The sequence below is a fragment of the Gossypium hirsutum genome, chromosome A05 (assembly GCF_007990345.1).
Source record: "Gossypium hirsutum isolate 1008001.06 chromosome A05, Gossypium_hirsutum_v2.1, whole genome shotgun sequence".
In the NCBI taxonomy this organism is placed as follows: Eukaryota; Viridiplantae; Streptophyta; class Magnoliopsida; order Malvales; family Malvaceae; genus Gossypium; species Gossypium hirsutum.
In genome coordinates this window covers 26,051,807-26,123,895 of record NC_053428.1, presented here as the reverse complement: position 1 = coordinate 26,123,895, position 72,089 = coordinate 26,051,807, and the positions used below count along the sequence as shown (strand labels likewise).

The following is a 72,089-nucleotide window of genomic DNA, read 5'->3' as shown; positions in this document are numbered from 1 at the left end:
TCGCCTGGTTCACTTGTCGATTTCGAGACGACTGGGAATAATATTCTTGTTGTTCATCCGCACCGCCGGCGTCTCCAGCAGTAGGAAACCTGGCATACCCACTTGACCCTCCTCGGTGCGCCACCTTGTCAATTAGGCACATGAAAACCAATTTCAATCTTTGGATTTTCCCGTTTTTCTTTTCTGGGTTTTATTGAAAAATAGAAATATCCTGCTAATGCAAAACTTGAAGGAGAGCCTTTTGTTAAGAAATGAAGGGAGGAGGTATTTATATGTCAGATTAAAAGGAATTGTAAAAGCACAAGCTTTGGTAAGGCGCCGCCACTGAGAATGGCATACTTAACAAATTTTACTACTATGTTATGCGCAGGATCGAAGGTAGAAATTTATTTAGGGACGGAAATAAAATTTTAATTTTTAATAGTTTATATTTTATAACTTTTAAACAGTTAAATTAAATTTTTATAATTTTAAAGAAGGTTAAAGTATAATTTTACATTATTAATTTAAAATTTAAAATTTTTTAAAGAGTTAAAATAATGATTTTCTCTGTCAGTCCTTGAATTTATCTCTAGTTATGCGATAAATGTTGGAGACTAAAACTAAATATTTATATTTATCTATAATATTATTATTAATTGAGCAATTAAATAGGAATTGTTATTTTATATGATCAAAGAATTCCCCTCCATTTACTATCCATTTTCTCCAATTATCTGCTTATCATAAGATTATGTTTGCTAACTGGATTAACACGCATACTTAGCTTATGTTGCACCTCATGCCCAGCTGACCTTTTATGTAATTTTTTTATTCGAATTAAATTATATATTTTGAAGATATAATTACCATTTAAAAGATATAAAATGAAAAGGCCGAGCGTACTAACCCCACCGATACAAAATTGAGCTAATTTTTTATGAACATAAGTTACATGATTTATATTACGAATACTTCCACTATCATGTCCGTTCAAGTTAACTATTTATTATTATTGGTATTGGAGATGTGATCGGAAAAAAGATACCGACCAAATGAAATGGTCACACCATTTAATTTGACTCATTTTGATCAAGTGGTTTATGAAGAACCAGCGGCAAAGAGAGGAAAAAAAAAGAGATAAAAAAGAATTCATGTTTGAATTGAGTTTGAATATACCGACATATAAAAAATATATATAAAGAATTTATGAGGGGAGTTACCAACTTGGGCTAAGCATTAATTAATGATTAGCCCATAATTACATTAATCTTATTCTTACTTTATGTGAGGTTTTGAACAGGGTTTAAGTTAATCAACATAGTTGCTTTTTGGCTAGATTAAACAAAACATAGTTTGGTATTGGATATTTAATTTATTATTATTATTTAGTATTCGTATTTAGAGCCTGTAGACTCGAACAAGCCTATTAAATTTAACATGTGCATTCAATATAATCAATGTTGAATATATTGGTACAAAATGCATATGTATATTGGCAACTATTCATAGATTTAAAAGCTGATGGAACCTAAACTTGTTTGAAAGAAAAGGTATTTCTTAAATAGTTTTTACAGAGAAATTCTTTTTAAAGGAAGGAATTTTCCAACTTTGAGTTAGTCTAGGAAGAAATACAATACAAAACATTTAAAGAAAACAAACATGGAAATTGATCTAACATAATAAATACAAAAAAGTATCCAAATAAATATATATAAGCCAACATTTTTGACAAAAAAAAAACAATTAACATCTGTTATTCACATATTGACTGTCTTAAAAAATTGATCAGGCAGACCCCTTTTGTAGTAATAACCCTAATGTTAATTCACAATTTGATTACATTGAATAAACCACTCCCATCTTTCTCTTAAATTGTTTTAAATTACAACATACAGATACAATTATAATCTCTTAATTAAATAATTAATTTATCTCAAAACAAGTGTATTAGAAATTTGTTAGGTCGATTTTTTATTGATTTTTCAATATTCATTGTTGTTTGTAATAATTTAATTTTATGTTGTGATTATTCGAAAATATATTTAAAAATATATATTATACTTTTACATTGTATTTGTAATAGTAACTTTTCAAAAAGAATTATATAATAATACCTTGTTAATTTGTGGAATATATTTTAAAAGAAAAAAAATGAAAATGAGAATAATCACCCTCTTAATTATGAAATATTTAAACACCAATGTTATTGAGGTGATAATCTCAAAAAGAATATATTTAATAAAAATGCACTTGTATACATTTTAATTTATAAGAAAAAAACGATAATTTGAATCTAAAAAGATAAAACACTTAATCAATAAATCATAATTTAGAATTGAAGTTATTTTTTGCAAATCTCATGTTAATTATGATTTCCTTTAAGAATTTATAAACACATTAAAATAAATTTATGAGCACACACAGGATAATTGAGAATAAAATTGAATAATATCTAATTTGGGTTCTCCGGAGTCATTCTCGTTTTTATAAATTTGAACGTAGATATGCATTTAAAATGATTAGTATTTTGAATGCAAAGTGTTTAATATAGCTCTACATATCTACTACTAAGACAAATAAGCATTAAATGATATTTTTGTATTTTTTCATAATTTAATGAAATACAAGTTTGAAATATTAATTATTTCCTCTTTTTTGGGTGGATGGTCAAAACACGTTTCTCTTAAATATGCTCCATCTGCTCACGTCCTACCGTATTCTACCTTCAACTCAAGAGGATTAGGAAAGTACATCGTACAAAATAAAATTATTAGTATTTAATATTCACAAAGGAATAATGACTTATTCAATCTTTCAATTTTATAAAAAATTATTTTAGTCTTTCATTTGATTTTTGTCTCTTTTAACTTTTAAGCATGCATTGTTTATCAAATCACCTTAAAATATGAAAAAATTACTTTGTTGACATGATATCAATGCGTATACAATATCAACTAATTAATTCTTGAAAAATTTTAAAATTTTAAAATACTATATATTTTTATAATTTTATAATTTTTTAATAATGTTTTAAATTTTAAAATTAATTAAATGTTGATGTGGCATCGTAAAAATTCACATTTATGTCACATTAGAAAAGTGAATAGACATTAACTTTTTAATCTATTTCATAATGATTTGACAAATAGTGCAAGTTTAAATATTAAAAGAGACGAATTATTAAATTATTTTTTTATAAAGTTAGAAAGTGATTATGTCAAAATAAAAGACTCTCTCTTTTATTTTTTTTCTCATTCATTTTTTATTAAAAATAATTTATATTTATATTTTTCAATAAATAAAAATCATTAGTTTATTTTATTTTTATTTTTTACCCACATGATTGGTGGGTGTGGTATTTGTGTATTTTTATATAAAGTTAGAATTCGGTTAAGTAAAAAATTAATGTTATGTGATGCATTTGAATTAAATTTGATGTTATGTAAAAGATTGTGGTTGGGAATAGAATCATTCAATTAAAGTTGGTTGGAATGAGAAAGGTCAAAAGGAGATTGTTGACTCATTCCATTCAAATTAAAAAATAAAATGAGAGAAATATTACAGAAGATGGTATTTATATTCAAATAAAGGGGGGCTGTAAAGAATGTGGCTGAACTACCCTAATGCTTCAGCTTTAAGAGAAGCTCAAGTGTAGGTATTTTGATATTTGAGTTGGGTGAAATTTGTCGGTATTTGACGCTAAAGTGCAAGAGGTTAGATTTGTGGGGGACCCTTGGCATGGGCTGGGATAAGGACAGCAGATTTTGGTTAATCTCACAACTCACACTCAATTGGTCAACTCTTTTGAACAATAACACGTGGATGGAAGGAAGAGATAAATAGGGATAAATTATCACCCCATCACACGTATGAATCTATAATTTTATAAATATTTAATGAGAAAGTTGAAGGATGTTGTGAACCCGAGTCCTTCTTTTTAGGATGTCTTTGATATGGATTTTCATGTTATTTGTATTTATCCACGGATTGTATTGCTTGCTGGCTCTATTGGGATTCTTACATTACCTACTCTTTTAAGTTTGGATCCCTTCCTCTAAAATAACTCTCAACATTCAATTTTATTTTGCATAAGTTTTCTTCAATTTTTATTCTCTAGATCATATTTAATTTTATTTTAATTTAAGTCTAGATATGTCCCGATGTATAATAAGAGTTTATTACATGAAAATTTATCTCATATGAAAAATTTTAAATTCTATAATCGAATTAATAAATCAATAAAATATTTATCATATTAAATAATTATACATATTTAATTTTTTTAATTATATTTAAAATATATGTTATCATGAAATATTTTCTTATTCGTACAACAAAATGAAATAGATTCTTATATAGAAGCACAAATGAAATGCTTTCTTATAAAAGTTTGGATGAGAGATTTCAAGTAGGAAATTCATGGTTTAAATATTGAAAAATTCTCGTAAAATAATTAAACAAAAATCACACTGAATTGGGATTTTAATTAAATGTTAGCAATTCACTACCTTCTTGAAATTAATATTTGGGTGAAAGCCCTAGACTATCCATTAAGTGACTAAAATAGGGGTTAATGTAAAAAATAAATGTGGTTTTTTTAATTAGGGTTAATTGATTTCTTTTAATTATTTCACAAAGGTTTTTATAGCATTTAAGTAAAGTTTACTAAAAATTCTAAAAAGTTCTTTAAAACTCTAATAAATGTTTTAAAAAAATTCTTTAAAATCCTGAAAAATTCTAAAAATTAATAAAAGTTTCCAAATAATATGAAAATTAATAGGAACTCAAAAAATTAAAATAATAAATGTAAACTTTTAAAAAAATTTAAAAATCAATAAAATTTAAGACCAAATAATATTGGAAGTTGCTAGACCACTTATGTTTACCATGTACCTTCCAAAACCTTATTGGGAGATGCAATTCTTGTAATTGCATGCCTTTTTTAACAAAATGCCTCTCACAACTCTTGGTTTCAATAGTCCTTTAGAAGCCTTATATTATATTATTCCTCCGTGTATTTGGATGTATTTGTTTGTTCATATTAGACTTGCTTAGAAATTGGATCCACGAGCCCTTAAATGCTTGCTTATTGGGTATTCTCTTACACAAAAGGGTTACCTATGTTACCATCCTCCATTTCAAAAATATTTTGTAAGCATGGATGTTACTTTTTATTAGAAGTAAACTTTTTTTGGTACCACCTAATCACCTTTAAGGGGAGATTAATGAAGGAGAAGAGGCGATACTTAATATTGTTACTCTTGAAAAATTCCATCCAAATTTTTTTTTTTTTTTTGTGTCTAGGGGATGACTACTATTCAAGAAGAAACCATTCAAGGAGAAACTATTGGACATCTGGATAGGTCAAACTTAAGGTGATACTCAAAGAGAAGCAAGACAGAAGAAACCATCATACAACCTACTTAATACTAAGAATCTTCTTGTCGTGTGAGTCATCATTCAACCCTAATTATACGATAGATTTAAATTTACCTATTGCTCAAGAAAGGTGTCAAGTCTTATACCCAACATCCTGTTTCTAAATTTATTTCCTATAGCACCTTGTCCCCATCCTACAGAGCTTTTGGTTTGTCCTTGTCCTTTTTGTCTATTCTACAAGATTGGAGGGAAGCTATTAATAATCCAAGGTTGAAAGAAGCAATGGCTGAAGAGTTGAAGACTAGCAAAAAGTGAGACTTGAGAACTAGTTGCTCCTCTAGAGGGACAGAAACTGGTTGGCTGTAAGTGGGTGCATGCTTATTATGAAACACAGGGTTGATGGCAGCTAATGGATTCACTCAAACCTATGGAATGAATTATCAAGAGACATTTTCCCTAATTTCTAGAATGAACACTATTAGAATCTTATGGTCTTGTGTGGCTAACCTTGTTTAGGACTTGCAATTCCTACATGGAAACTTAGATGAAGAAGAAGTATATATGGAGATCCCTCTAGTTTCAATGATACAATAACTCAAGGATATACATTTAATATAAACTCTTCCCAAAACAACATTTTTTACCAAAGGTTGTATACACTCTTTACAATGAAAAAGGGAATCCCATAAATGCTTTGGAATAGAAAAGTCTCTAGTGAATAGAACTGATATCTCCCTGGTTCATGAAAACTCCTTATTAAGTAGATTAGATTTGATGGTTTAAGTGGTGGAAGACTCACAGCGGATGCTATAGCCTTTTGTAATTGTGTGGAATCAACTACAATATTTTATCATTATCTTTAAAATATCCTCCAACAATATCCCTTAAGTAGAATATCATTATTATCACAAATAAAAAAAAACAGAATAAAACCCCATGATATGAAGACTTAGCATGTCTAATCCCATAATTCTTCTATTTGCTACTTAATTTTCTAGATAAAATAATTAATAAAAAAGATTACAAGTTGAAATTGCCAATATTCAAAAAGTATTAAACCCTCACAACCGCTAACAAATAATTTGTTGCAACAATGACTTCCAATTAACATGATTTTTATTCTTTTCCGGTTATTTCCATTTTTCAAATAAAATGACTTTCATATTGTATATTTTTCCTATTTTATTTTTAATTTAATATTTCTTCATTATAACCATTTTATCAAATCCCAATATTTAACTTGTTTTTTATTTCATGATTAAAAAAAATCTTAATTCCATCTCATCTTTATTTCTCTTCTATGAGAAAATAAAGACAATAATTTCAGAGTCAGTTAAAAAAGAAATTTCTTCACTATAGTTATTTATCGTATAGCAATATATTTAAATAATTTTATATTCATTCATTTTGAAAGTATTTTCAACTTTTATATTTTGAGTACACATGTTGAAAAAAAAAAAAGAAATTGTCAACAATGACATTAATCTCTAAGGGTCACTTCAAGGGCTCAATTTGGTGTATAAAATTTGAAGGGCTTAAGTGATTAAATAATGAAATCCGTACCAATAAACCTATTTTTTAAACTTTAATATTTAGGATTCGTAATAATGTGGTTTAGGGTAATGTATGTTTTAATAAGATATGGGGTGGGGGAAATTTCCAAACTTAAGATAAGAACAAAATTATTATTTTGTTGTTTTTCTCAATGAAAATGTCCACATCATCATATAATTCTAGATGATTTAGGAGGCAACAAAGTCAACTTTAATCCCTATCCCTTCGTGTTTACATATATTGATTTCATTACAAAGATCAGTATCAAATATTGAGAGGCGGGAAAACATGATAAAGAGCGTCACTTTTTATTGTTTCAAAATGAGTAGAAAAATATAAAGGTTATGACTCTTTATTTTGCTCGTAAAGATTATATGATGATTATTACATGGCACGGGTTAAGATCTGATAAAGATCACGGAATATTTTTGGCACCCACGGGCGAATAAAAACAATATTATAGCATGCCTTTGATGAACCACGTTTCTACACTTGCCTTTTTGTCTTTTCCGAATCTTGTTTTCTTAGTATTTTGTATATTATTAGTGTATTTATTTTATAAGTATTTATAAAAAATTATTATGTATTTTTTTGAATATTTATTTTTTTAATATTATATTATATTTTTATAGGATATTTGTCAACTCTATAATACTACTTATGAGATTTAAAAACTCTACTTACAGTCCTATATAATATGATAAATTATCTTATATCACACCACAATTCTCGTCCACATTATATTTCTCCTTTTTAACTTTTTGAAAAGATTAATGTCCTATTTGGAAATATATACATACATGAGATTACAAATGTTATTTTATTATTAGACTCTATATAATTAAAGTTATTCAATCAATTGAATATCTTGATCTAATATAGATTGAACAGGTGAAATGATAAAAGATTTGTTTTGATTTTGATTCTTGAATAGGAGTGAGGGGAAAGTAATGGACTTAGATTGAATCTCGGAGGTTACATTGATCACCAAAGTGATCTAAAAGTAGCTTACAAAACGAATTATCGAAATCTCATTTCAAATGCAGTTTGCTTGATCCGAACTAAACCGTTTAACCATTTAGGATTTAAAATAGTGAAATTTAAGTTACGTTTAAAACCTTCGGAAATGGAGTTCCACAATTTCTAAAATTCAGTCCAAAAGTAATTTACGAAAACCCAAACTAAAATTGTACCACCGTCCCTATAGATATTTATAGTCCAAAATCGTTCGCAAATTTAACAAAAATGAAGAAACATTTTAATAGTCTGACTTAAAACGTAACACTTTCGAGACCTCCAGTATGCTGTGTCCAGCTTCAAATTACGAGAGTGCCTGAAAGGGATAAAACTAAGGGGTGAGCTACACGAGCACAGTGTGAGTCCGAAACAGACAAAAACAAAAGAAAGTAGTCCAACGAATGGTTCAAAAAACGAATCATATGCTTACTAATCACATACGGATAACTCTAACGACAATCTGATAACTGGAGAGTTAACCTTACCAAACCTAACTCATATACGTTGACATTCCAAGCACACATGTACTCAAACAGATATGGATTCATCAAAGTATTTCATTAAGATGCTAATTAATCAAACAAACAGACATAGACTTAGAACTGTGAATTATGCAATAATCAGAAATCCCGCCTAACCAACCAAACACCACTTCAACCACCCAGCACACCACATACGAGCTATATCAAGCCCAACCAACCGGACACACTACATAGGACCTTGAAAGGCCCATCCAACCCTACACACCACATATGTGGAACTAAGCCACTGAAGTAACAATATGTAGCTGAGCTAGCATATGTACAGTACATTATGGTAAACCACTGTACAAATATGTTGCAGTTAAAACTGCCAAATCAGATCAGACTTCCTTCTCTTCGCAACCAAACCCAAAATTTTATGCAAATGTATGTATGCAAATAGATCAATAATAGACTTATAGAAATAATGTACACATATTCAATTGACAGATTTAGAATTAGTTATAACAGTACTTAATTACTAGGTAACACTTAAAAAAGTCATTAAACTAGTGCAATAATTACAAATAACTTATAAGTCCGAGCTAAAACAGAGTCCCAACCACTCTTACTAAAGCCTAGCTGAGGGTCGAAACACACAAGAACACAAACAAGTCAAAATCTGACACAGAACGAAGTTTTACGAAATAGAGCCACACAGCCGTGTGCCCCGGCCGTATAGTGGCCAACACATCCATGTGAAGGAGGCACAAGCCCGTGTGAAAAGAGGCACACAGCCGTGTGGTTATGATACACATTCGTGTGACTTAGAGATATGGCCATGTAAACAGCCAATGTAACTCTCTGTCCTAAATTGCTAAAATAAGGTACAAGGCAGACACGGCAATGTGAAACCTCATATGCCCGTTTGCCTAGAACACATGCCCGTGTGAAAAGTGACTAAAATATCCAAATCAACCACACAGCCGTGTGGCACCAAAAGTTGCCCAAAATCCCTAATTCCCAAATGCACACGGCAGTGTAGATCACCCATGTGGCCACTCGTGTAGTCACGAAATCACATCGAAACAGGCTGATATCAAAGTTTCGTGACAGCAAATCGAACCCCAAACGCTAACAACTCAAACCAAACCCAAATTTACAAATTTCCCCCAAAATCCATCAACATTATGCTACCGAATTCACACAGTTTCAGAAACACACAAAATATGTCGAATTTCACAGAACCAAATTAGAATTTCAATAATGAAAAGGAAGAGTTTCCAAACCCACACCTTAAACGGAATATCGAGCACCCAGGATAGTTCGACTCGCTTCACCAAGCTGATTCAGAAACCTCAGTTTAACATACTAATTATAAAAAAAAACTCAAATATTATTAAACCTAAACCATATAAAAAATATATAAATAAGTCAAGAACTACTAACCCTGTTAGTGATTGAATGTGTTTTCTTTTGAAATGCTGTAATGTTATGTAAGAGTATGCCCAAAGATCAATCATGAGATGGTTGTAATAACATACTTGATTTATCATGTTTATTGATATAAGGCATTGCCATTATTATTTCAGTTTCTTTTCTGTGTACATAAATAAACTATTCTATAATAATGTCCTGAGAATAATATGATTATTCTTAAAAGATCCTTAGTCAAGTATTATTGTTGGCTAGGACAACAATAATGCGTTAAGAGTAACATGTAGTTGATTGATGATAAAGAGTTGTCATTGATATGGAGTGTCAAAATTAATGCATGAATATGTGTGTTAGAGAACAACATATTGGACTGACCTGCTATGAGTATGTTTCTTGGATTATTATGTAATTGTCACAACATTACTCATAGTGATTAATATGTATATGATCCTCATACTTGAGATCATCATTATCCTAACATCGTGAGTTGTATATTTTGATGTAGTCAAACAAACATCGTAACTGGTTGTTCTATAAAGACTAATGTTGGATATACCACAATCTATGTAGAGGGATATGGTTGATCAATATAGGATAAGTCCCTCCTACATAATGGGAGTAATATCTTAGGCCACTTGATTGAGTGAGACTAGAAATGCATGGCCATGCTCAAATAAGTTGATATGAGATGTCATACTTATTTGTGTATCATAGTTCACTTAAGGTATCAAGAAACATGGGATGGACTATGCAAGTGTGACTATTCCATGACTTGTGTCCATTCCAAAGATATAGGACTTAAGGATTAATGCATGAAAGGTTAATCACAAAAGGTTATGTCGAATCATGACTTCTCGTAACTTAGGTAGCAATGATGCATTGCTAGATGCCATTCATTGTTTGTAACATTAGAATCGTTCTAATATTATTGCTAACGTTACAAGAACCTATAGGGTTACACGCTATGGTTGAAATGAACGGAGTAAAACATAGTTGGTATTGTATTCTGATTGTCAGATGAATTAAATTAATTATATAATTAATTTAATTGGGCAATCAAATTGTTGAACATACTATACGTACAAGGATGTTGTACACATAATCAGAACATAATTTCATTAGTATATGAATTTGGTTCGTATATAAGTTTAAATAAATATAGTTTACCAAAATCTTTATTATAATTAATGTAATTATAATTTTCGGTTAAACATTATTTTATTTATTTTAATGATGACTATTATGTTCAGATTAATTTTAATGAATTAATATTCATTAAAAAGATATATCAATTAAAAGGGTGTTATATATGGCAAGGGCAAAAACCCTAAAGAGATAATATATAAATAAGCCCGAAACTATGCAAAAGGGTCTAGCAGCCGTCAAGCATAAAAATCACTGAAATAGTTTCTGAGATTTTTCTACCGTTCATTGTCAACTGGGTGGACTACGTAGAGGCCGATATCGGAAAGGTTGCGACTTGGTTCAATAGTGGTTCAGGATTCCCGTTGCATGGGCGTCGCTGTCTACTCAGATTGAAGTTTCGGTAATTTCGAAACCTTTTATCACCCCGATACGTTCCTTACACATGGATCCATGGTTTGGATCACCGGAATGTTTTTAATTATTTTATTTTTTCGCTGCGCCTTAGAGGTACCGGCATTCCAACAGTGGTATCAGAGCCACTTGTGTGATATGAACTCGGGTTTAAATACTTAGGTGATGCAATTGTATGATATGCATGTTTTAATTTTATTATGTTTTTCTATTTAAATCGTTTAAGCAAAATTTGATAATTGTTCCTTTCGATAAGTGATTAAATGTTAATTATGGTGTTATGGCCTATTCAGTTTTATGTTGTTGCTGTAAACCTTAATAAATCTGTTATGATGTAGCGGTGATTTTACAATTTCCAGTAAGAGTTTACTGGCCAGTGGAACAAATGGTTGTTCCGATATGAAACCTTAAGGATTAAAATCCTAAAAACAGGATTCTGTTGATAAAAGTTATCAAATCGCGAGGTTTTATTCAACTAGGGTATGCGGTTCGTACCGCGAGGGCTCTGCCCCCATACCCCTGGTCCATACCGCGGGGCGGGGGTGGGGATCAGGCGACTACGGTCACGGGCCTTCGGCCCGCTCCCTTCCACCACCTCAGATCCCCATCATCTTCTAGTATGTTTTGTAATAAATAAAACTTAATGGGCCATAAAAAGGTTGAAAGGATATTTTAATATTTCACTTGACAAAAGCGTTGAATGATATATGCTATTTTTGAAATGCACGGTGTTTGAAATGCATAGTTATAGCCCGATGACCCATTTGATAAAAGGTTGTAATTTTATAAATACGGCCTGCGTGTCGTACCTTACTACTATTGTTTTGTATTTCTCTTCTCATCTTACTCCCTCGTATGTAAAACGAGTTTCTGAATTTTACAATTTGTAAAAGTTGCTGTGGACTAGACGAGAAGGAAGATGGGCCGACTAGTGTGGATCGACAGCTTGTGAAACGGCTTACACCTTTAGGTTCCCTTTTGGTTCTCCTATTGGCGTGGGTTGAACCACCATAGTTTATGGGCTATAACTATTGCATTTATTTATTGCTTTACTTACTCATGTATGAGATGTTATGGATGTCTAAAACATGTAAATTTGGTAATAATAAACCCCATTAATTGATGAGATCAATTAAAAGATTAAATGGACTAAAGTAGACCATAATTGGTGAGATATAACACTCTAATAAAATCCCTCTATTAAAATATTAAGTCAACATGGCCTTCCAATTTATGCCCTCGTTAAGGCCTCGATCAATACTATGTAGGTTTTGTCAAAGCAAAGTACTAGTATTTATCTTGGTTAAACGCAATGAATGAACAAGTGATATTTGCTAGTTAAAATTGGTTAATGACTTAACTAGGTTACTCTAATAGGATTAGAAACCTAGAGGCAAATAATTTGGATAAATCATAAGATGATTAGAATAAGAGTTGTTCACCAAATTGTAGGAGTTACATATGATGTAATTAGCAAGTGTTGCTTACCTAAATAACCATAATCTTGAGAATAAAGCCAAAGCTGACTTAAGAGGAGGTGAAATATGGATCCTTGACCCACTAGAAATACTTTCAAGAAAGTCTTTCCGAAATTAATATATGAGGGTTATTAATTTTGAAATAGAATAGTGGGAAACATCATATAATAAAGTCCTTTTAATGATTGATATAAACTTGGTAAATTTATTCACACGCATATTTTATTGTTGTAGATATATTATGGCTTCAAACACTAATACACTCTCATTGCGATCGGTCCTTGAGAATGACAAATTGAATAGTTTGAACTTTCTTGACTGGTTCCGTAACTTGAGGATTGTCCTCAAACAAGAACAGAAATTATATGTCATTGAAAAATCACTTCCTGATGAACCACCTACTAATGCCTCGAGGGCTGATAAAGATGCTTACAAGAAGCATCTCGATGATATGGTAGACGTTGGATGTCTTATGCTTGCCACTATGAATTTTGAGCTTTAAAAGCAACATGAGGATATGGTTGCTTATGATATGATCGAGCACTTGAAAGAACTATATCAAGGGAAAGCAAGGCAAGAGAGGTTCGATATCTCTAAGGCCCTATTCCAATGTAAGCTGGCTGAAGGAAGCCCAGTAGGACCTCATGTCCTTAAGATGATTGGTTATATTGAAAGCCTGTCTAAGCTTGGGTTTCCATTGGGCCAAGAGTTGGCCATTGATGTTATTCTGCAATCGTTACCGGATAGCTATAGCTAGTTTGTCCTTAATTTCAATATGAATGAAATTGACAAGACTCTGCCACAATTGCTTAGCATGTTACGAACTGCTGAAGGCAACATAAAAAAGGTTGGACCCAAGCCCATACTGATGGTCCGTAACAATAAGGGCAAGGGAAAGGCCAAAGTCCCGACAAAGCTTAAGGGCAAAGGTAAGCCCAATCTTGGAAAAGAAAAGGCTGCACTGAAACCTAAAGGTGGGATGTCTAAGGAAGGAAACTGTTTTCATTGTGGTGTGATTGGACATTGGAAGCGGAACTGCCCTGTCTATCTTGAGGAAATCAAGAAGGCCAAAGCAAGCGGAACGTCTGCTTTAGGTATTTATGTTATTGATATTAATTTATCAACTACTACTTCTTGGGTATTAGATACTGGTTGTGGTTCTCATATTTGTACATCTGTACAGGGACTACAAAAGAGTAGGACTTTGGCTAGAGGAGATGTGGACCTACGAGTTGGAAATGGAGCAAGAGTTACTGCATTAGCTGTGGGAACATATACTTTATCTTTGCCTAATGGACTTGGTTTAATTTTAGAGGATTGTTATTTTGTGCCCAGTTTGACTAAAAACATTATTTCAATTTCTTGTTTAGACAAAATTGGTTTTGAGATAATAATTAAGAATAATTTTTGTTCCTTTTATCTCAATAATGTTTTCTATGGTTCGGCACAATTGATTAATGGCCTCTATTTTTTAGATCAAATGAATCCCATTTACAACATAAATACTAAAAGATCTAAAATAAATGACTCAAATCAAACTTATCTTTGGCATTATCGTTTAGGCTACATAAGTGAGAAACGTATATCTAAACTCCATAAATGTGGACTCTTGGATTCATTTGTTTTTGAACAATTTGAAGTATGTGAATCTTGCTTATTAGGAAAAATGACTAAATCTCCTTTTACTGGTAAAAGTGAACGAGCTAGTGATTTATTGGGCTTAATACATTCAGATGTATATGGACCAATAAATACACAAGCCAGAGGTGGATTTCACTACTTCATTACTTTTACTGATGATTTCAGTAGATATGGGTATGTTTATCTCATGCGACATAACTCTGAGGCCCTTGAAAAGTTCCAGGAATTCAAAAATGAAGTACAAAATCAACTAGGCAAAACTATTAAGACACTTCGATCTGATCGAGGTGGAGAGTATTTGAGCCTAGAGTTTGATGATCTTTTGAAGGAATGTGGGATTGTCTCACAACTTACTCCTCCTGGTACTCCTCAATGGAATGGAGTTTCTAAGAGAAGAAATCGAACTCTATTAGACATGGTTCGATCCATGATGAGTCATGTTGATCTACCGACTTCCTTTTGGGGACATGCACTTGAAACAACTATTTTTACACTAAATCGTGTTCCATCTAAATCGGTTCAAAAGACGCCATATGAGATGTGGACTGGGAAACGTCCCAGTATGTCTTTTATGAAAATTTGGGGTTCCGAAGCTTATGTTAAACGTCAGACGTCTACTAAGCTTGAACATAAATCTGAAAAGTGTATCTTTGTGGAGTATCTGAAAGAAACCAAAGGATATTATTTCTTTAATCCCACTGAGAACAAAGTGTTTGTTACTCGGACTGGTGTCTTCCTAGAGAGAGAATTTGTTTCTAGAAAAGGAAGTGGGAGAAAGATTAAACTTGAAGAAATTCGAGAATCACAAGATACCACTGAACTAGAGATAGAACAACAGCAAATTCCACAAGAAATTGAGGAACAAGTAACTACTGTAGAAACACAACCACCGCGTAGATCTTTAAGAGAACGCCATGCACCTGAGAGATATGGATTTTTCATTACAATGCATGGTGACATTCTTCTTATAGATCAAGATGAGCCTAGGACTTATCAAGAAGTGGTGGCGAGCCCAGATTTTTAGAAATGGCTCGAGGCCATGAGATCTGAGATGGATTCCATGTATGAAAACCAAGTATGGACTTTGGTTGATCCATCCGAAGGGGTTAAACCTATAGGGTACAAGTGGGTTTTCAAAAAGAAAACGGACATGGATGGTAATGTACAAACATACAAGGGGCGATTAGTCGCTAAAGGTTTTCGTCAAATTCATGGTGTTGACTATGATGAAACTTTTCTCCTGTAGCTATGTTTAAATCCATCAGGATATTGCTCGCCATAACTGCATTTCATGATTATGAAATCTGGTAAATGGATGTCAAATCAGCTTTCCTTAACGGGAAACTTGAAGAGGATGTGTACATGACACAACCTGAAGGTTTTGTCAATCCAAATGATGCTGGAAAGATATGTAAGTTACAAAGATCCATTTATGGATTAAAGCAAGCTTCTCGAAGTTGGAATCTTCGTTTTAACGATGCAATCAAAGAGTTTGGTTTTATCAAAAATGAAGATGAGCCATGTGTTTACAAGAAAGTTAGTGGGAGCACAATCACATTCTTGGTACTGTATGTGGATGACATACTTAACATGGGCAATGACATACCTACCTTACAGTCTATTAAGACTTGGTTAGGAAGTTGTTTTTCTATGAAAGACTTGGGCGAAGCCACTTACATCTTAGGAGTCAAGATCTATAGAGATAGATCAAGACGACTACTAGGTCTAAGTTAATGTACATATATAGATAAAGGATTAAAAAGGTTCAATATGGAAGGATCTAAGAGAGGATTCCTACCTATGAGACATGGTATTTCACTCTCGAAGGAAATGTGTCCTTCAACTCCACAAGAGAGAGAACGCATGAGTAAAATTCCATATGCTTCTGCTATTGGATCTATCATGTATGCCATGTTATGTACCCGTCCAGATGTCTCATATGCCTTAAGTATGACGAGCAGGTACCAAGTAGATCTCGGTGAAAGTCACTGGACCACAGTCAAGAATATCCTTAAGTACTTGAGAAGAACTAAGGATAGGTTCCTAATATATTGAGGTGAGGAAGAGTTAAGTGTAAAAGGTTACACTGATGCCAGCTTCCAAACTGACAAGGATGATTCTCGATCGAAATCAGGTTTTGTGTTTTGCCTTAATGGTGGTGCTGTGAGCTGGAAGAGTTCAAAGCAAAGTAGAATAGCCGATTCTACAACAGAGGCCGAGTATATTGCAGCTAGTAAGGCAGCGAAAGAAGCTGTTTGGATCAAGAAGTTCATTACTGAACTAGGGGTTGTGCCTAGCATATCAGATGCTATAGAACTTCGATGTGATAACAATGGAGCTATTGCATAAGCTAAAGAACCCAGATCTCACCAGCGATCTAAACATATACTTAGGCGCTACCATCTTATTTGAGAGATTATCGATCGAGGGGATGTAGAGATATGCAGAGTACCTACAGATGATAACATTGCTGACCCCTTGACCAAGCCTCTGACACAGCAGAAGTATGATCGTCACACTAAGTCACTTGGTATTAGATATATGAGTGATTGGTCTTAGTTCCAGTGGGAGATTGTAAGAGTATGCCCAAAGATCAATCACGAGATGGTTGTAATAACATACTTGATTTATCATGTTTATTGATATAAGGCATTGCCATTATTATTTCAGTTTCTTTTCTGTGTACATAAATAAACTGTTTTATAATAATGTCCTGAGAATAATATGATTATTCTTAAAAGATCCTTAGTCAAGTATTATTGTTGGCTAGGACAACAATAATGCATTAAGACTAACATGTAGTTGATTGATGATAAAGAGTTGTCATTGATATGGAGTGCCAAAATCAATGCATGAATATGTGTGTTAGAGAACAACATATTGGACTGACCTGCTATGAGTATGTTTCTTGGATTATTATGTAATTGTCACAACATTACTCATAGTGATTAATATGTATATGATCCTCATACTTGAGATCATCATTATCCCAACATCGTGAGTTGTATATTTTGATATAGTCAAACGAACATCGTAACTGGTTGTTCTATAAAGACTAATGTTGGATATACCACAATCTATGTAGAGGGATATGGTTGATCAATATAGGATAAGTCCCTCCTACATAATGGGAGTAATATCTTAAGCCACTTGATTGAGTGAGACTAGAAATGCATGGCCATGCTCAAATAAGTTGATATGAGATGTCATACTTATTTGTGTATCATAGTTCACTTAAGGTATCAAGAAACATGGGATGGCCTATGCAAGTGTGACTATTCCATGACTTGTGTCCATTCCAAAGATATAGGACTTAAGGATTAATGCATGAAAGGTTAATCACAAAAGGTTATGTTGAATCATGACTTCTCGTAACTTAGGTAGCAATGATGCATTGCTAGATGCCACTCATTGTTTGTAACATTAGAATCGTTCTAATATTACTGCTAACGTTACAAGAACCTATAGGGTCACACCTTATGGTTGAAATGAATGGAGTAAAACATAGTTGGTATTGTATTCTGATTGTTAGATGAATTAAATTAATTATAGAATTAATTTAATTGGGCAATCAAATTGTTGAACATACTATACGTACAAGGATGTTGTACACATAATCAGAACATAATTTCATTAGTATATGAATTTGGTTCGCATATAAGTTTAAATAAATATAGTTTACCGAAATCTTTATTATAATTAATGTAATTATAATTTTTGGTTAAACATTATTATATTTATTTTAATGACTACTATTATGTTCAGATTAATTTTAATGAATTAATATTCATTAAAAAGATATACCAATTAAAAGGGTGTTATATATGGAAAAGGTAAAAACCCTAAAGAGATAATATATAAATAAGCCCGAAACTATGCAAAAGGGTCTAACAGCCGTCAAGCATAAAAATCACTGAAATAGTTTCTGAGATTTTTCTATCGTTCATTGTCAACTAGGTGGACTACATAGAGGCCGACATCGGAAAGGTTGCGGCTTGGTTCGATAGTGGTTCAGGATCCCCGTTGCCTAGGCATCGCTGTCTACTCAGATTGAAGTTTCGGTAATTTCGAAACCTTTTATCACCCCGATACGTTCCTTACACATGGATCTATGATTTGGATCGCCGGAATGTTTTTAATTATTTTATTTTTCCGTTGCGCCTTGGAGGCACCGGCATTCCAACATGTTAAACTTTTGAACACTATTCTGTTTATTTTTTACAATAGAATAGATCGAATGAAGCAAAAAAAAAATACTAACCTGAGCCAACATGCTTCACCTCTGTGCTTGAATAACCCCTATCCCCTCCCTTTATCAAATTTGTATCAATATTTACTATTAAACTAAAAACTTATTTATTATTATACTAATCTTTTATAAATATATTTGTTGTATTGTTGACATATTATGAATGGATGAAAGTTTTGGACGGTTTTTTACATGATCCACATCTTGAATAGATTAAGGCAATGGGTCATAATCAGCCGACAAGTGCAGCAAATCATAGTTAAACCGTCAGCCTTTTAGTTTTCCGTACACCATTTTATTTCCTAAGGTTGCTTTATAAATAAATAGAAAAAACAAAATTGATTATCATTTTTTAATAATAATTTGAGATTTCACGTTTTCCTGTTAATAAGCACGAAGTATTGAATAATTCCAAGAATTGTCGAAACGTGAATGATGCAACTCTTGTCATCATTAAGATAAACTAATATTTTACATTTATTAATTAATCACCTTCAATTTTAAAATAAGCTGTACATTATTGACATATCTACACTTAAAAACACTTATCCAATACCAATTTGTTAGTGACACTATTCGTTTTTTTAAAATTAAGTTTAATTATAAAACATATATTGATATGAAATAATAAAAATTTAATTTTGAGAAACGATATAACGTAAACATAATTATTTATTTTAATCTTCTTTTTAGATTTAATTATATTTATTCTTTTTTTATAAAATACTTAAAATTATTTATAGTCTCTCTTAAACTCATAAATAAGATAATAATAAATTTCAATACATTTAAACTTACATTCTTTTATTTTGACAATAATATAAATAGTAATTAAATTAATACTCAATTGATTACTTAATTATTTTAGTTGAATGGTGTAGAAAGTTTTATTTTTCCTATTAAAATGCACACGTTTAATTATTAAATTACCTACTAACTTGTGTCAGCATATAGGATCGTTATTTATTTTCATAATATTATCTATTCCTACATAAAGTAGAGGACATACATAGGTCATCGTCGTCCTCGCTGTCGGCTGATTCGACAAAGGAAGCCAAGTTAAAATTAAATATACAATCAAAACATGCAGCCACGAGCTGTACAAGCCTTTTTAACTTATATGGTCTTTGGCTAGATTTATAAATTAATAGATTTTTGCTTAGGTTTATTTATTTTAAGTTTATTCATGTTTGTCAATAATTTTAAATTTGTATTTATATTTATTTATTTAAAATTATTTATTCTTGTATATGTTTGTTTAAGCTTATGTTTAGATTGAGATAAAAATAAAGGAAAGTATGAGTGAGGGAAAGGAACAATCCTTCCTTTATTTGATTTGTCTTAAGCAAGAACAGAGTAAGATTCTTTTCTTCTTAACCTCTAGTCCTTTTATGAAAATCATTTACTTTTACTCCCCCATCTAGTCTCTCTATTAAGTAATTTCTTACAAAAGAAGGGTTAGACCCCTCCATTGATTCTAAGAAGTTAATATCAAGAAAATACGTTGTAATAATCCCTTTTCAGTGAAATTAGAACAGTGGTTTTAAGATCACAAATCTAAAGTCAAAAAATCTAGTTTAATATTATTTTATGGTCTACAGTATGTTAGAAATATCTGTAGAGTATGACTCTTATTTTAGTCAAATTTGAGAAATAATCTTTCAGTTAAACTCTATTTATTTGTTTCAATTAAACTCTGATTAGTCTAGATTATTTATTATTTAACCTATGAATTTAGCCTATAAATAGGCTCTTTTACAGCCTTAGAAAATACACCCATTAGATATTAGAACTCATAACACATTTAGAGAATTTTGTGTTTACATTTTGAGGGTTCTTTGTTTTTTGATTATCGAGGCTTAGTTTTTATCTCCATCTTTTGTACTATTTGTTCTTTTGCCATTATAGTAAAATTATCTTTGCCCATGGTTTTTTTATCCTATTTGGAGGGTTTTTCCACGTTAAATTTGTGTGTTCAATATCTAAATTTATTCTGCTATTTTTTTTTACTTGTTGCTTAATCGGGTCGATCCCAACAAGTGGTATCAAAGCTAGTTCAATTTTCATAGATCAACCCATTTAGAGATGGCAGCAACAAGGTTTGAAATTAAGAAGTTCGATGGTGAGACAAATTTCAATCTGTGGCAAGTTCGGATGATGAAAATTCTAGTTCAAACCGTCTTGAAAAAGGTTGTTACAGGGAAAAAGCCTGAGAGTCTAAATCAAACAGAATGGGAAGAGCTTGATGAAAAGACCTTGTCTGCAATCCAGTTGTGACTAGCGAATACAGTATTGCAGGAAGCATTGATGGAGAAAACCTCATCCGCCTTGTGAAAAAGGTTAAAAACTCTTTATGCGATTAAGTCTCTAGCTAACCGTTTAGTGTTGAAACAACGTCTATTTACGTTTTGCATGAACGAATGTGAGCTTCTTAGAGATCACATCAGTCAATTCATTACTCTTTTAAATGATTTAAAGAATGTTGAGATTCATATTGACGATGAAGATCAGGCTATGCTATTATTGTGCTCTTTACCCCCTTTATACAAGTCTTTCAGGGAGACCCTGATTTATGGCAAAAACAAACTCTCGTTCGAAGATGTGAAGGGTCATTTGTTAAGTAAAGACAAACTCAACAATGAGTTTGGTTTGGATAGCGAGGCAGATAAGCAAGCTTCTATTTTGGTAGCATCAAAGAAACGAGATAAAAAGTGTCGCTATTGTAAAAATTTATGTCATGTCAAAGCATATTGTTATAAACTGCGAAATAAAAGAGCTACAAAGAGTAACGAGAAAGATGTAGCTGGTGCTAATTTGGCCGATGAAAGCAATGATGATTTCTTGTTAGTGTCAACGAGCCATAACTCCAAGCTCATGTCCGAGTGTATCCTAGATTCAGGATGTTCTTTCCACATGTGTCCCAATAGAGAATGGTTCTCCACATACAGTTCCATTGAAGGTGGAGTTGTGTGCATGAGAAATAATTCATCTAGTAAGGTAATTGATATTGGTATTGTTAAAATTAGGATACACGATGGAACTATTAGGACACTCTTAGATGTTAGGTATTATCTAATTTACTAAAAAATCTCATCTCCTTGAGTATTTTAGACTTGAAAGGATGCAGAATCAACATTGAGTCGAGTGACATTAAAGTATCTCGTGGAGCTCTCGTTTTGTTAAAAGGTAAAAGAATCGGCAGTTTTTATATTCTAGAAAGTTCTATAGTGACTGGTGAAATCGAACGTCCCTCTTCCGTTACGGAGCCGAAGTCAACTCGTTTGAAGCAGAAACAACTTGGTCATAGGAGGGAAAAAGGTATGACCGTTTTGTTGAAGAGAAGTTCTCTTTTGGATGTAGGTTTTGAAAAGTTAAGGCACTGTGTTCATGAAAATCAGACCCGGGTTAATTTTGAATTGGCAGTGTACAAGTCGAATGCTAGAAGTCTTCCAGTTTCTAAGCACAAATTCGACTCAGTTAATTCCCTGCATAATTCAAGATAGGCTCATGGCGAGCTTTGGCAAAGATGGCGTTGTGGAAATATGAGTCAAGGTGGAGATTTGTTGAGTACTGATTGCGTGATATTCGTAACATGTTTTAAAGATTTATAAACGAATCGTTTTTGAGACTAACTTATTATCACGATTAAGGCAAGTGTACCTATCGAACAGTAGTATAGTTCAGCAAGACCGGATTGTCGAACCCAAAGGAACTATAAGTACTAGTATTTACTTCATTTTTATTATATAGCCTAAAAATTAAAAAGGTTTGGTTATATAAACTAATTACTAACTAAGAATGCACAGAAAGAAAACTTGGGAAAATACTTTTGGGAAAATTCAATTGATTGAGACAATACCTAAGGAAAAACTCACCTAGACTTCACTTGTTATTTGACTCTGAATCAGACGATTTATTCATTTGACTTGATCCATAGAAATCCCTAAGTTATATTATTATCTCTCTCGAGACTAATAATGTCTAACCCTAGGTTGAATAATTGAAATCGCTTTCTAATTAACGCCCTAGACTTGCATTAACTCGATCTATGGATTCCCTTATTAGGTTTCAACCTAATCCGGTAAAATCTTGTGACGCTATCTCTAGGCGCGCAATCAACTCCGCTTAATTATGACAAATTTACTTATAGACAGGGTCTATTCCTCCTTTAAATAAGAGCTTAACTTGAATCAATATCCTGGAATATCAAAACAAGAATTAAGAACACATAATTAAGAACAAGTCAAATATTTATCATAAAATTTAGATAATAATAACAAGATCCGTCTTAGGTTTCATTCTCCTTAGGTATTTAGGGGGTTTAGTTCATATTTAAGAAAGAAAACATCTCAAAAGCATAAAGATAACAAAACAAAAGAAAACCCAAAACTCCTAAAGGAACTTGAAGGGAGATCTTCAGTCTTGATGATAAATCCGGCTTCTAAGATGGATCAATCGGCTTCACTTGAGTAATTCCTTCCTTCCTCATCTGCGTCCCCCTTCTAAATGCCTCCTCAGGTGTTTAATAGGCTTTGGAATGCCTAAGAGCCCTCAAAATTGGCCTTTTCCAAATTGGACTAAACTTGGGCTCGGCAGGGACACGCCCGTGTGCGATTACTTAAGGCCGTGGTCAAGGCTGTTAAATGGGCAAGGGCGTGTGATCCACCCGTGTAAGTCGTGCTTCAATCCTGCCAAAGGGACACGTCCGTGGGACACACCGGCGTGAGAAAGTCCAGGCCGTGTTGATTTCCTGAGTAGGTCTATTTTCTCCATTTTCGGCCTATTTCCCGCTCTTTTTACTCTCCTATGTTCACCTAAATATAAAACATAAAATTAAAGGATTAGGAGCATCAAATTCACCAATTCTAAGGAAAAGCCATCCATAAATGGCTAAGCATGGGATAAAAATATGTATAAATTATGGTTTATTAAATACCCCCACACTTAAGCATTTGCTTGCCCTCAAGCAAAATCCTCAACTCACAATCAAAATAAATTCTTCTCAATTTATAATCCCTATCAATAATATTTCAAAATAATCCATAAGTACTCATACATTGAAAATTCAACTAAAAGTACATCAAAGTTTCAAACATTCCAAGTTGAGCATTTTATCACGAAAACATAGGTGTCTCCCCTCATCTAAGTGATTACCTTTAATCAAAATATCACAGAGTTTAACATCCTCACTAAAGATTCACTCAAATCACTCAAGGTGTTTAAGAACATCAATAAAAGCACTTATTAGTCAATATGAAAAGTTATTACCATAGGCTTACTTGAAAATCAAATTTCTACCACTATAAATTGAGCTGATACATCAATCAAAAAGGTCTTTTAAGGGGTTGTAATGTGGCTTTGGTTAGGGGTATGGTCACAAGCTGAAAGAAGATGTTAGAATCGAGATTGAATTGAAAAATTACCTAGCTAGAAAAATAACTAGTCATCAGTTGACTACAAGTGAGCTTCTTCTTAGAATATGGAATTAACACTCAAGCTTAAAAATGAAAAATTAGTACTAATATGTATTAAAGTAATTTTTTTTAGAACAAGTCAAATATATAGAAGAACAAGACATAGCTAAGCAATTAGTTCAAATCAAATCTCGACAAAAATAGGGATCAAATTAGGGGATTTCAACAATAATGGGTTATGAATTAATATTGAGGGTAAATCAATTAATGGTTTGTTAGGCTCAAAGGAGATCACTAAGGGTTAATTATGAGGGTAGGCTTTTGTGGAGTGAGTGGGTTAAACCTAAGTGCCTTTATTATTTTGACATATCAAATCAAATGGTGTAGTCTTGACATGCATAATCAAGCAAGTTCTAGAATAACAATTCAATACTGACGCACTCATAATGAAAGTGAGCATGAAAGAAATAATAGATGCTCTTAAAGGCTCAAGATCTCACAAAAATTATGGATTTTTGATGTTTAACTTGTGAATTCCAACTCAAGATAATACCTAAACTTAGGGAAACAACCTAAAAGTTTTTAATTCTTTAAAAATCAACTTATCATGTTTGATTCCCTAATGTCTTTAAAGTTTTAAACAATCAATGCATAATTGCCTATGTTTTAATTCAAGACATATCAATAAAAATCATAAATTAATTAAAATTCATTCTAATAGTGATATGAGTGATTCATGTGAGAATAAGACAAAATTCAGGAATTTCTAATGATGATATGAAAGACCCCCTACACTTAAGATGTACATTGCCCTCAATGTACAAAGATAGATATATTGAAAAGTATAGATATATAATCATAAGAGAGGGAGAGAGGTGAAACTTCCTGAATGATGAATGGACTCCTTGAATTGGATTTATGGAGAATAATCAGCCAAAGTAATGATGAGAGTGGAAGAGGATACTCTAGTGGTGTTAGAGGTTTATTAGTCCATAAATTCTGTGCCATTGGAGTTTTTAGTTCCTGTTTTATGATGAGCTTTGGAGCTATTTATGACTGTGATAAAATCAAGAACTCTTTAGGAAAAATAATGAAGCATAATTACTCGTAATGAAATAGCTGAAAATAAAAATTGTAAAAACTCAAGATAAAATAGTATTAACAGGAAATAAAAAGCAATTTCAAAATATAAAGATAAAGCTAAAATAGATAATAGGTGTTTATAGAGAAATTAGGGCACACGGCCATGGGGCACGCTCGGGTGCCTTCGTTTCAGCCCGTGTGTTTCGTGGTGTTCGAAATTGGGCGCATTAGTGTACACGACCATGTTACACGGCCGTGTCAATCTTCATTCACTTCTCCCATGCCCGTGTATGCAGGCACACGCCTGTGTTATTGTGAGAGTGTCGACCACGGGGCTAGGCACGGGCGTGTCAAACTCCCGTACTAATTTGATAGGTTTGCCCACGGTATCAAAATATGGGCGTGTCGCACGCACGTGGCAACTTATAGCATTCCGTGTTAGGGAAAAAATTTTGCCCTGTTTTCACACAGCCATAGCGTATGGCCGTGCTGCATCCCGTGGTATGTGCACGGCCTACGGTACGCCCGTGTGCTTGACCGTGTGGTTCTTGAAAATCCTGTGTTCAGTGACTCAATTAGTGAATTAAATGTTAAAGACTAAAATTTATAGATATTAGCACCGTTAGTGCTCGGAGTGCCTCCCGAGAAGCGCTTGTTTATAGTCTAAGCTCGACTCTACGTTGCGGGTGTATTTAGGTAACTTCATGGAGCCGTAGCTCATCTTTACAATCTTTGAAATTCTCACCGTTATACATTTTGAGACGATGTCCATTTACCTTAAAAGTGCCTTATGATGGATGACTTACCTCTACTGTACCATATGGAAATACAGTTTGAACTACGAAAAGACCTGACCATCGTGATTTAAGCTTTCCAGGAAACAGTTTGAGCCTCGAGTTATATAATAGGATAAGATCTCCTACTTTAAATTGACTTCGTTGCTTCAAACGGGCGTCGTGGCAACGCTTCGTCGCTTCCTTATATAGGCGCGAATTTTCTTATGCATTGGCTCGCCACTCATCTAACTCGTTCAACTGCATCAACATGTTTTCACCTACAAGTTTGGGATCAAGGTTTAGAAATTTTATAGCCCAGAATGGCTTGTGTTCCAACTCAACCGGTAGGTGACAACTTTTTCCATAAACAAGTCTGTAAGGTGATGTTCCTATGGGAGTCTTAAAAGTAGTTCTATAATCCCATAAAGCATTATCTACTTTCATTGCCCAATCTTTCCTGTTTAATTCTACTGTCTTTTTTAGGATCTGTTTAAGCTCTCGGTTCGCTACTTTGACTTGGCCATTAGTTTGAGGGTGATAAGGCGTAGCTGTTCTATGATGAACTCCGTATTTCTTGAGGGTCTTGTAAAATTGGGCGTTACAAAAATGAGTATCCTTGCACTAATAATTTCTCTAGATGTACCAAATCGAGAGAAAAGTTTCTTAAGGATTGTACTACTACTCTAGCATCATTAGTAGGTAAAGCTTGGGCTTCAACCCATTTGGACATATAATCAACAACTATTAAGATGTATTTATTCCCGAAAGAACTAGGGAATGGACCCATATAGTCGATACCCCAAATGTTAAATATTTCACATGAGAGCATATATGTCTGAGACATTTCATCACGTTTAGATATGTTACATGTCCTTTGACATTTGTCACAAGAAGTAACATACCTGTTGGCATCTTTGAATAGAGTAGGCCAATAAAAACCTGATTCGAGGACTTTATGTGTGGTCTTATTTCCACCGTAATGTCCTTCAGTCGGTCTTGAGTGGCAATGTTCCAAGATTTTCAATGCTTCTGTCCTTGTAACGCATCTCCTAATAATTTGATCTGCACATTTATGGAAAAGAAAAGGGTCTTCCCAAAAGTAGTTTTTCACATCAGTGAAGAATCGCTTCTTTTACTGATGTGTCAACCCTTTTGGGATAATGTTAGCGGCTAAAAAAATTGCAATATCTGCAAACCAAGGTACCTCAGAATTAGATATAGCAAAAAATTATTCTTCAGGGAATGAATCATTTATTTCAATGTCATCTAGTTCTTTGGTACTTGAGTTTTCAAGCCTGGAGAGATGGTCAGCTGCAAGATTTTCAGCTTATTTCTTATCCTTAATCTCCAAGTCAAATTCCTACAATAATAAGATCCATCGAATGAGTCAAGGTTTTGCATCAATTTTAGTCAAAACGTGGCGAAGAGCGGAATGGTCAGTATAAACAACAACTTTAGACAATATTAAATATGACCTAAATTTATCGAATACAAAAACCACAGTTAGCAGCTCTTTTTCCGTGGTGGTGTAGTTTTCTTGTGCGGCTGTCAAAGTCCTGCTAGCATAATAGATAGGTTGAAAATGTTTATCTCTTTGCTGTCCCAAAACTGCACCTACTGTAAAATCACTCGCATCGCACATTAGTTCAAAAGGTGAATTCCAATTAGGTGCAATTATAATTGGAGCTTTAGTTAGTTTATCCTTTAAAGTATTAAATGCTTCTAAACACTCCTGATCGAAATTAAAAGGCACATCTTTTTCTAGTAATTTAGTCAAAGGCTTAGCTATTTTAGAAAAATCTTTAATAAATCTTTTATAAAACCCGGCATGTCCTAAGAAGCTTCTAATAGCCTTAACCGAATTAGGGGGAGGTAGTTTTTCAATGGTTTCAATTTTAGATTTATCAACCTCAATCCCTCTACTAGAAATTTTATGTCCTAACACAATACCTTCTTGAACCACAAAGTGACATTTTTCCCAGTTAAGCACAAGGTTTGTTTCCTCACATCTTATTAACACTCGTTTTAAAATTTTTAGGCAAAGATGGAAAGAGTTACCGAAAACTAAAAAATCATCCATAAATACCTCCACGGCGTCTTCAATGAATTCGTCAAAATGGCCATCATGCAGCGCTAAAAAGTAGCATGAGCATTACATAATCCAAAAGGCATTCTACGATAAGCAAGTGTACCATATGGACATAAAAATGTCATATTTTCTTGATTTTCAGGAGCTATTGGGATTTGGAAATAACCAGAGAGTCCGTCTAAAAAACAGTAGTACATGTGTCTTGACAATCTTTCCAATATTTGGTCAATGAATAGAAGGGGAAAGTGGTCTTTTCTTGTGGCATCATTTAGCTTCCTATAATCAATGCACACTCTCCAACCTGTGACTGTCCTTATTGGAATTAATTAATTCTTCTCATTGGCTACAACAGTCATGACTCCTTTCTTAGGAACAGCCTGTACTGGACTTACCCAAGAACTGCTAGAAATAAGATAGATAATTCCAGCATCTAGTAGTTTAATTACTACAGCTGTAACAACTTCCTTCATGTTGGGGTTCAGTTGTCTTTGGGCTTGCACGCATGGTTTATATTCATCTTCCATTAAAATTTTGTGGGTGCAAAAAGAAGGGCTGATCCCTTTTATGTCAGAAATTTTCTAAGTTATAACCCTTTTATGCTCTCTTAATACTTGAAGTAATTCCTCTTTCTCCTTGGGTTGCAAGTTGGATGCAATAATTACCTGTAATGTGGAATTATTTCCAAGGAATGCATATTCCAAGTGATTTGGCAATTGTTTAAGTTCCAGTTTGGGAGGTTCGTCAATAGAGGGTTTTTGCTTAAGTTCATCTTTTTACCTTAATTCCCTCATATTCTGCTAGTTTTGGGAAGGTTTCATTGGAGTTTAGTTCAGTTCCTATTGCAGAATCATTATCCATCCCCTCTCCTTAGGTGAGACATAGTTCCATCGTGTCCTTGTGTACAATTTCCTGAAAAGAATCTTGAGTAGCATGATCAATAGAGTCGATAAAATAACATGAGTCATCCTGTTCTTTAGAAAATCTCATTACATCATAAATTTTAAAAATAATCTCTTCGTCACCTACTCTAATACCAATTTACCATCACCCACATCAATTACAGCCCTAGCAGTGGCTAAAAATGGCCGACCTAAAATTAAAGGCACATCAACATCTTCATCCATGTCAAGCACAACGAAATCAACAAGGAATATAAATTTATCTACTTTTACAAGTACGTCCTCTATAATTCTCCTAGGATATTTAACAGATCTATCAGCTAATTGAATATTCATCCTAGTGGGTATAGGTTCCCCAAGACCAAGTTGTTTAAACATTTTTTATGGCATCAAATTAACGCTGACACCTAAATCAGCTAGTGCTTTATCAACATTCAAACTACCAATTAAGCAGAGAATAGTAAAACTTCCTGGATCTTTCAGTTTAGTTGGCAGTTTGTTTTGGAGTATGGCTGAGCACTCCTTATTAAGTTTCACTGTAGATAAGTCTTCAAACTTGCTTTTGTTTGTTAGAAGCTCTTTTAAGAATTTTGCATATGTAGGCATCTACGATATAGCTTCAACAAAAGGTAAGTTAATATGTAGTTGTTTAAAAAGTTCAAGAAATTTACTAATTGTGCATCCATGCGGTCTTTCTTCAACTTTGCTGGGTATGAGATTGGTGGTTTATATTCTTTTGGCATTAAGTTGTCATTGTTTTCGAGTTCGACCTCATTTTTGTCAGCTTCTTATGGTGGCTTCTTTTCAGATTCAGCTAACACTTTCCCACTCCTTAGTGTAACTGCTTTCACGTGCTCTTTTGGGTTGGGTTCAGTGTTACTAGATAGACTTCCTAGTGGTCTTTCAGATATCAATTTAGCGAGCTGACCTATTTGGGTTTCGAGCCCCTGGATTGATGCTTGTTGATTTTTGAGTGTCGTCTTGGTATTTTAAAAACGAGTTTCTGACACCGAGATGAATTTGGTTAGCATCTCCTCAAGGTTCGAATTTTTTTCCTGCTGGTACGGTAGTTGTTGAAAGCATAGAGAGGGTGGTGGTCTCTGATTTCCTTGGCCTCCCCATGAAAAATTTGGGTGGTTCCTCCAACCTGCATTGTAAGTATTGCTATAAGGATTGTTTTGAGATCGAGGATTTTACCCATATAATTTAACTGCTCGTTCTCCATGTTGTGGCCATAAGGTGGGTATTCTGAACTGCTTGATCCACCTCCACTTACTTAGCACTACATTACTGGGTGAACCTGTGAAGAACAGAAAACCATAAATTTTCTTATTCAAGAGTTCTACCTGATTAGAGAGCATGGTGACCGAATCGACGTTATAAACGTCAACTGTTTTCGTTGGCTTTATCCTCATGACTTGCCACTAATAGTTATTCAGTGACATCTCCTCTATAAATTCATAGGCATCTTCAAGTGTCTTATTATTGATGGTTCCGCCAGCAGCTGCGTCAACTATTTGTCGAGTCGAAGGATTCAGGCCATTATGAAAGGTTTGAATCTGTAGCCAGAGTAGTAACCCATGGTGAGGGCATCTTCTCAAGAGGTTCTTTTATCTCTCTCATGCATCATAGAGTGTTTCTAAATCCATCTATACAAAAGAAGAGATATCATTAAGTAATTTAGCCGTTTTAGTCGACAGAAAATATTTTAATAAAAACTTTTCGGTTATTTGTTCCCAAGTAGTGATTGACCACCGTGGCAACGAGTTCAACCACTTTTTAGCTTTGATTTTCAATGAAAAAGAGAATAACCGAAGGCGAATGGTGTCATCAGAAACGCCATTAATTTTAAATGTATCACATAGTTCCAAAAAGTTTGCCAAGTGAGTGTTAGGATCCTTGTCCTGGAAACTATCAAACTGAACAAACTGTTATATCATTTGAATTGTGTTAGGTTTCAGTTCAAAAGTATTTTCAGCTACAGCAGGTCTAACTATGCTCGATTCAGTTCCTGTTAAATAAGGTTTAGCATAATCATACATAGTGCGCGGAGCAGGATTCTAATTAACAGCAATCGCAGGAGGTAGCGGATTTTCTTGGTTTTCAACCATCTCATTGGTTGTGGTTGAAGTATCGTCCTCTTACTCTTTCTCTGTGTATCACAAGCTTCACCTTATTTCTTCTCAGTTTCTGCGAACTGTACGATCGATCTCACTATCAAAAAGTAGTGGTCCTGACGGATTTCTTCAGGTCATAAATTAGAAAAACCCGTCAGAAGAAAATAAATGCATAATTAGAAAAAAATAAAAAAAAATTTAAATTGCAATAAAATTAAAATGGCTAAAGTAATAAAAATCGAGTGTTCCTAATATCCTAGCTCCCCGGCAATGGTGCCAAAAACTTGATTGCATGATATTCGTAACAAGTTTTAAAGATTTATAAATGAATCATTCTTGAGACTAACTTGTTATCACGATTAAGGCAAGTGTACCTATCGAACAGTAGTATAATTCAGCAAGACCGGATTATCGAACCCAAAGGAAGTATGAGTACTAGTATTTACTTCCTTTTTATTATTTAGCCTAAAAATTAAGAGGTTTGGTTATCTAAATGAATTACTAACTAAGAATGCACAGAAAGAAAACTTAGGAAAATACTTTTGGGAAAATTCGATTGATTAAGACAATACCTAAGGAAAAACTCACCTAGACTTCACTTGTTATATGACTCTGAATCAGACGATTTATTCATTTGACTTGATCCGTAGAAATCCCTAAGTTATATTATTATCTCTCTCGAGACTAATAACGTCTAACCCTAGGTTGAATAATTGAAATCTCTTTCTAATTAACACCCTAGAATTGCATTAACTCGATTTATGGATTCCCTTATTAAGTTTTACCCTAATCTGGCAAAATCTTGTCACCTTATCTCTAGGCGCGCAATCAACTCCGCTTAATTATGACAAATTTACTCTTAGACAGGGTCTATTCCTCCTCTAAATAAGAGCTTAACTTGAATCAATATCCTGGAATATCAAAACAAGAATTAGGAACACATAATTAAGAACAAGTCAAATATTTATCATACAATTCAGATAATAATAACAAGATCCGTCTTAGGTTTCATTCCCTTAGGTATTTAGGGGGTTTAGTTCATATTTAAGAAAGAAAATATCTCAAAAGCATAAAGATAACAAAACATAAGAAAACCCAAAACTCCTGAAGGAACTTGAAGGGAAATCTTCAGTTTTGCTGATAAATCCGGCTTCTAAGATGGATCAATCGGCTTCATTTGAGTAATTCCTTCCTTCCTCATCTGCGTCCCCCCTCTAAATGCCTCCTCAGGTGTTTAAATAGGCTTTGGAATGCCTAAGAGCCCTCAAAATTGGCCTTTTCCGAATTGGACTAAACTTGGGCTCGATAGAGACACGCCCGTGTGCGATCATTTAAGGCTGTGGTCAAGGCTATTAAATGAGCACGGGCGTGTGATCCACTCGTATAAGTCGTGCTTCAATCCTGCCAAAGGGACACATCCGTGGGACACACCCGTGTGAGAAAGTCCAGGCCGTGTTGATTTCCTGAGTAGGTCTATTTTCTCCGTTTTCGGCCTGTTTCCCACTCTTTTTACTCTCCTATGCTCACCTAAGTATAAAACATGAAATTAAAGGATTAGGAGCATCGAATTCACCAATTCTAAGGAGAAACCATCCATAAATGCGCTAAGCTTGTGATAAAAATATGTATAAATTATGGTTTATCAAGTATGACTCCTATTTCAGTCAAATTTGAGAAATAATCTTTCAATTAAACTCTATTTATTTGTTTCAATTGAACTCTGTTTATTTATTTCAATCAAACTCTAATTAGTTAAGATTATTTTATTATTATTTAACCTATGAATTTAGCCTATAAATAGACTCTTTTACAACCTTAGAAAATACACCTATTTTAGATTAGAACTCATAACACATTTAGAGAATTTTGTGTTTATGTTTTGAGGGTTCTTTGTTTTCAGGTTTTAGGGGTTTAGTTTTTATCTCCATCTTTTGTACTTTTCATTCTTTTGCCATTATAGTAAAATTATATTTGCTTATAGTTTTTTTATCCCCTTTGGAAGGGTTTTTCCACGTTAAATTTGTGTGTTCAATTTCTCAATTTATTTCGGTATTTTTTTACTTGTTGCTTAATCGGGTCAATCCCAACAATATCGTATAAAAATTTTGTTAAGAAAATTTTCTGTTTACATGCCTAATTTGGTAAAAATGACTAAATTACATTAAGTACAAAGGTTGTGTTTTAATAGCTAAAGGTAATAAATAGCTATAGAATTTTAAATTGAAGGTCCTTATATAATAAATGGGCCATTAAAGTGCTTAGCGAATAAGTATCAATAGTCATCATTGGAAATTGAATGAAATATTAAGGTTAATTTTGGAAATTAGAAACTAAAGTTATAATAAATAAAATAAAATAATCTATTCTCATCATCTTCCACCAAAAATAAAAAAGAAAATAAAGAAACCTAGCCATGGAAGCTTGAAGTTGGACAAGCTTATTTTGCTCAATTAGGTATGTATTTTTGTCCCGTTTTTATGATTTTTATATTCCTGAGATCGTAGTAGCTTAAGCTAGCTAGCTTGAGGATTAATTTGCAAAATTGTTAAAGTATTAGGGTTTTTCCATTGATGAATATGCTTAAAATTTGAAGTTTAATAATAAAAAATGAATAGTTATTGTTATATAAACAACTCTTGTAAAGAGAATTTTGATGGAATTATCAATTAGGGATTAAATTGAAAAAGATGATAAATTTATGGTAAAATTTGTGAATTCTGTAAAATATATGGGCTGCTCTTAATATGTATAAAATCGGCTAGGCTTGATTAAAGATTAAATTGAATGAATTTCATTTTTCGAGCATAGGGACTAAATTACAAAAGAATTAAAAGCGTAGGGCAAAATGGTAATTTTGTCAAAATTCCATGTTGGATTAAATTGAATGAGAATTATATTGAAATTAGTTAAATTCATTCGTATAGATCTTATCAGACCTCGTACAGAGTTAGATCGAGGCAAAAAAAAATATCTTATTAGTCGCCTTCGTATCTAAGTACACTTGTGAGGTAAGTTTGTGTAATTAAATTGAGTATTTGTATGTTTTAATTAAATCATATGTATGTGATTTGTATAATTGTCATGTATAAATATCGATCGCATATCTGACGATTACCGACTCTCGTTTGAATATTAGAAATTCGTAGGATACAAATGACATGTCATTAGGGTTACCGATTTGGTTTGGGTAATGCATGTGTTGCGGACACACCACAGCTCGTATAAGCTTCCTGATTTGTAGCTTATATAAGCTTCCTGATTCACAGCTCGTGAGAGCATACTAATTCATAGCTTATATGAGCATACATAAATATGAATTGACGGATTACAGTTCAATACACCTCGTGTGTACTACCTGTGTATCCAACGATATTTTAAATGGTTCAATGGGTGCAGTTCTGTTACAAGATTATATGAGTTCGATATGAACTATTACTGGTATTTACATGAAATACATAAAATATGATTATTTGATGAATTCAACCATGTGAGTTGAATTTTATATGTGATTTTCATGGCTAATATGTTGGTGATCATGTGTTTAGGCTTTTGGCCAAATTGGTTGAGATATGTTTTGTTTACTTACCTATTGTATGGATATATGGTAAGTTAAATTCTATGTTATACGAACTTACTAAGCTTAAATGCTTACTCTGTGTTATTTTCCATATTTTATAGTAATTTGAAAGCTCGTACGGGTTAGAAGCTAGCCGAAACTATTTTACACTATCCATTGGTCCTTTTGGTATTTTCAGCAAACTAATTCTGGTTATAATGACATGCATAGGTTAATTTGACCAATGTTGGCATATAATTGTTTTGTTAAGATTAGCCACTTATATGGCTTGTGTTTGGTATATTTTGATGTATATATATATGTGGCCTTACCATATTTTATGTGTGTTTAATATGGTAGAATGATGAAAAGTAAAATGTAGTTTGAATATGCATATATGCATTTGGTCATTTAGGTGAGTTTGGATATTTGGTCATTTAGGAAATTTGAGGTGCCTAATGGCATATTGGTTATATGTGTTGATATTTCTTATTTAAGACTTGATTTGGGCTTGTTTTGAATGCCTTATTATAGCTCGTTGATGTGCTAAAATGTTGTTAGGTTGGCGTCAAATTGGGTGAGAAATGTGTCTTGGAAAATGACCTATTTTCATCCGCATGGGCCATGTGTCACACATGGCCAGGTGACATGGCTGTGTGTCCCTTGTATCTTTGAAATTGCGCAAGTCAATATGCTTACACGACCTAGCACACGGGCGTGTAGTTTGGTTGTGTGGCCCAAGTTAGGGAGTTACACGGGCATGGACACGGGCTGGGACATGGTCATGTGTCCTTATTAAAAATGTCCACACGGTCTAAGACAAGGGTGTGTCTATTGGCCATATAACCCTTGCAGCTTTGAAAAAATTTAATGTTTTTCGAAAAATTTTGAGTACCCGATCTAATCCCGACTTATTTCTAACACGTATTTTGGGCCCCGAGGGCTCGTATAAGGGACAATATCTTTAATTTTGACTGGTTTCTGACATGAATGTTATATGATATGAAATGCCTGTTTATTTTATCTGTAAACTCTGGTAATGCTCCGTAACCCTGTTCCAGCGATAGATACGGGTTGGGGGTGTTACATTTATTGGTATCAAAGCTACAGTTTAGTCGATTCTCGAACTGAACGTAGCATATACGAGTATAGCTATACATGCCATTATATAACTTGTGATAGTGTGATATCTCCTAACCGTGTTAAAACATGTTTTCATATGGCAATGTCATCCAACTAAGCTGATTCTGATGAAGTAGAGACTAATGCTCAAGCCTCTGTTCAAGGAGTAACTTCGAGTGATACGAGGCCCATATCTAAGGGTTAGGGATAAGAGGCTAAAGAATCCTTCTTCTAGATGATAAATAAGTGGTTCATCGAGTTTCTACGAACGAACTCGGTTGCTCAACAACCTCCACCCCTCCTGTTCCTCAACCGATTCCCGTTATTTCTCAAAGAACAAAACCTATCAGAGTTGGTAAGCTTCCTATTGATAAGATCTGTAAGTACAGTGCTGAAGAATTCCGAGCTACAGCTAAGTATGATCTCGAAAGAGCTGAGTTATGGTTAGAAAATACTATTAAAGTTCCTAATGAACTATCTTATTCATAAGCTGTATGTCTTAAGTGTGCGGTATTTTTATTAAAAGATTCAGCTTATCATTGGTGAAATCCGTTGATTTCTGCTGTGTCGAAAGATCGGGTCACTTGGGAATTCTTTAAAACCGAGTTCCAAAAGAAATACATCAGTCAAAGGTTTCTCGACCAGAAACGTAAAGAATTCTTGGAGCCTAAACAGGGTCATATGGCAGTGTCTGAATATGAACGAGAATTTGTTCAATTAAGAAAATATGCTCGAGAATGTATTATGACTGAGACTGCAATGTGTAAGCGGTTTGAAGATGACTTAAACAAAGATATAAAACTATTAGTCGGGATCCTTGAGTTCCTTAAGTTGAAAGAATTTGTTGTATTGGTTGATTAGACATATAAAGCTGAAGAGCTGAGTAAAGAGAAAAGACAAGCTGAAATTGAAGCTAGAGACTCGAGAAAGAGATTGACGGGAAAGTCATACGAGTCAGCATCAAAGAAATCTACGTACTTTGGTAGAGACAGAGGTGCCCAATGCTCCAATCCTAAAACTCAAGCTACATTTGTAGCGAGTATAGGTAATGCTAGAAACACCAGACCCAAGTGTAAGCGCTGTAACAAGCCACATTATAGTGAGTGTCGAATGAAAAGCGGAGCATGTTTCAGATGTAGTTCCTTTGACCACTATCTTAGAGATTGCCTGGAGAAATCTGAGAAAGATAATATTCAAACTTCAAGGCCGAGCAACACAGCCGTGAGAGGTAAACCACCTCATAATCCTAGAAACGTGAATGGTGGTCGTGGTGTGATGAAAGACTCTACTGTAAGGTCTGAGGCGTCAACACTAGCTAGGGCTTATGCTATTTGTGCGCACGAAGATGCTTCTACGCCAGATGTTATTACCGATACTTTCTCTCTTATTGATACTGATGTAACTGCTTTAATTGATCCCGGATCAACTCATTCATATGTTTGCACAAAGTTAGTGTCTAGTAAAAAATTACCTGTTGAGTTCACTGAATTTGTGGTTAAAGTATCGAACCCTCTAGATCAGTATGTGTTAGTCGATAAGGTTTGTAAGAACTGTCCGTCAATGATTCAAGGATACAAAAGAAAGGTTAGATCCCTTCATTGACTCTAAAAAGTTAACATCAAAAAAATAAGTGGCCATAAAGAATTGACTAACAAAATTATTTGGATACGAAATAAATCGAGATAATTGTTTACCCATTAGAGATCCCAAAATCCCATGCCTCTAAACATTTTAAGTGCACATAGTACGTCTCAAGCTGCCCAACAGATAACCATTTTTATTATCACCACTAAAAAGAATTCAACATTTATATATATCAAATGTTTTTAAAAGATAAGGATAATTATGAAATGATAATTAATATATACGTGAAATGTTAATACAATGAATTGAATGAGGCTCCTCTCTTTAATCGCTGCGCAAATTTCGGTTGTAAAGTAAATGTGCAATATATTTAAAATTTAGAGGCGAACCAAAGAAGTGCATTTTAGTATGCTTCAGTAAACCATTTTCACATTATATTCTTTAAATTTCAATGAAAGAAAAAGAAAGGCAACATAAAATAAAAAAGAAATCTAAAAGGGCCCAGGCATCATGGAAAAGAAGAATAAATTGAGATTGATGATGTGGACTAAAACAATCTTATTTTTGGAAAAGAAGTGCTTGTTTTGTTATTTTCCAACATTCTTCTTGGATTTAGGGTTTTAATAGCTTAAATTTAAACAAAGTAATGTGAAACTGAGAGGCCAAGAAACTTGCTGGCTACGTAATTGACCAACAACAGCTTCTCTTCAGTTTCCACTTCAATCCTCATCCATTTACGAATTTCAATTCATAAAGGATCATGTTTTAATGTAAATTTAATTTATTTAAAGGGATTTCACGCCTTTTTTTTTATAAGAAACTAGCCTTTTTTTTTATAAGAAACGAGCCATTTTGTTTTACAAGGTGATTTTAATATATTGTATTTGGTATTTCAAAATCATTATCTCTTTTCTGAAATGAGTAAAAAAACATTTCAGAATTGAAAAAGTATAATAATTAAACTATAGGCATATGTTACCAATTAACGACATCTTACTAACATAAACAGAAGAAACACCACAAAAGATGTATATTTAGCGACGTTTTTTAACACTGCTAAATGAAAATTTATATTACAAAATTTTATAACTACACTTTACGGGGCTTTAGCTACAAAACTCTCTAAAGCTTACCATATGATGATGCCCCGGTAAATGTACAAAAAGCAATGTTGGGGGAGGAGCACCGCAATATCTCTGGTCCAGTGGTGATCGTTATCAAATGTACAAGGGTTATAACTTTTTAACAAGTCAGTTTCTCCATGTCCATGCAATAATCATTAATTTATATATTTTAAATACATTCTACATCATATTTGAGTTAATATTTAAACACTTAAACTGATGACAAAATAAATAAAACGACTTAATTAATATTTGGAAGGCTTAGTTAGAACAATTTAATGTTTGAGGATTAATTTAACAAAAATGGGTGATACTTATAAATTTTTAGTACAAAAGAGAATTCAGGAAGCCCTCAAGCTCAAATTTTAATATATGGAGCATAGTTTTGGACCACCTCTGTTTTCATTAATCACACTGCACTTTTGCTTTCAATCCCTACCTATTTTTTTGGTTTAGTATTTTTATTTAGATTTTAGAGACCATGTTGTTCATGAGCATGGGTCGCTTTTCCCTCTTTTGATGAGAGATGTTATCTCACTAACTTAAGGCTTTAGCTATTGGCTATTGGCGCCATTTATATAATCCTGCATATTAAAATTGGAATTCCAATTTTCAAATGTACAAACTAGCACCATGTGAGGAATAATAAAATGATCGGTAAAAAAAATATGAATAATTTTTTTTTGATAAAAATTTAAACATTTAATTTCAAGTAAATTAGACTTGGTTATTTTCTTTTTTAAAATTAAATGGAATGGTGAAATGAATGTGAGTGGGCGGTGAGCCGGTGGCCCACTTCATTTCAACTACATTGTGAAACACGTTTAAGATGAGTGTGACAAAAGGGATAGTAGAGTGAAGTGAAAGAAGGGATGCCAGGCGGTGGCTTCTCATTGGGCCTTTCGTTGTTTGGTGTCGCAAACTTTTCTTTGACAAGTTACAGCTACAGGGAATCGGGCGCACGTGTACGTTTTTAAGGTAATTTAACTCCCGAAAATTGGGTATAAAGCAGCTTGCTTGTTACAAATGATAATTGCAATTATACTGAAAAATGGGTGTGTAATTAAAGCATTTTGGACTATCAATAAAAGCAAGCTAGGTGTTTCTGGATTCCTACTCATCTCACCTTTGGCAGCCACGTAACTCCCACAGTCTTGCAGCTTTCAGATACAGGAACGAGTAACATGTGCTATAACCAGACAGTAGTCCACAGTTCTATTTCATTTTCTCCTTTTATGTCTTGTCATGGATGCTATGCACTTGGACCCAACCAATCAAAAGAGTGAAAAAAGTAGGGACTCGTACTCCTTTTACACTAGAATAAAGGAGAACAAATGAAAACATTACATATGGTCTACATTACAGTGAAAGAAGCGCCAAAGTTACAGACGTATAATCAAAATCTGGATCAAACTCTCTTGATTTAACACCACTTCACCTAAATCTTAATCTATTTACTCTACTCAACCGCACCAAATTAACCCTTTTTTTTTTACAAGAAAATGAATTATTAAACTAAGAGAATGTAGCGGGAGATGAAAGTACAGACAAGTTATTTATCTTTTAACTGGTGACGGACTAAAGAGGAAATCCTACGGAATATCTGGACATCGGGAAATCCTTCGAGAATCCAAATTAACCCTTATTAACAGTATTTAACTTGCCTCCATGAATTCATTGTAATTACATGCATAATCGTATTATCAGTTTTGCCACTAATGGAAAGTCCGCGCTGCACTGAGATAAGTAACTCAAATTATATTTTAAAGATAATCCCTTTTTTTATGGGATATAGGAAAGTTGAGATACGAGAGGCAGAGTAAAAGTATTATACGGCTGATATAGTTATGAGAGCCGCAATATTTATGAACGATCTGCTGACAGAGTTGCTGTCTCTGTCAAAATATTCCCTACAATATACTAAACTGATCACATAGATATCCATTGGCGGGATGTCCAATAATTACAATTGATGGCAGAAGATATGAAGCAGCCTCCAACACTAAGGGAAGTGGTGGGAGGGGAAATTTTTCATAACCAATTAAAAAACTCAAACATAAAGGCCGCTAAACAGACTCCAAACTTCAACTTAGGACTGTTCCTTGTAGTTTGACTTTTTGGCAATGAAAGAAAGATATTGAGAAGGTGAGAAAATCAAAAGAAGTTTCCCGGCTCCTTTTGTGTTGTTGCAACTCATGTCCTAGTATTTTCAGTAGGACATCTGTAGACCTAGTCCTCCTTGGAAGATTCAGTCAAAAAATCTCATCTCCAAAAACAACAACTCAACAGTTGCACAGTGCTTGAAAAAGCTGACAATTGACCAAGTTTACAGTTTAGTAGGTGTGGAGAGATCAAATCCCAGTTACCATGAAAACCTCATAACCCTGTGATATAAGGCTCAAGGCAGTGCTGTCAGCTAGTTGACAATGGATTGGTCCTTCTGGGCCTTAACCGTGGCAAACTTAATTCGGCCCATAGACCAGAAATTAACACTAAAAACCATATAATTATGGTCCACCTTAACAAAAACTCAAGTTTGTCGCAAGGTTAGGTCCTTTCCATTGCTGAAACAGGCAGTGCTAATGGCTCCACCAGGGCATGTTGGACTTTAATTTTCATTATACATTTTTCAAAAGTATAAATTATAAATATTAAAACTGAATGTCAATAATTGTAATATAGAACGATCGCACAGTAATAAAAAAGAAAAATAAAACACATAAATTTTAAGTTGAAACCCTTTCGGGAAAAATACCACAGGTAGAAGAGAAGTAATTTTGAAAATCGAATGATGCAAGAGGGCCTTCGACTGCATCTATTTAAAGGTTGAACAACCTTATTCTAATCAATGTCAAATAAAAGTGTAGTTCTATAAAGATTCTACTTGTGCAATTTTTTTCTTCAAATTGGACCTAAGGTTAGGTTATCATCAGGTTCAAATGCAGGAGAAGGATATTCATAAAACTGCCTTCAGGACACATGAAGGACACTATGAGTTCATGGTCATGCCTTTTGGCTTGACTAATGCACCTTCTAGTTTTCAAGCTTTGATGAACCAATTGTTTAAGCAGTTTCTCAGGAAGTTTGTACTGGTTTTCTTTGATGACATCCTTATATATTTCAAGGATTGGCAAGATCATTTAAGACATTTGAGGGAGGTTCTTCAACTGCTGAGGGACAGCCAGTTGTGTAACACCCATAACCTGTTTCGAGTTACGAAGTATTACCTTACCGTACGAAACTTTCCAGAACAAATGGCTGCCAATCATTTAATTATATTAACAAAATTCATAAATAATTCAAAATGGAATAACCATACATTTACAAATTCTTAAATCAGGCCTTCGAGGTCTTGAAATTAGTTTAGAAACAATTAGGGACCAATTCGAGATAAAACAAAAAATATGGGACAAAAATAAAAATTTACAAAACAGGGGTCAAATACACATCATGTTTTTCAAAGTCATTAAATATGTTATAATACCACGATTTACGACCTGATGAACGACTTACGGATACGAGTACACAAACAATCCAACTGAAACACGCCAATCGCTTATAAGAGCTAAACCACCTGATAACACATCAATCGTTTGTAAGAGCTAATCCACCCGATAACACGCCAATTGCTCCAAAGAGCTAGTCCAACCGAAAACACGCCAAATGCTCATAAGAGCTAATTCACTCGATAACACGCCAAAACATGAAGTATAACACGAGAGTTCACAAAAAATGTTGAACCTCAGCCTACTTGGGAAATATATATATTAACTACATCAATCTCCACACCAATCCCCACATAACAAGTCGTCATTCAGTTGTACTCTATCTCGTATTATCCGGGCCAAATACTGAAATTCAATAACATTTTCCCAACAACTTTATATCATCAATTAAACAATTAATATCAACTATTTCATATCATATCATCATACAGTCCATATAAATATTGAATTATAAATCGAACAAACTTATAGGTATGATTTGCAGTAACGGTCCAAAATAGCTCAATCAATGCTTGACGTTGTGTCAATTCATAATTTTCAATTTTCAATTTTCAATTACACACATCAATATGATTCAAACATTATACAATTAAGGGTATAATACATTTAAAAATGTACTAGATTTAAATCGTACGAACTTACCAGACTAAATTGCAGTAACGGCAAAGTACAGAAGCTATTTGATAATTTTCTCTTTTCTTCGATTTTCCACTCGTTTAGGATCTAAAATAATAATCTCATTCAATTCACTAATTTTAACAACAATATTAATTCATTTTATGTAATTAAGTCCTTTTTAACATTTTTACAAAATTTCCCCAACATTTTACTTTTATACAATTTAGTCCCTAAGCCCAAAAAATGCAATTTAACCATTTTATTCAAATTTCATTTCAGCCGAATTATTCGCTATTTCTCTACAGGCCATACATGCTGTTATTTCACATCAAGTCCTTGTACTTTTATCACTTTAATGATTTAGTCCCTAAACATTGAAATTACCAAAACTTACTTTACAAAAAAAGTCATATCTAGCAATCAAGCTCAATAATCTTTCATAAAACTTTAAGAATCCACTAAATTCATTAATGGTATAATCCAAAACATTTGACAGTTTTACAAATTAGACAGTAGGTTAGCTAAATTAAGCTAATACGAACTAAAAAACATAAAAATTACTAAAATTGAGGAGATTTCACTTACCTATGAAGAAATCAAAGCTTGGCCAAAGGTCTCCCAACCCTAATCATGGCTATTCAAGTTTCCTAGAAATAAATTTGAAGATGATAGGTTTTAATTCTTTTATTTTATGTTTTAATTTAACTTAAAATTTGATATTTACAAATTTACCCTTAGCCATAACTAAATAATTAATTTAATCTTGTCCAAATTTGTCCACTATAACTCTATATGGTTTATTTACCACTTAAAAAGGGTTTAATTACACCATTGGTCCTTCAATTAAATTAAATTTCAACTAAATAAACTTAATTACAATTTAATCTAAACTAATTAGGACTAAATGAGCAAATAGCCCAGAAGTTAGTGGATTTAATCATGCCTCCACACTTGGACTTTTTGACCATGGTTTAATTACCATTTTGGTCTTTTTACTAATTTTAATCTATAGTAATTAACTTTTACCTTTTTTACAATTTAGTTCTTTTGCCTAAATTAAGCAATAAATCGTCAAAATTACCTGACCAAACTTCAATTCACATATAATACGACTCTGTAAATATTTAATAAAAAATATTTACGGCTTTAAAATACAGAAACAGGGTCTTAACACCTTGTTTTCAATAATCACTTGACTTTTGAACCGAATCACTTATACTAACTTTTAGTTCAATTAGTTCTGTAATGACCGAAGTTTATGGGTATCTGAAAAGTGTATTTTCCGGTCACTTCTTTCGTAAAACGAATTCGTAAATATTTATTATAAATATTTACAAAGTTAGTTGTGAGGTTAATTAGATTTTGGCTAGGTGAATTATAACAGCCCAATTTCAGTGAAATAGAAATAATGGTTTCGAGACCACAAATCCGAGTCCGAAAAATGAAATTATTTAAATTTCATAAAATGATAGGTATTCTGATAGGAATATTGCATGAAAATTTTTATCAAAAAATTTTATCAATTATGTGTCTAATTGCAAAAAGGACTAAATTGAATAAAATGTCAAAGTTTAATTCTAGTAGTTATAAGGATTAAATAGCTATATAATTAAAAGTGAGAAGTCCTTATATGAAAATTAGACCATTGATGAAAAATATGTACATTTTTTTAATGAGTCATCCATGGAAAAATTAAAAAAGGTTAAGGATTAAATTGGAAATTGAATTAAATAAAGTATGATAAATGATTAAATAGAATTAAATCCATTTTATATAATCTTCTTCTTCATAAAATACATGGAAACCCTAAGAGATATAAAGGAAACTTTTCAAGCTTGAAATTGGTAAGTTCTATGTCCCGTTTTTAGTAATTTTTATATTTTTGAGATCGGGAAAGCTTAATCTCTTTATTTGGGTGATTAAATTGAAAGAAAATCAAAGTTTAGAAAATTACCCATGGATGAATATGCTGTAAATTGAAAGTTTTTGATAGAAAATGAAAGATGATTGATAGATAAACCACTTTTACAATGTGATTTTTTAGTGAAAACATGTGTAGGGACTAAATTGCAAAGTAGTGAAATTCTTGGAAAAATTCTAAAATTTATGAAATACATGTGCTGTAAAAGTTATATTGGAATTTTGAATAATCTTGGAATAATGAGTAAATTGCATGAATTTCAATTTCTGAGCCTAGGGACGAAATTGGAATTAATTAAAAGTTTAGGGGCAAAATGATACTTTTGCCTAAAATGTGAAATGGGCTTGATTGAATGTAAAAATCATAAAATTGATGATTAAATTTATTTATATAGATCCGGAAGTGTCGAACAAAGAAAAAGATCGAGGGAAAGAAAAAGTCTCGAATTAGTAAATAAGATCAATTGTCAAGGTAAGTTCGTATAACTAAATTAAGCATGTAAGTATGTTGAATTGATTGTTGAATTATGTACATCATGATTTGTAATTGGTATGTATAAGTGATAAACCAATAATGATTTGTGATTTATATGTAAATGATGAAATATTACATGAATCAATTTGAATATTGATTTCTGATTGGACAGGTGATTACCGTGCATATGATATCCTGCATATGTTGCAGTAAAGGTTGTCCCAAAATGTAACACGCCGAACCCGGCCCATACGTTATGGCCGAATCTGATGTGCCACATTGAAGTTAAAAACCCACGTTTCGTTTTAGTGCTTTAAAAACTGACTTTTGTTAAGCTAACAAAGTGAATGGGAGTTGGGCACTAGGTAGGAATCTGTAATAGAGAAGGTGAGCCATGAAGGCTGCTTAAGTACCAAGCTCTTCTAATGGATCCAATCCTAGACATGCCCACAACCATTGCCACACTTGGTTAAATCGAGCTGTAATTTATTTAAGTTGAAATCTTTAATAAATCGGATAATCGTGGTGTTATTTTGAAAACAATTATCATTTTGAAAACACGTCCTAAGTCTAGCCCATTTATTAACAAACAGATTAAAGTTAATAAAAATAAAATAATCCCAGAAAAATAATTAAAATGGCCTTATTACAACCCAAAACCAAACAATAATATTAATAAGATAAAACGTATAAAGAAATAAATCAGTTACTTATTGCAATTAAAAGAAACAGAAACAGTAGTATGGCCATCTCCGAGTCCCTCGCAGCTCCAAACCATCTAAGCTTAGGGATGACCTGCATAGTTAGAAACGGGGTGAGTTTACGAAAACTCAGTGTGTAATCCCAATAACAAACAAACAGTGAAAACACAGTATCAGTACAATCTGGGTCAAAGCCCTATTTAGTCTTGACATATACTGGGCCGAAGCCTTTTCATAAATCATATCACTGGGCCAAAGCCTTTTCATAAATCATTTCACTGGGCTGAAGCCTTTACTGTAAACGGTATGGCCTATAGGCCCATTTCAATATCACATGTAATGTCAATGGATGTATGCAAGCCCATTTCAATATCACATGAAATACCAATGAATGTATGCAAGCCCATTTGGGGAGACTACTCAACCCACCATCCGCTACTCTCCACCCGTACCAACCAACACACCATGTGGGGAATAACTAAACCCACCCAACCAACACACCACTGGCAGCATAGCTGCTTTATCATATATCTGGAGGCCTGGCCTCTTTAATAACTGGGGCAAAGCCCTTTTCAGTAAACTGGGGCATAAGCCCTTTTCAATAAACTGGGGCATAAGCCCTTTTCGGTAAACTGGGGCATAAGCCCTTTTGCACTTCCTCCATCCATATAAAAACCCAACCCAATGCAACATGTCATGTATGCAGAATGTCACGCCCATATTTGAATTAAACAATCACAGTCAAGTCATTCATATCACCAACATACATTCACAATCAAATCCGTCAACCACACAGTCCAAGTCAGTCACTTGCCCACAAGGGCACAACAGTCATTTTTCACATTATAAGGGTATTGTCGTAATTTTACCAAATATCAGGGTTTTCCATGTTCATTACAATTATCAATATTTTCGAGTGTTTAAACAATGATCTTTAACCCACTTTATCAAATTCAAGCTTTTGGGCCCAAAACCCCTAATGGGCCTTACGAATGCTGATTTAGCCTACTTAACCCAAATTTTACAACAATACTAACCGTGTTAACGTGCAACTTTTCCAAATTCTATTTTCTATCAATTCTACCCAAATGGGTCCGAAAGCCAATTGGGCCCAATTTCAGCCCATTGAGGCCCAACTTACCATCGTGCACAAAATTGAGTTCTTACCTGTTCCATCGATCCAAACACCGATCTTATCGTATTTATCGCATCTATACCCAAACGCAACATTACAAGTTCTCGAAATACCGGTATTTTAGCATTTTGGCTTCTCAGCAAATATTAATCTAAGCTATTACGAGGGTTAGTACACACCTGTTACGGGTTGAAGTTGAAACGTTTCCAAAATCAATCGCCTACGATAACCACCACCTGTCACTCAAACTTAACTAATCCAATATCAATATATGTAAATCCTAAGCACATCAGTCATACGGAACATAAGGGCATATTCGTCATTTTACCATACAGGGGTATTACGGTCACTTTACCCTACAGGGGCTGTACGGTCTCTTTACCCTACAGGGGCTTTACGGTCTTTTTACCTAATAGGGGTATTTTAGTCATTTCATCCTACAAGGGTGTTTTGGTAAATCTACAAACCAAGGGTATTTTAGTAATTTTGTAAACCAATGGTATTTCCATAATTTTTAGAAAGTCAAGGGTATTTCTGTAACTTTGTAAATCAGGGGTATTTTGGTAATTTTACAAATTGAGGGTATTTCGATAATTTCACAAACCAGTGGTATTTTGGTAATTTTACAAACTAGGGGTATTTTGGTAATTTTACAAATTGAGGGTATTTCGGTAATTTTATAAACCAGGGGTATTTTAGTAATTTTACAGACTAGGGTATTTTGGTAATTTTACTGATCGAGGGTATTTTGGTAAACCAAGGGCATTTTAGTAATTTTATAAATCGAGGGTAAAACAGTAATTCTGTAAATCAAGGGTAAAATGGTAATTCTGTAAATCGAGGGTAAAACGGTAATTCTATAAATCGAGGGTACTTTGGTAATTTTACAATTTGAGGGCATTTTAGTAATTTGATAAACTAAAGTATTCTAAACAGGGATAACAATACGAATGGGCCTAAAGCCTATTCTCGGCCCAAATGGGCCCACACGCTCGTGTAGCCCTTTTAGGCCAAATCTAGCCACAGATATGAGATTCACCTAGCCTAGTCCAATATTTACTACACAATCAAACAACTTATCTAATTGGGCTCCTAGGCCCATTGGGCCCACATGGCCCCTTTCGGCCCATCGCGGCCCAAAGTAGCCATCCTACAGCTAGAGTAGTGAGAAATACACACCTGATAGGAGACTAGAGTTAATCCACACTCCGAGCACTCTTAGCCGACGCCCAACCCAAACAAGCACGCCATACAGCGAAAGGGATCAGCCAAGAAAGGTACCTTTACTCTCCTCATGGTTCCCTCTATTTAAAGCCATCTTTGTATCCACTCTTATGTTAGCTTCCCGATGTGGGATCCCTCCAACATCAGAGTTTAAATTCAACACCAACTTTTGCCGCCCCCTGTTAGTAAAATAAATGCTCTTTGCTTGCCATGAGATTCGAACCCATGCCTCCCCTCAGATGCTCCACACACTTCTTGCCACTAAGCCACAAGGCTTTTTGTGTCATATTTTATCCCCAATTAATTATAAGGTCTAAACGCCAAAGTCCAGGTTCCCTTAAAAAACAAAATAAATTGCAAGAGCCAAGACTTGAACCCAAGCTCCCATACAACCTTAATGACGCCACAACCACTAGACTACATGCTTCCTTGTGTCATTTATTTATCACAATAATTTAAAAGGCCCTCATCCAAGCATCCAGGTTTTTTTCACTTAATACCAAAATTTTTGCTAAAGCCCAAGTTTGAACCCAAGATTTCTCCAACACTTCTCAAAGCCATTAACCACTAAAGCAAACATTTGATTGTTTCATTTCATTGCACAATTAAATACCTATATACAACCTCTTTACGGACCCCCACTCAAGGCCCAATACTTCTAGGCCCAAATTCGGGGTGTTACACGAAAGGATAATCTTTTGATCTCATTATGAAAAGAAAACGTATCCCGAAAGGATAATACTTGAAATGTAATGACCCGAACTTTAAAGTTATAGGAAAAGTGTATTTTCGGGTCTTTGTTTCTGAAAAATGGATTAGCAAATATTTATAAAAAATAATTACGAAGTTAATTGAGTGGTTAATTAGAGTTTAATTAAGAGTAATTAGGAAAAATGACTAAATTGAATAATGGACGAAAGTTAAATTGTAGATTAAAAGAAAATAAAAAGGACCAAATAGGCAATTATGCCTAATGTATAATTTAGGCGGCAAAAGATGGAAGAATCTAGGATTTTCTTAGATTAATTAATTAATTAATTATTATGGTTATTATTATTTAATTGATATTAAATTATTATATTATGAAATAAATTGAAATAAAGACAAATGTATGATGATAAAATTGTACAAGTGTAATATATGTATTTGAACACTTGGAATATAATTGTATATTTACTTAATTTTAGAATAAAAGATATTTATTAATTAAATAATTAAATAATGATATTTTTGTTTGATAAATAAATTAAATAATGACAATTGTAATAAATTTATTGGTACAAATGTGAAAATGTAAGTGTGTACAATTGTAATATTAGTATTTGATATTAAATTATATATTTATTATTTAGTAAAAGATATTTATTAATTAAATAATTATATTATAAGATATTTATATGATAAATAAATAAAAGTATGACAAATGTATGGTGATCTATGGATACATGTGTGATAATAATATACACATGTATAAATAATAAATAAGTAATAATACAATGTTATAATGTTATTATATGTATATATATATATATATATATATATATAAAACAAGTAAACAAAAGAAAGAAAAGAAACAGAATAGGTAAACGTGAAACAAGGGAGAAAGAAGGAGAAAAAGAAAGGAAAGAAAGAAAAGGGAAATTTCAAGGTTGGAAGTTTTAAAGTTTAATTGGTAAGTCAATATAGCCCTTTTCACTTAATTTTGATATTTTAGAAGTCTTAAAAAAAGGTTTTGATGAAATTATTTGATAGTTTGAAAGTTTATAAGCTTTTAAATATTGTTCATGTTGAATAAAAAGATGAATTAAGGGGTTAGATTGATAGGAATTCAAGTTAGAAATGAAATAAGGATTGAATTGTAAAGTAATTCATAAGTTTTATGTTGTAGGGACTAAATTGATGAAATTTCAAAATTAGGAAAATATGCTGGAAATTTAATAATTAAGTATGAGTTTGGACAAAAAAAAAAGAACTAAGTTATTCGGATGAAATATGAAGCTCTTGTTGAAACTAGAGCAATAAAGTAATATATCCGGATGAAATATGAAGTTCTTGTTGAAGCCAGAACAACAAAGTAATAATTCCGGATGAAGTATGAAGAAAATTTTGGAGTTGCAACCAAACAAACATTAGGCATAAATTGAGTAGAAATTTAATTAATTATTTAAATTAATGCTGTAATTAATAATGTAAATTGTTATTATTTTTAGCTAACAAGGAAAATGAGGCATCGGCATCTAAAGGAAAAGAAAAGATCGTTGAGGAGTTAGCTCGAGAAAATACGGTTTGTATTTCTATAATCCGAACTTAGCCATTAATTGTTATATTTATATACATATGGCAATTGTTAGTGATTGAATTATGATGTTTTACAATTGAAATGGATTGATTTTAGTATGCAATGAATTTATTGAATTTATATTGATTGAAATTATTTTGATTGAATTATATAATATATATGATTTATGTAAAAATTTGAGTATTGAATGAATGTTATATTGAAAAATTATATTAATTGGAAATATGAGGGAATTGATGTGAATATATGAGATTTGTGATAATTGAATATTTGATATTGAAAAGTGAATTGAGTTGTATTGAATTATGAATTAATGTGAATAATTGAAATATATATTTGTTGAATTGAATGAAATTGTATGAATTGTAAAAATGGGTGAATATATGTGATTATCATAATGGTATATTGATGAAAGAATTATTAAATTGAGAAAGTGAATGAAATACCCTATTAACTAGTCGGGCTGAGTCGGATATAATTGGCATGCCATAGGATCTGGAAGTGTACGGGATTTGCCGGCTTTACCGATTAGGCACTTTATGTGTCGTACTTGAGGCACCTCGTGTGTCGTATCAGGCACCTCGTGTGTCGTTTTAGGCACTTTATGTGTCGTATACTGATCAGGTACTATGTACCGTTTTAGGCACAATATGTCGTACTGGTGTGTTTGGGTTGGAATCCGTGTATAAGTCCAGGTTTGTTAATAAGGGTAAATAAGTGAAATGATAAATCAAACAAATTTGGTTGATCAAGCTATTGAAATGAAATGAGAAATTAAATTGAAAATTGAAAATTTAGATATGAGATTGAAAATATAAACCAAAGGTTCATGAAATGATTGGAGTTCGAATTGATGATATATGATGTCATTTGATGAATTGAAATGTGATTTGAGATATCTGAATCATATGTAAATAGAGAAAGCTATACCGAATAGTAAGTGAAAGAATGGAGTAAATAATAATGGATTTATTTAAGAAATGAACAATTATGTTATTGTGTTTATTATATGATTTGTATATTTATATGGTAAGTAGTTGAAATTTATCTATGAAATAAATAATCGAATAATTGTAATTGTTATTATGATCTTAAGTATTTGTTTTATTATTAAATGTTCGGATTATAGGAATACCACTGAGTATACCTATACTCAGCGTACGGTTTGTTTCCGTGCGCAGGTTAAGTAAAGATAGAACGTTGAAACAGCATCTTACGCCAATCCAGAATTCATTAAGGTTCAGTGTGTTAATTATTGGTAATGACATGTACCTAGGATATCTTATGTGTGTGTGTCATTTTGAAATTTTAAATGTAAGGATGAAATAAATAAATTTAGGTTTGGTTATGTTATAAAATAGGATTTGACTAATTTGGTATGAATTTGAATTTTTGTGAGACAATGTCAGATTAATTTAGGAATTCCCTATTTTGAATTGTGAAAATCATTAAAAATTGTATAAAAATAATTATGGGCTATAATTTATATTCTTAGAATCTTTAATGAGTCTATTTTCAAGAGAAATAAATAGGAACATCATCCGAGTCCTGTGCTATGAGATAATTAAATTTTAGTAAAGAAAGGTCAAAGCTGTCAAACAGCAGACAAGGGGTAACATTGAGGAATAAACAGTACTAATTGGCTAAATCAAAAATTCTGAAAATTTTATGGTATAAATTTATATGAGTCTATTTTCAATAAAAATTAACAAAATTTAATTTGGAGTTTCGTAGCTCCAGATATAAATATTTTAGTGACTATTGTTCAAGAGGACAGCTTTGACATGAACATAAGAAAATAATGAAATTGTGTGTAATTATTTTGTAAACTCCGGTTATGTACCCAAGTGGTACAACTTGAAAAGGTTATGTACACTTTGTGTGTACACTTGGAAAGGTTAGGTATACTTTGTGTATACCATATGAAAAGGAAAGGTATACTTTGTGTGTACCACTTGAAAAGGAATGTACACCTCAAGTGTACAACTGGAAAAGTAAAGGTTCATCGAAAATTCAATAATTCAGTAGTAACGACATGCATAGTTATACAAAGAGAAATGGTATGATGAGCTCATCTATGCATTTTAATGTTTTTGAAAACTAATCATTTGGTTGAATGATTGTGTATAGGCCTTATTTGCTAATTGACTAGGTTAATGGACATATTATTTAATGTGTAAATTACTTGATGAACATGAATGGTAAGTGTATTTTGGTTATATGAACTTACTAAGCATTAATTCTTACTAGGTTTTATTTTCTTGTTTTATAGTGCTCAAGGCTCGTGAAGGTTGGAATTGGGTCGGAGCTATCATCACACTATCAATCCTTTCATTTTGGTAAAAATGATAAACCTATTTTGATATAATGGCATGTATAAGCTTTTGTGGCCAAATGATAAATTAATATTTTGGGTTGTAATTAAGTCATAAAAGTGGTTAGTAATGCATGTTTGAGATGGATATGTTGTGAATTATTATAGAAACATGTTGATTTGAATATTGGTAGTTGGTTGAATTGATTGGTATATACTTGTAAGATTTCATGTAGGTAGATGATTTGGCTTGGAGTGAGAAATGAGGCTATGAATGGCCCTATTTCGTCCATACGAGTATGACAAACGGGATGTGTTTAGGCCCTGTGTGACACACGGTAAGCCCACGGGCGCATGAAATGACCGTGTGTCCCCTGCATCCTTAAATGTGAAGTCAGGATAGTACACGGGCAAAAGACACGGCCGTGTGAAGGACACGGCTTTCAAGCATGGTCGTGTGTCAATATCAAGTGAAAATGGCTTAAAAATGGTGAAAAATCAGTGTACCACACGGCCTAGCCACATGGGAGTGTGCCCAGGCCGTGTGCCCCTTTGATACTTAAGAAATTGCAAGTCAGAATTTCACACAGGCTGGCCACACGACCATGGGATCCCAAGGGCTGGACACACGGCCATGTCCCAAGCCACACGGACGTGTGCCCCTATCTTCAAATATAAATTTCCAAAGTTACCAGTTTAGTCCCGAACCACTTCCAAAGTATGTATTGAGCCCCGTAGGCCCATATTAGGGACTTTTTGATGAAATTTGAAAAGTTTTGATTTGAAATGCAAATTTATGACTCGGTTTTGTACAAATCCTAATTTATATGTTCGGTAATGTCTTGTAACCCTATTCTAGTGATGGATACGGGTTAGAGGTGTTACATTAAGTAGTATCAGAGCTACAGTTTAGCCAATTCTTGGACTAACGTAGCAAGTGTAAATTTAGCTATACATGTTATTATATAATTGATGATAGTGTGATATCTCCTGACTATTTTAAATGTGTTTTTCATATAGTAAGTGTCTTCCAACCTAGCAAGAGCAGAATCTGAGGAAGCTGAGAGTGCTTCTCAAGCTTTCGTGCGACGAGTTATAGATGGTAGTAGTAGTAGAAGGTCCGAATCAGAGGGCCGAATTGAATATGCTAAAGAGATTTTCTTTGAAATGTTGGATAAATGGTTTCCTGAATATTTTAGAAGAAATTTTGTTGCTTCTCAATCACAACCTCCCCCACCAAATACTTAGACTGTTCTTGAGGGACCATCTGGTACTGAAACTGTTAGAATTGGTAAGGCTCTAATGGATAAACTCAGAAAATATGGGGCTGAGGAATTAGAGGTACAATTGATGATGATCTAAAAAAAGCTAAATTTTGGCTGGAAAATACTACTCGAGTGTTGGACGAATTATCATGTACTCCAGCTGAATGCTTGAAATATGTTATATCTTTGTTAAAGGACATGGTTTATCACTGGTGGAAAACTATAAGTTAAGTGGTTCCAAAAGAAAATATTACTTGGGAATTCTTTCAATCTGAATTCAGAAAGAAATATATTAGTCAAAGATTTCTAGATCAGAAAAGGAAAGAATTTTTAGAATTAAAACAGGGGAACATGACCGTTGCGGAATATGAAAGGAAGTTTGTACGGTTAAACTAATATGCTAGTGAATGGGTTCAAATAAAGGCATAAATGTGTAAATGTTTCGAGGAAAGATTAAATGAAAATATAAAATTACTAATTGGTATTTCATAAATAAGAGAGTTTGCAGCACTAGCTGATCGTGCAAAGAAAACTGAAGAGCTAAGTAAGGAAAAGAAGAAGGCAAACAGATAAGCCCGACCCTCTAGTAAAAGACCTATTGGTAGGTCTCAAACATTTTTTTCAAAGAAATCAAAGAGGTATCAAGAAGGATCTACTACTTCAGCTGGCTATTCGGGTAAAGTGTGTGGTTCTCAACGCTCTAATCTCAGGTCATCGTTACCATCAGTGACTAGTGTTGGAAGTGTAGGAAACACGAAGCAAAAATGTAAACACTATAACAAATTTCATTATGGTGAATGCCGAATGAAAACCAGTGCATGTTACAAATGTGGTTCATTTGATCATTTCTTGAAAGATTGTCCAGAAATAGTAGAAAGAGATGTTGAACAGACTTCAAAACCAGGTAACACCGCTTCAAGAGGCAGACCATCTAGACACCCCGAAAATGTTAGTGGTAGTCGAAGCACTACAAAAGATTCAAATGTTAAATCTGAGGCTCGAGCTCCTGCAAGAACATATGCCATACGAGCTCGAGAAGATGCTTCAGCGCCAGATGTCATTACTGGTACTTTTTCTTTACTACATACCGATATTACTGCATTGATTGATCCTGGTTCGACACATTCGTATATATGCACAAATTTAGTAAATGTTAAAAATTTACCTGTTCAATTCACTGAATTTATGGTGGAAGTTTCAAATCCTTTGGTTCAATATGTAAAAGTGGATAAAGTTTGTAAAAATTGTCCACTTATGGTAAAGGGTAAATGTTTCTTAGCTGATTTAATGCTACTGCCTTTTAATGAATTCGATGTGACATTGGAAATGGATTGGTTAACCCATCATGATGCAATGGTTAATTGTAAGTAGAAGTATATTGTGTTGAAATGTCAAGACGATGAGTTACTTCATGTTGAATCTGACAAGCTAGATGAATTATTTAATATGATTTCAGCAATAGCAGCACAGAAATGTATGAGGAAGGGATATGATGCTTATCTTGCATATGTGTTGGATACTAAGGTAACCGAGTCAAAAATCCAATCTGTGCTAGTTGTATATGAGTTTCTAGACGTGTTTTCGGAAGAATTGTCTGGCTTACCACCCGTCAAAGAAGTGGAATTCTCTATAGATCTAATTCCATAAACAACACCAATATCGATAACACCTTATCGAATGGCTCTTGCTGAGTTAAAAGAGTTGAAGGCGCAGTTACAAGAATTAATTGACGGGGGTTTTGCTCGACCTAGTTTCTCACCATGGGGTGCTTCGGCATTATTTGTAAAAAAGAAAGACGGATCTTTGAGGTTGTGTATTGATTACCGGTAACCCAAACAAGTCAATATAAAGAATAAATATCCACTGCCTCGAATTGATGACTTATTTGATCAGTTGAAGGGAGCTATTGTATTTTTAAATATTGATCTTCGTTTGGGTTATTACCAGCTCCGAGTGAAGGATTCAAATGTTCCAAAGACAGCTTTTAGAACCAGATATAGTCATTACGAATTCTTGGTGATGCCATTTGGATTAACAAATGCACCAGCAGTGTTTATCGATTTAAAATGAACAGGATTTTCAGATCGTACCTAGACAGGTTTGTCGTGGTATTCATAGATGATATTTTAGTTTATTCTCGAAATGAAGATGAACATGTTGAACATTTAAGGATTGTGTTGAAAACTTTACGAGAAAAACAATTGTATGCCAAGTTTAGTAAATGTGAATTTTGGCTACAACAAGTCAGATTTCTTGGTCACATCATATCTGCTGAAGGCATCAAGGTTGACCCGAGCAAAATTTCAGCAATTATTAATTGGAGTCCACCAAAGAACGTGTTAGAGATCAGAAGTTTTTTGGGCTTAGTCAGATATTATCAGAGGTTTGTTAAAGGATTTTCAATGATTGCTTCTCTAATAACTCGTTTGTTGCAGAAAGATATAAAATTCAAGTGGAATGATAAATGTCAGCAGAGTTTTGATAGATTGAAGACTTTGTTGACTGAAGCACTTTTATTTGTACAACCTAAATCGAGTAAGGAATTTTTAATTTACAGTGATGCATCTTTAAATGGTTTAGGTTGTGTTTTGATGCAAGAAGGTAAAGTGGTTGCCTATGCTTCAAGACAACTTAAACCACATGAAAGAAACTACCCGATACGTGATCTTAAACTGGCCATGATCTTGAACTGGCAGCCATAGTGTTTGTATTGAAAATATGGCGGCATTATTTATATGGTGAAAAATGTCATATTTACACTGACCATAAAAGTCTGAAGTATCTAATGACACAGAAAGACTTGAATTTGAGGCAACGTAGGTGGCTCAAGTTAATAAAGGATTATGATTTGATTATTGACTATCATCCGAGAAAGGTCAATGTTGTGGCGGATGCACTAAGCAGGAAATCTTTATTTACTTTAAGAGCAATAAACACCCAGTTATCTTTATCAGATGATGGTTTGGTTGTAGCTGAATTGAAAGCTGGACCAACATTTATACAAAAAATCTATGAAGCACAGAAGAGTTACAATGAGTTGCAAGTTAAACGGGAACAATGTCAAAAGAATTCTAATTCAGAGTTTCAAATTGGACCTGATGATTGCTTGTTGTTTAAAAACAGAATATGTGTTTCGAAGAATTCAGAACTAGTACAAAAGATTTTGTATGAACCTCATAATGGTACAATGTCAGTTCATCCCGGTAGTAATAAAATGTATAATGATTTGAAAAATATGTATTGGTGGCCGGGAATGAAAAAAGACATTTCTGAATTTGTAGCCAAATGTTTAATATGACAACAAGTGAAACTTGAGCACCAGGTGCCTTCAGGGTAATTACAGCCAATCAATATACCGGAGTGGAAATGAGAAAGGATTACCATGGATTTTGTAATGGGATTGCCTATGTCACCAAGAAAGAAAAATGACATTTGGGTAGTTGTTGACCGGTTAACAAAGTCAGCACATTTCATACCGGTACGTATGGACTTTTTATTGGATAAATTAGTCAAATTGTATGTCTCTGAAATTGTTAGATTGCTGGTGTTCCGATTTCTATTATCGCTGATAGAGATCCTCGGTTTACATCCCGATTTTGGTATAAATTGCAAGAAGAATTAGGGACACAGTTGTATTTTAGTACTGCATTCCATCCTCAAACTGACGGTCAATCAGAACGGGTGATCCAGATTTTAGAAGATATGTTACGGTGTTGTGCGCTTGAATTTGAAGGTAACTGGGAAAGGTACTCGCCTTTGATTGAATTTGCTTACAATAATACCTACCAATCCAGTATTAAAATGGCACCGTATGAAGCTTTATATGGTCGAAAATGTAAAACACCATTGTACTGGATAGAGCTCAGTGAAAGAAAGATTTATAGGGTTGATCTAATTCGAGAAACTGAAGAAAAAGTAAAGGTGATACAAGACGGCTTGAAAGCAGCTTCAGACAGACAAAAATCTTATGCTGATCTTAAAAGAAAAGAGGACGAAAATCCTTATGGGGGGAGAGTTGTAATAGCTCAATTTCAGTGAAATCGGAATAGTGGTTTCGGGACCACAAATCCGAGTCCAAAAAATGAAATTATTTAAATTTCATAAAATGATAGGTATTATGATAGGAATATTGCATGAAAATGTTTATCAAAAAATTTTATCAATTATGTGTCTAACTGCAAAAAGGACTAAATTGAATAAAATGTCAAAGTTGAATTCTAGTAGTTATAATGATTAAATAGCTATAGAATTAAAAGTGAGAAGTCCTTATATGGTAATTAGACCATTAATGAAAAATATGTAGATATTTTTAATGAGTCATCTATAGAAAAATTGAAAAAGGTTAAGGATTAAATTGGAAATTGAATTAAATAAAGTATGATAAATGATTAAATGGAATTAAACCTATTTTATATCATCTTCTTCTTCATAAAATACATGGAAACCCTAGGAGAGAAAAATGAAACTTTTCAAGCTTGAATTGGTAAGTTCTATGTCCCGTTTTTAGTCATTTTTATATTTTTAAGATCGGGAAAGCTTAATATCTTTATTTGGGTGATTAAAATGAAAGAAAATCAAAGTTTAGAAAATTACCCATGGATGAATATGCTGTAAATTGAAAGTTTATGATAGAAAATGAAAGATTATTGATAGATAAACCACTTTGACAAAGTGATTTTTTAGTGAAAACATGTGTAGGGACTAAATTGCAAAGTAGTGAAATTCTTGGAAAATTTTGAAATTTATGAAATACATGTGCTGTAAAAGTTATATTGGAATTTTGAATAAGCTTGGAATAATGAGTAAATTGCATGAATTTCAATTTCCGAGCCTAGGGACGAAATTGGAATTAATTAAAAGTTTAAGGGCAAAATGGTGTTTTTGCTTAAAATGTGAAATGGGCTTGATTGAATGTAAAAATCAAAGAATTGATGATTAAATTTATTTATATAGATCCGAAAGTGTCGAACAAAGAAAAAGATCGAGGGAAAGAAAAAGTCTCGGATTAGTAAATACGATTAATTGTCAAGGTAAGTTCGTATAACTAAATTAAGCATGTAAATGTGTTGAATTGATTGTTGAATTATGTACATCATGTTTTTTTAATTGGTATGTATAAGTATAAGCCAATAGTGATTTGTGATTTACATGTAAATGATGAAATATTACATGAATCTATTTGAATATTGATTTCCGAATGGACAGATGATTACCATGTATATGAGATCCTGCATATGTTGCAGTAAAGGTTGTTCCGAAAGGATAATCTTTTGATCTCATTATGAAAGGGAAACGTATCACGAAAGGATAATACTTGAAAAGGACTTATGTACCCAAGTGCTACAACTTGAAAAGGTTATGTACACTTTGTGTGTACACTTGGAAAGGTTAGGTATACTTTGTGTATACCATATGAAAAAGAAAGGTATACTTTGTGTATACCACTTGAAAAGGAATGTACACCTCAAGTGTACAACTGGAAAAGGAAAAGTCCATCGGAAATTCAATAATTCAGCGGTAACGACATGCATAGTTATATAAAGAGAAATGGTATGATAAGCTCATCTATGCATTTTAGTGTTTTTGAAAACTAATCAATTGGTTGAATGATTGTGTATAGGCCTTATTTGCTAATTGACTAGGTTAATGGACATATTATTTAATGTGTAAATTACTTGATGAACATGAATGGTAAGTGTATTTTGGTTATATGAACTTACTAAGCATTAATGGTTACTAGGTTTTATTTTCTTGTTTTATAGTGCTCAAGGCTCGTGAAGGTTGGAATTGGGTCAGAGCTATCATCACACTATCAATCATTTCATTTTGGTAAAAACGATAAACCTATTTTGATATAATGGCATGTATAAGCTTTTGTAGCCAAATGATAAATTAATATTTTGGGTTGTAGTTAAGTCATAAAAGTGGTTAGTAATGCATGTTTGAGATTGATATGTTGTGAATTATTATAGACACATGTTGATTTGAATATTGGTAATTGATTGAATTGGTTGGTATATACTTGTAAGATTTCATGCAGGTAACTGATTTGGTTTGGGGTGAGAAATGAGGCTAGGAATGGCCCTATTTCGTCCATACGGGTAAGACACACAGGCGTGTGTCTAGGCCGTGTGTGACACACGATAAGCCTACGGGCGTGTGAAATGACCGTGTGTCCTCTGCATCCTTAAATGTGAAGTCAGGATAGTACACGGGCAAAAGACACGACCGTGTGTCTTGTCGTGTGAAGGACATGGGTTTCAAGCATGGTCGTGTGTCAAGATCAAGTGAAAATAGCTTAAAAATAGTGAAAAATTAGTGTACCACACGGCCTATCCACATAGGCGTGTGCCCAGGCCGTGTGCCCCTTTGATACTTAAGAAATTGCAAGTCAGGATTCCACACGGGCTGGCCACATGGCCATGGGATCCCTACGGGCTGGCCACACGGCCATGTCCCAAGCGCGTGTGACCCTATCTTCAAGGATAAATTTCCAAAGTTGCCAGTTTAGTCCCGAACCACTTCCAAATCATGTATTGGGCCTCGTAGGCCCATATTAGGGACTTTTTGATAAAATTTGAAAAGTTTTGATTTGGAATGCAAATTTATGACTCGGTTTTGTACAAATGCTAATGTATAAGTTCGATAATGCCTCGTAACCCTATTCCGGTGACGGATATGGGTTAGTGGTGTTACAGAATTGGCTTGAATTAATTAATTTAGTGTACGGACTAGATTGAATATAGGGTAAAAGTTGAATTATAGAATCAAGAAAAGTTGAAGGATTAAATTAGCAATTAAGCCATAGGTGCAAAATGTATAGTAAGAATTAAATACATGTGTAGTAAATACTATACATACATTTGTAATACATGTATGTATTTACTCAGTATTTAGGTTAATAATAATTATATTATTATTATTAAAATAAACATAAAATAAATAACAAATAAAATAAATATTATATTATTAAAATAAACATAAAATAAATAACAAATAAAATAAATGAAATAAAGATAGAAAAGGAGAAAGTAAATAGATGAAACAGAGAAGAACAGGCGAGAAAAAGAGAAAAGAAAGAAAGAAAGGGGAAATAGGGATTTTAATGTTTCAAGCTTAAATGGTAAGTCAATTTAGCCTTTTTTTCTTGTAATTTTGATGTTTTTGGAATTTTAGAACAAAATATTACTTGATTTATGTGGAAATTTTGAAAGTTAGTTGATTTTTAGATGTGATTTATATTGAATTAATTGAATAATTGGGGTTTGAATTGATAGAATTTTAAGTTAGAATTGAGAAAAAGATTAAATTGCAAAACAAATCATAAGTTTTATGTAGTAGGGACTAAATTGAAAGAATTTAAAAATTAGTGTTTTATGGTGAAATTAGGGAGTTGAAATTAGAATAAAGTGGAAATTCATTTGAGATATGGAATTAGTTTTGTAAGAAAATGTTAGTTTATTTAAGGACTAAATTGAAATTAAAGCAAACATTGTATATAAATTGAAATATTCAATGTTAAATTGTAGTATATTGATAAATTTTAATTGTTTCAATTTCCGTAGCTAACATTGAGCCTGACATGTAACACCCCGAACCCGAGACCGACACCGGAGTCGGACACGAGATGTTAACAAACTTTGAAAAAAAAAATTTTCCAGACACTGCCCAGTCTGAGTACTAGTCGCTTCAAAAATCATATCTTGAGTTTCACAACTCGAAAATCAGTTTTGTGATTTTTCCCTGAAACTAGACTCATGTCCCCACCTATGTATTTTTTTCTAGAATTTTTGGTCAGGCCAATTAGTACAGTTTATTAGTCAAAGTCTCCCATGTTACAGGGGTCGACTACACTGACCTTTTCCCATTACGACTTGGATATCTCTCTGCACAGAGCTTCAATACTGATGCCGTTTGTTTCTATGGAAACTAAACTCAGAGAGGAATCCATACATATATGGTATGACCCCTAATTATCTCTGGTCAATTTATAGTGAATTTCCAAAGGCGGAACAGGAAATCCAGAAACTGTTCTGGCCCTGTTCCACAAGAACCCGAATATCTCTTACTGTACTGTTCCTATGATTGTTTCGTTACTTCCATATGAAAGTAGATTCATCAAGGTTCGATTACATAATTTATTCACTATTTAATTCCACTCCTACGAATTCTTGTGATTTTTCCAATCCACACCACTGCTGCTATCAGCTTCTGTTTTCAAAGTAAACCTTACCTAATTTAGGGTTTCATGGACCAACTAGGGCCTTGTCATACATAAGCCCACATATGATCATACTTAGCCATTCTAGTGGCTGATCATTTGCTCAACACTTCCATTCCAACTATAGTTACATCATGAAACCATCTATACATTCATAAACACGAATGGTCTAATGCCATACTCCACTTCTACAAGCCATTTTCGCATGGCTGTACACTTATACATTTCATAAAATACTCGAAAAACAACAATGGGTAGTCCTATACATGCCATATCAAGATTCAACCAAAATAGTACCCAAAAGAGCCTTTGATAGTGTGGGCGACTTCGACTTCAAGATCCCGAGTCCGATAGCTGGAGAACCAAAAATCTATAAAACAGAGGAGCAGTGTAACGAGTAAGCAATTTATGCTTAGTAAGTTTGAGCAAGGAATTCCAGCATAAACAAAGAATAACACACATTTGGCTAAATGGAATATTTCATAATACGCAATTTACCGATATCAAACTTGCTTCACAACATTAACAACCCTTATGTACATACACAATAGACTAACTTAGCCGAAGGCCGGTAGCTCGTTTATCAACTGAGCGAACATTTATTTGTAAGGGCTCGATTAAATTCAACACATACGTAACATATCCCCATATTGGGATGTTTTTCGAGTATTCGCTGGAATTTTACAGCAAGCTCATTCATTACCAAATCACGTACCTTCGGGATTTAACCGGATATAGCTCCTCGTTCAAATGCCTTCGGGACATAGCCCGGTTTTAGTAACTCACACAATGCCTTCGGGACATAACCCGGATTTAACAACTCGCACGAATGCCTTCGGGACTTAACCCGGATTTAATAACTCGCACGAATGCCTTCGGGACTTAACCCGGATTTAGTATCTCGCACAAAGGCCTTCGGATCTTAGTCCGGATATATTCACTTAGCACAAAGCCTTCGGGACTTAGCCCGGACAGCATTCAATTAATCATGCACATCTAACAATAATTCATGGCACATTCATATTTCATTTTCATTTGCGAAACTCAAACACAAGGCACATATCGTCCTTGCACATTCGGCTCAATAGCCACACATAGAGCATGATTTAATCACATCGTAATTTAAGCTCTCTTACTCAAGAACTTACCTCGGGTGTTGTCGAACGATTCCGCTAGCTATTCAACCACTTTTTCCTTCCCTTTATCGGATTTATTTCCCCTTTGCTCTTGAGCTTAATCAAACAAATAAATTGATTTCATCATTTAGGCATCAAAAAGATGAACACAAGGCACTTAGCCCATATTTATACATTAGACATTAAAGTCTCATACATGCAAAAATCATGCATCAACACAACATATTAGCTAATTTCTTTCCCCTTGGCCGAATATGCATGTCTATTTTTGGGGTCGATTTCAACACTTAATACACACATATACACACTAGTAAAGCATCCTCCCCCTTTTCATCAATTTAACACATGCATTGCTCATTAACATGCAAAGTTACTTTCGGCCTTAGCACACATCTTGCTAGCCGATTCTTCTCCATTTAGCAACCAATGCACATATGTGCTCACACAAAAATGCTAAAAAGGAGGTTCAAGAATCATCAAGCCATCATCACATGCATCATTAACAAGCTTCATATTTTGCATGCAATGGCATTAACACAACCTCCACCTAGGCCGAATCTTAACTCATCCTCATGCCTCATCACCACAACATCAAACATCAACCAAGAATGATGCATCCATGGTCAAGTGCCATTTCCATCACATAGCAAGATTTAGACCATGGGCTAGGTAGAACTCAAGCTAACAACTAAAACATGCATGCATCTCATGGAACATCATCAAACATACCTTAGCCTAGCTACATGCATGGCCGAATCTCTTCACCTTTCTTCTTCTTTCCTCCTTAAAATTTTTGGCCAAGGATGAACCAAAGGATGAGAAATTTTTTTCTTTGTTTTTCTTTCTAATTTAGGCTAAAATGAAGGTGAGAAAGGATGAACACAAATTTTTCTCCTTTCTTCTCTTTAGCTCACGGCAATGGGGGGGCAACCACACATTTTTTTTTTCTTTTGTTTCCATTTCTTTATTACCCATACTCCTTATTTTATTCTTCCATTAACAAAACATGTTTCATGACATGTTTTGCCCATCATTCCTTGTCATGGCCGGCCACTACTCATTAGGGGGGGAAATTTGACATGCAAGTCCCCCTTTGTCCACATGCACTAATAGGTCCTCACACATTGACCTATCACATTTTAGAATTTTCTCACATAAGTCCTATTAACTAAATTCACATGAAATCAACCAAATTGAAGCTTGAAATTTTCACACATTCATAATTACATATTCTAGACAATAAGTATCACATTCAAACATTTTGGTGACTCGGTTTAGCGGTCCCGAAACCACTTCCCGACTAGGGTCAACTTTGGGCTGTCACATGACACGTCGACTAAGAAAGGAAAGGAAAAAGTCAACGAAGATTAGCTTGAAAAATACAGTTTGTATTTCTATAATTCGAATTTAATAATTATTTAATGTATTTATTAATTATATGTATGGTAAGTGAAAATTGAGGTAAGTGTTGATATTATGGTATTGAATTGGATTGTGAATATGTATGGATTATTGAATTGAAATGTGTATTGTTTGAAAATTTAAAGTGAATTGAATACCCTATTCACAATGTCGGGTAAAGTCGGATATAGTTGGCATGCCATAAGATTGGAAGTGTTCAGGGATACTTCGACTTCGAGTTGATGAGGCACTATGTGTCGTATTATTATTGCTTCGGATAAATCTGATGAGGTACTGAGTACCGTATTGTTTTACTTCGGCATGGCCGATGAGGCACTGAGTGCTGTGCTGATGTGTTTGAGTTGGATCCGTGTATCCGTCGGAGTTCGAGTTATGTTAATAGGGATATATGAGTGAATTGATCAAATGATTGACATTGAATAATATTGAATACGAAATGGATATTGATATTGAAATTGAAATTGAGAAATTTATTGTGAAATGCTATTGAATAGCAATTGTGAGATTAAAATAGAAGATATGATGAGTTTATGAAATTGATTATTTATTGAATGATTTTTGTTATGTATAATTATATATTTAAACATTATAATTTTTTTATTAATAAGTATTCGGATTATAGAAATACCACTGAGTTTATACTCAGCGTACGGTTGTTTCCGTGCGTAGGTTAGGTAAAGTTCAATCGTTGAATCAACATCCAAAGCTGATTCCGAACACAAATCACGTGGTGAAGTATTTTTACTTTTGAAAATGGCATGTATCTAGGTTATCTTTTGATGTCATTTAGATATGTGAATATTAATGGTGTATAAGTTGATATTGGTTGATCTATGTATATAAATATATGTCTTATAATACAACCATTTATATGATTTTAGTTTGAAATGGTTGAATGGTATTTAAATGAATTGATTAGAAAATTTATGTTAGATATTTATGAACATGCATGAATTAGATCTTTATATTGATAGTTCTTACATGTTATAGATGTATTTAATCATGTTTTGGACTGGTTGAAAGATTGGATTTTAAGTTGCTTGTCGTTCAAGGTTTACAGGGTTGGTAAATGTAATGACCTAAAATTTACGGGTATCGAAAAAGTGCAATGTCAAGCCTCTGTTTTAGTGAAATGGGTTTGTAAATAATTATTAGAAATATTTATGAGTCTAGTGGTGTGTTTAATTAGGTTTTGATTAAGGGAATTTAGGTTAATTAAGAGAAATTAGGAAAAAAGACTAAATTGAATAAGGTGTGAAAGTCCAATTATAGATTAAAAGAAAATATGAGGGACTAAATAGGGAATTAAGCTTATTCCATTAAATGAGGCGGCAAACACATAAAAAAATCTTAGATTTTTGCAATTAAATATTATTTAATTATAATGTATATTATAATATTGTAATTTATATTAATTATAAATAAGATATTATATTATGAAATAAATCAAATGGTGACAAATGTAGGGTGATAATATAGTACATATGTAATAATAATATTTATACATTTGTAATATGTTTATTTAATTACTTTTTATTTAAGTAAATAGATTTTTATTATATTATAATATAATTTAAAAATAAATAAGTAAATAAATAAATTTATGTCAAATGTATGGTGATGATAATATACATGTGTAAAATACATATTAATACACTTGTAATTTATTTATATATTTTCTTAAATAATAAGTAAAAGATATTTATTAATTAAATAATTATTATTATATTATTATAATATAAAGTAAAGAAATAAAAACAAAACAAAACAAAACAAAAAGAAAGGAGAAAGAAGCAAAGAACATTTCAAAACAGAGCAGGGGAAAGGAGAAAAAGAAAAATAAAAGGAAAACTAGGGTTTGAAGGTTTAAAGCTTTAATTGGTAAGTCAATTAAGTCATTTTTACTTAATTTTGATATTTTAGGAGATTTAGAACAAAGTTTTGCTGAAATCAAGTTGAAGTTTTGGAAATTCTTAGGTTTTTGAACATAGTTCATGTTGAATAAAATAATGAATTAGGGGTTTAATTGAATGAATTTCAAGTTAGAATTGATTAAAGGATTAAATTGTAAATTAGGCTATAAGTTTTGTGTTGTAGGGATTAAATTAAAAGATTTTTTAAATTAGGGTTTTATTATGAACATTAGATAGTTAAGTAGAATATGGAAGGAAATTGAATGGAAATAAAGTATGAATTCAGTTAGAAAAGTAAATGAGTTAATTAGGATTAAATTGAATTAGGGTATAAATTGGATAGAAATTCAATTATTATTATTATTATCATTATTTTCGTAGTTAGCAAAGAACCCGAGGCATCGGCACCGAAAGGAAAGGAGAAAGTTATCGAGGAGTAATTACGAAATTCGGGTTTGTATTGCTATAATTCAAATCTATTTATTACTAATTGTTATATTTTAATTAAAATGCATGGTAGATAAATTTAGGAAAGTAATTGAAATAATGATATTGATTTGAATGAAATTGATTTAAAAGTGTTTATGGCTATTGAAATTGAATGGGAGCAAATCGGAAATTAAAAGTGATTTGAATTGAATCAAATTGAATTGAATGAAGAAAATATGTGAGTATTTGAAATGTATATTGATTGAAAAGTAATTAGTGATTTGAATTTGATTGGAAAATAAATTAAAAATATGAATTAAATAAAAGTGAATTAATTTATGAATATGTGTGAATATGTGAATTGTGTATTGATTGAAAAGTGGTTTGAATTGAATCGAAATATGATTATATCTGATTATCTGAAATATGTATTGGTATTGAATTATTTATTGATTAGAAAGTGGAAAAGTGAATTTGAATTGAATCAGAATTGAATTGAATGGTGAATGTGTATGTATAATTGAACTGTATATTGGTTTGAATGTGAAATTATAATTGAAAAGTGATCTTGAATTGGAAATGAAAGTGACTTGAGAATTAAAATACCCTATTAAATAGTCGGGCTAAGTCAGATATAGTTGGCATGCCATACGATTGGAAGTGTTCAGGGATACTTCGACCTTGAGTCGATGAGGCACTATAAGTGTCGTACTATTACTTCGACTTCGAGTCGATGAGGCACCATGTGTGTCGTACTGCTACTGTTACATTGGTTTAATCCGATGAGGTACTGAGTACCGTACTGTTACTGTTTACTTCGGCAAAACCGATGAGGCACTAAGTGCCGTACTGGTGTGTTTGGTTAGAATCCGTGTATCCGCCAAGGTCCGGGTTTGTTAATAGGGTGAATAACTAAAATGAGAAATTTGATTGATCGTACTATTAAAAATATGAGAAAGAAATTATGAGTTGAATTGTGAATTGAATTGAAATGTGAGATTTGAAGCATGAACTTAAGGTTCATGAATTTGCTAAAATATTGAATTATTGATATTGAAATCAGTTGAATAAATGAAATGAGAAAACCAAATGAATTGATCGATTGAACTATTGAAAGTATGAGAAAGTGAAATTATGAATTGAAATGTGAATGAAATTGAGATATCGAAATAAGAAGTGGAAATAGAATGAATTGGAAATAATGAAATAGTGTATGAGTTAGTTGAATATAATCCTATGAATTAATTATAATTATTTTTATTGAAAAATGTTGGTTTAAATAATTATTGAAAGACTAATGTTGTAAGATTTTAGATATGGAATAGAATAAGTTATTGAGTTAGGATATAGAAATGAAATATATGAAATAATGATTTTATGAAATGATTATTGATAAAATGCATGAAATGGATATTGATATAATAAGAAGATATATAAATTAAAATAAAGAAAAGCTATTTAGGATATATATTATTAGAATAAATTTAAAGTTTAAATGCATGAATGATTTATTGAAGGTAAAATAGTGGTAAGATTTAATGTGTATATATATTGTTTTTACCTTAAGTATTTGAATTATAGTAATATCACTGGGTGTATACTCAGCGTACGGTTTGTTTCCATGCACAGATTAGGTACAGAAATTTTGAAGAGTTGTATTTGAGATTACGAGTCTTCATCTCATCACATCTTCAAGTGACAAGAGGGTACGTTTTAAAATTTTGAATAGAATGGCATGTACTTAGGAAAATTAAGTATGTCCCAAGTAGTAGTAATGGATTTAAATATAAATTATTTAAATTTATTATTTTTCCATTTTTATGTTCAAATACAATAGTAATTAGCCAAGGATTACTTTGGCACCAAAAGTAATATTCCTATATCAGGTTCCTTGAGTCGAACATGATATAGGGGTGTTACAGTAAACTTATTATATAAGGTTTATTTTGAGTCCACACAGCCTGGCACACGGGCATGTGACCAGACCGTGTGAGACACATGGCTTACACATGGGCGTGTGGTTAGGCCGTGTGTCCCCTGCACCATAAAAATGTAAAACAGAATGCTCAGGAAATTGCACACGGGCTCTACACAGGCGTGTGTCTCGGCCGTGTTAGGCATACGGACTCTACACACGGGCGTGTGGCTGGCCGTGTGGCTTAAGTCAGAGAGTTACACGGAGTAGGACACGGTCTGAAGCACGGGCGTGTCCCTGAACCACAAGAGCGTGTGAGCCTTGCACATAGGAAAAATTTTAAAATTTCACGAAAAATGCTCTGAGTTTTCGATTAAGTCCCAATTAGTTCTAAATACATATATTGGGCCTCGATGTAATAAATTTTAGTGATGTCGAAAATAGTGGTTCGAGACCACCAAATTCAAAAAATGAACTCGTAGATTATATTATTTAATATTTATGAGCCAAATGTAGCTTTTAAAAGAATTTTGAAATAGTAAATTGTGTTCTATAAAGATTTATTTAGTCAAGAAATTGAGAAAAAAAGTATTGATATCTCGGTTTATAAACCGAGCCATAAATATTTTTATAAATATTTACGGAGTGTCAATAAGGTAGTATTAAAATTTCGTTAGAAAATTTTGACGGTTGGGTGATTAATTAAATAAAAAGGACTAAATTGAAAAAGGTGTAAAAGTTGCTAGAAAGATTAAATAGCTCAATTGTCAAATGATGAAGGATCTAAAGTGCAAATAAGCCCAAGGAGATTTTGGGCGGCAATAGCTGAGAAAAATTAGGAAATGAGTGAAATAAGGGCAAAATTAAAAAATTGCCAAAATTAGCTAAGTAAAAATGGGACCAAATTGGAATATCTAGAATTCACTTCATTTTTCATCAGCTGAAAAACAGCCATGGAAGAGGATTCAAGCTGGTTTTCATATTCTAGCTTCATGTAAGTTTAATTCTTGCTTTCTCCTTGAAATTTCTAAGATTTTAGTCTTTTACAATTGGGTCCAACTTACTATGTCATTAGTTTTTTATTCCATGGCTAATTTTTAAAGTTTATATGAATGAGTGCTAGAAGCATATGATGAATAAGTATAGAATTGAAGCTTTAATTTTGATATATGATGATTTTATCAAGTAAAATTGATGGAAATTGATTTTAGGACTTAATTATGAAAGAGTTTGGAATTAAGGTCTAGTGCTAAAGTTCTGATTCTCAGGGGTTATAAAGTAGTTTAAAATGATAGACTAAAGTATTAATTGAGAAAAATTATCTCAATTGAGGGGTTAATTGAGCAAGGACTGAATTGTATGAACTGTGAAATTTAGGGTAAAATGGAAATCAACATTTTGCATTAAAACTGTTTTGGACAGCAGCAGTAGTCTAACTTTAAAAAATCACCAAAACTTGTAGAAATCGAATTAGAGGATGAATAAAATATTAAATTAAAGGTTATTGAGTCTAGTTTCTTATAGAACAAACAATGTAAGCAATGAAATTGTAAATCATGAGATATAATAAATTTTGTGAGACAAGGTCAGAATGATTTTGGGTTCCCCTGTTCTAACTTTGTAAAATCATAAAAAATTTAAAAAAATAATTGGGGACTTAAATTTATATGTTTAGAATCCTGAATGAGTCTATTTGCAATAGAAACAAACGGGAACATTATTCAAATCCGATAAGAGGAGATAATTAATTTTTAGTGAAGAAGGGTCAGAACTGTCAAATAACAAAATAGGGGTGAATTTAAAGAATAAACTGTACTTATTGGCTAAACGAAAAATTATGAAAATTTTATGGTTAGAAGATATGTAAGTCTAGTTTTAGGTAAAATTAGCGGATCTTAATTTGGATCTCCATAGCTCAAGTTAAAAATAATTTAGTGACTATGACACGGATGGACAGCTTTGGAATATAAATATAAGTAAATAGTGAAATTACAGATAATGTTACTTATAAGCGTGTTATATACATTAAGGATATAGAATGGAGAGGAGGAGGAGGAAAATATTTGAGTGACTTATGCATAAATTGATCAAATGGTCGATTATATTTGGTAAATGTTAAACTTTGTTAAAATGAAAAATGTTATAAATTCATGTTTGAATTAAATGTTATATATGTTAAAGAATAATTTGAATATTTGATATTGCCTAATAAATGAATATTCAATATTGCTTAGTAAATGTCAAGCCAAATATAAAAAAAATATGTTATAAGTGGAACATGTGTGAAAGAATGTGGTAAGTATTTTCATGGTTATTATTGAGCTCATTCACATGAATCTGTCATTTGAAATTGTGATAGACAGGAAGAAATAATGAATGGCATGCTTATGTATGGTTATATGTATTTAGCTGAAACACAAGAAAATGATTGGTATATATTTGATATATGGAGACATGAGACTATGATATATGAACATGGAATATATTTTATAAATGTGTTCGTTCATAATTATAGAATTGTGCAACTCAAGTGTACTATTTGTATAAAGATAGTATTTCAAATGATTTGATGAGTAAAGCTTCAATGTGAGATAGTCCGAAATCAAGACAAATTGTTATAAAAGCGTATTTGAAATACATAGATATGATTGTTATAAGTTATATGAATAAATGATGTGTAAAAGTATATGCATATGAGAAATTTAATGAAAGTTGAGCCCATACATGTTTCTTGATATTTATATGAATTATATGACTAACAATGTGATAAGAATATGTATTAGGGCTCATGATCAATTCGAATAATTATGCTTTGCATAATTATGTTAAATATAGAGAAGCGGTAAGTTAATTACCATGTTATACGAATTTATTAAATATTACATGTTTACTTTGTTTTACTTTTTCCCCTAATTAATAATGATTCGATAAGCTCCGGTAATGCCTCGTACCCTGTTCTGATGACGGATACGGGTAGGGGGTGTTACACTCGAGGACCTGTAAAAGGGACAATATGATTAATTTATAACGTGTATGCAATTTAATTTATTTAATGTTCGTAATTGATTTGAATTATT

General features: G+C 32.8%; 1 protein-coding gene and 1 non-coding gene across 2 annotated transcripts in view; one reads left to right on the top strand and one right to left on the bottom strand.

Moving 5' to 3' along the window:
• Nucleotides 1-310, bottom strand: part of LOC107957706 (ethylene-responsive transcription factor ABR1) — a 2,348-nt gene extending 2,038 nt beyond the window's left edge. The window contains exon 1 of the mRNA XM_016893266.2: nt 1-310. This exon is cut by the window's left edge and continues 339 nt beyond it. Coding sequence (XP_016748755.1) covers nt 1-142 — 142 coding nt within the window. The 5' untranslated portion in view covers nt 143-310.
• A 30,281-nt stretch (nt 311-30,591) lies between these two features.
• Nucleotides 30,592-30,698, top strand: LOC121230026 (small nucleolar RNA R71). Its single transcript, XR_005927978.1, has one exon. It is a non-coding gene; the product is annotated as a small nucleolar RNA R71 (small nucleolar RNA).
• The last annotated feature ends 41,391 nt before the right edge of the window (nt 30,699-72,089 follow it).